This window comes from Protopterus annectens, chromosome 1.part2, assembly GCF_019279795.1.
Source record: "Protopterus annectens isolate FY-2018-M chromosome 1.part2, PAN1.0, whole genome shotgun sequence".
Classification (NCBI taxonomy): domain Eukaryota; kingdom Metazoa; phylum Chordata; order Ceratodontiformes; family Protopteridae; genus Protopterus; species Protopterus annectens.
Genome location: NC_056727.1, coordinates 132,919,072 through 132,991,160, shown reverse-complemented (window position 1 = coordinate 132,991,160; position 72,089 = coordinate 132,919,072).

Genomic DNA, 72,089 nt, shown 5'->3' with positions numbered 1-72,089 from the left:
ACACTGCCTCTTTTATCTCACCCATTTCTCCATTCCCCTTCGGCTTTCCTAATCTCACTACCATTGTCCTTTTGTCATTGCACCTGAGACCTGCCACTTCCTTAAACTTCTTGAATGTCTCTCTTATAGTCCCCACTGCTTCAGCCACACCCTCTGACATTAACATGCAGTCATCTGCACATAACACAAACTGAGAATTTTATCCCCTCCTTTTCTTCAAGCATTGCTAAATTGTGTCTGATTTCCACTACCATCTCCTTGATCACAAGCATGAACAGACTTTCTGATAATGGGCACCTCTGTCTGGTCCTCTTTTCTATTCGTGTCTCCTCAGATACCCCTCCATTTATGAATATTTCAATTTGAAGTCTTGATATATGGCTTGTATCCAACATATGGACTTTTCTTCTATTTGATTTTGCTGCAATGTCTTCCATAGGAATTCCCATTGAACCCTAACAAAGGTCTTTTGCAGGTCAAAGAGCACAATCCCATCCTGCTTCTTTATCTTCCAGTGCATAAATTCCAACTGGTTCCACCAGTTTTATTTTTTCTGCCTTCCTTTCCATCATGAAGTCATTTTGCCCTGCTTGTATTACTTTTGTCAATACTTCATCCAGTCTCCCTGTCAATGCCTTTGTCAAAATCATAATATATACATTAATCAAATTGAAAGAACTACAATTTCCCACTCCCTCCCTTTCTCCTCCCCCTTTAGGTATCATGGTTATATTGACCCTCCTCATACTTTTACATATTATGCCTGAGTCCTGTATTCCTCCACTAGGACAATACACATTTCCTCCCCTTCCTACTTGTAGAGCTCTAGGGGAATCCATCTGGCCCTCCAGCCTTGTATTCCTTATCTTGTCCCTTGTCACCTCTACATTCAGCTTGCCTTTTTTTCATCCTCTTGTATATATCCCTCTACCCTCTTTACCCAGTTCTACTCTGAAATTTCTGTCCCTTCCTGTTGTTTGTAAATCTCCCTGTAGTATTCCTTGAATTTTTACCTGATTAGCTAATCCTTTCCTAAATATTCACATCTCTGCCACTTATTCCTTGTGCCTTCCCATCTCCGCTACTTATTCCTTGTGCCTCTCTCTTTGCCAGCTTCTTCTTTTATATTTTAGCTAGGTGTTGCCCTTGTCCCCCCCCCCCACTATCCATCAGTACTATTGTTGAAGTTCTTGCTTCACTCTAATCTGTAGTGCTTTCCTTCATTAATTTCATCAAGATTCCTTCTGTACCACATCTGTCACTCTCTCTCCAGTTCCTCAATCACACTTTCTGTCTTTTTTATGCACTCATCAGTTTTCCTCTGACAGTGACCTTGACCCCATCCCAAGACTGTTCTTGTTTGTTTCTGTCTTTCATATTGTCCTGCACTGACTCTTTGTATTAGTCCTTGCAGTATTTTTTGTCCTCTGTCTCCTTCCATTTATAGCTATCCCACCTCCACCCTTTATCATTGTTTTCTGTTCCTGCACATCTACCTCAAGTCTTACTGCTGAATGATGTGGTATGTGTCTCTCCTGTATTTGGATCTCTTCCATTATTTCCATTATGTTTTTTCTTTCCATAGGAATCTGCCTAACCTGCTTCTCTGTACCAAAATATTTCTTGTGAATTTGTATTTCCTCTCATTTAGATAACTTTCTCTCCATATCTCTAGCCATCATCCATCTTTCATTCCTTGGGCTAGTTCCCAGTTCTCAGGTGACATTGTAGTTCCCATTACCTATATTCCATCTTTTCTTGTCCGTTCCAGTTAGCAAAAAATGTTCTTGTAGAATCTTTCTTCATCCCAGTTTGGTGCTTATATGTTTCATGTTCTCTAGCATGTATCTTCCACCCTTCTCTGCCAGATAATCTGTCTACCTATCCCATTTTTACCTCGTTTTCACTGGTTGATTGAAGCCCTCTATGAAATACAGTTGCTACAACCTTCTTTCCCATGTGATTTCCTGGTACCGCAAATCTGTCACATGATAGCTGCCTTACAAATTGATCCAGTTCATTGTTGCCTACTCTGTCTTCTGTTCCAGTTATCCTGATATTACTCCTTCTTGAGTGATTTTCAAGATCATCCAGCTTTTCAGCCTGTCATTTTACAATGCCTGTTAGTGCCTGCATTCTGTGAATTTGCTCCTACAGCTCAACTTTAATTGCTACTTTATTTTCCAACAGATCTTGCAACTTCCCCTACAGCTTTTCCACTTCTGTTTGTTACTGTTCTGCTGTTTGTTTCAAGGAACTGACATCCTGGTCTACAATGACTACCTTTTAAAAAAAATGAACATTTGTGTCTCCCTGTTTGCGTCTTTAAAGGCAGTCATCCGTTCCTCCTTCTGTTCCTGTTTACTCATTTTTCCTTCTGGGTTGCTTTTTCTTCCTTGGGAACACAATTTTTATCCAAATTTCTGCAGGCTGTGTCTAGAGCTTTGGGCTTAAACAGCCACCTTGGCTGGGCTCCCTAGCACCCTCTCTTCCCACAACTCCCATATTTGGCACACAAACTCACTGTGCCTCTTTTACATGGTAGGATTCCTCATGGTCACTTAGTAAGGGGAAACTATTAATACTGTTTCTAACTATAGTAATTTCTTTAGCTATAGAGTAATAGATGTAGTAATCACTCCCACTTTTTTTGCTATATGTCCCCTCCCTGGTTTGATTTCTGAGTGACACAGGCTACCCATTCAGACCTTGGCTAATGACACCAGCCCATAATACCAGAAAGCTGCTGAGGTGTGCTTCAACACTGCCCTGCCCCAGGAATAGTTAGTTATTGAGCAAGTGTTTGGCCTGCTCAGTGCTTATTTCCATTGCCTGGATAAGTCTGTGAGCCTTCAGTTTTAACCTGCTACTGCATGCATGATGTTTACCACCAGCTGCATTATACACAACATGATAATGCATTGGTCTGGTGTACAACTGCCACAATGGCAGTGCAACTCCCTCTTTTATTTCTTCCAGCAGTGATTACAGCAATGGTGAACAGCTGATGGTAGTAACATGGCAACCACTCTAGCAGGCTTGTGCATGGTACTTGGCATTGCAGGCAAAGAGGTGCCATCTATTCCACAACTGAGGACCATAACATTTACTAAGTAGTAGTACAAACCTACACATATAATACTTAATGTAGGCGGTGTTACCTATGGGTTATGCTGAATGGTGTTTAGGCAACTCATTTAGTACATCAGAGGTTTCTCCGCATATCAAGAAATCATTTTTTTCATAATGTATTAACAGTTACCCCAGTGCTGAGGCATCAGTGGCACAAGTGCTAGTTATGCTGGCAGGCTTTGACTGAAGTGCAAATAAGCAGGTGCCAGGAAACATGTAGGGCTAAACTGTGACTGCAGTGTCCAACTCAAAATATGATGAATGGAACTGTACAGAGAAAAAATTATTACTTGCCTTGAAAAAAGAAGTCTGTGTTGTATATTTTTCTCTGTTATTTTCTGTTTACTGTTTTTTAGATACAAAGGAAAAATGTAGCATTGTCCCTGCCTGTAAACTAACGTCTGGTCAAGTACTGTTAGGGTTGCCACCTTTTTATATGCACAAAGTAGGAACTTTTTTTTTAAATGTACAATTTTGCAAGACAGATACTTGCAACCAGTGTAAAGGACCGAATTTCACTTTTTTACCAAAATAAAAGCTCACTTTTATAGAACTTGAGTGATTTATGTTGTTTTTGTGTTATATTAAGGTATTGAGATACAAAATAACTGTTTTATGAAACTATTAGAGGAGACTTAGGAATATCTTTGTCCTAATTTTTTTATGCTTCTTTTTCATAAGATGCAACTGCTCAAATAGGGACTGTCCTATATAAATAAGGACAGGTGATAACCTTTAAGTACTGTCTTGTCTTAACAAATGTTTATAATTTCGCTTATATTTGGAAGGCGTCATACACAATGTCTCTTAAGGATAATGTGATTGATGGTCCCATAAACAGTGAGTGAGATCTGGTATGTGAGTTTGATACCAAGTTGCTCCAAAGATGGGAGAGGTTTTAGACAAGCAAGCTCTAGTCACCCCAAGGGGCCTAGACAGCTATAAATTCACACAGACTGCAGAGAGGAAAACCTTGTGCATATCTAAACAATCATACCTTGGTTTGTGATTTATTGTGGAGTTAACTGGTAAGAGAAGTTTTATTTGAATTTATGTTGTATTTGTTATCACTGTTTTTAACTGTTTTGTAGGTAGGAAGGGATATCTTCTTAACAAGATTAACTTTGATTCATATTTTGTTGTTTTACCTTTAATTTCACTGTTGGTTGTAAGAAAGGGAGAGGTTTTAGATCTTTACTGTTAAGAAGTGTGACTGTGAGCGATAGTGAGTAAAGGAATTACAACTTTTGTCTAGCTTGCAGAACTTGTATGGTCAGAACAACTTTACTGTACTTAATTTATTATTTAATTGCATATTGCTGGTGTGATTTTTTTTGTCATAGAAGTTGATTTAAGTTCTATTTGAATTCTGTGGTTACTGTTTTTAATTATTCTTTTTTTTTACAATATTTTATTAATTTGAAGCTGAATATGGATTCCTTAAATGAGTATGCAATTAACGATCCACAAATATCTTGTACAGTGTAATAAATGCTGATAACACTGGTGATCTGTGTTCCTCTTGTCAAAAGTTGGATGATTTGCTCACCATTGTTAGAAGTAAATCTAGACTTAATGATGATGATTGCACTTGTGCAACTGGCATGGCTTGGAGAACTGTTATGAACTAAATAATGTTAGGCAAAGAACAAATAGAACACATTTAGGAAATGATGCATCTATTGTCTGCAAAGATCAGTCAACCCTACGAAAGACGACGGTGCCCCTAACAACTTTGGAATTCTAGCAGGGGCGGCTCGTGGCATCGGACTGCCGGACTGCAGCCCCCTCAGCTAAATTATAAGTGAGACAGTGAGACAATCAAAATGTAAAAAAAAAAAAAAAAAAAAAATACCTTTTTTTTGGTTTAAAACAAAATTCGAGTCCACGACTCGGAAGTACGCGCATGCGCACTTTAACCGCCTCGGGCTGTGGCGGTTTTAAACATATATATATATTTTTTTTTTTGATTGCAGCCCTGTGGAGTCGATGAAGGCATCATTGTGATGCCCAGAAGTCTATGCGGTTCCAAACCGCATAGAATTGGAAGGGGCTCGGACTGCGACGTCCACAGGCACATCATGACGTGCTTGCTGGGCTAAATGCTGCTGTTTGGTTGTCGCTCTCTTCCCGGGCTTTATCATGAGCTGGTTAAAGAGCGAGAATCAATCAGTCAGTTGTCGGCTTGACTTGTGGATTGTCATGACTCGTGACCTTTTTTTAAACTTTTTATCGGATTATTTTACTTTTTTTTTTTTTTTATTTGGGTGGATTTTTGTCAGCTGTGCTAGAAGGAAGAACAGAACAACAAGAAGAAAGAAGAAAGAAAAGAAGAAGAGAGTGAAGGTGCAGAATTAAAGTAAGTATTGTGTTATCAATACACAGCTCTGCATTCAGAGAGCATCTAGGTGTTACATGTCTTCCCTTGTCTTAAGAGACTCTTTAATTATACTCGGACTTTGGATTATTGATCATTGCCATACTTTGTGAAATGTTAAGGGAAATTCTTTTCTGTTCATCCCATAGTAAATATATTTTTTTCTTTGCAATGAGAGGCTAGGGTTAGTCATATCTATTTTTTTTTATGTGTTTGCCTCCCTTACCATAAATCTTAGATGAAGATACTACAACTGATCCACTTGGCTTACAAGGAACCTGGTACAAAGGATAGTGCAGGAAGTTGATGTAAGCCATCCTAATACCACTGCCACCAAGTCCCTTAAGTTCTTGATTCCAGCATTTTCTAGATCATTCCAATAGATCCTTTTATTGTCAGCTTTTTAAAAATGCATTGCACTATAAGGGTGAATCAGTATTTCATCAATGGGACATTTCAAACTCTGTAGTTACGAGTCTATTGTTGGGCTCCAGAACATACCATCATTTCAAAAGTATTAGTATCCTTTTTGTGTACCAACCGTATATTATGATATGAGTCAGTATGCTGCATTTCTGAGTGAGTGCTATGATTTTTGACAGAGTGTAAGTTGTACAGTCATGATTTGGGGAATTAAACACCCGTTTTGAGACCATTCTCTTCCCACCACACAAATACATACATGTATGTACTGGTACTGTAGTAGGAGGCATTGCATAACTGTATTGTTCGGTAGTATCTCTTAAAAATACAGAATAAAGGATGCAGCGCATGTACGGTATTACGGTTATTAAATTAGAAATCTTTAATTGGATAGTTGCTAACATAGCAAACATAGTATCACTCTAAACACTGGTGTCTTCTTTGCTGACTCACTTGTACTTTTTAAATTTCATTTGTAAAGTGGTCAGGAAAATCCATATTACTAATTACATGTATATGCCATCTGTTCCTCTATTCCCCTGCAGTGGTAAAACAAGCCCCCACCACACAGTAGCTGCATTATAAACAAGTTCAATTCAGAATAGTTTTCTGTATCTGAGTCAAAGCTGCTGTCTTTACTCTTACTGAAAAACTTGAAAATTGAAGTAAGTAATAACACTTGTTAATGCATTAATCAAAGATGTAGTACTTTTCTTTAAACTCATAAACACATTAGAAAGTGTAGACATTGTTTATAGTTTTTATTACAACTATTTGGTAGTGGGAAGCTCTGCTTGAGGACAGGTCATTTGCATTTCCTAGGAATTATATAACTAAATTGCTGGGCAATGTGTTATGTGTTTGAGAAATCTGGCAATTCATAAACAGCTGAATATTAATCATATGCAAGCTGGACATGATTCAGAAAGAATCTCTGCATGGCTCCAGAAGTGAGCAGCAAAGCGATTGCTCAGTTTTCTGGAACTGCATGCAAATGTGATAGTGCATGGATGTGGCTTATTTAAATTAAGCAAATGCTTACCATGGACCACATCAATATTAAAAAGTTGTGTAGTACATGGATGTGGTTTATCTAAATTAAGCAAATGCTTGCCATGGACCACATCAACATTAAAAAGTTGTGTAGTACAATCATTTGGAGATATTTGTACTACATAACTACTGTGAAGGTGCACATGGCTATTAACCATGTTGTACCTATTCACTGCAATATGGTATGCTGTTTCCCTAAATGGAGCAGATTGCAGCTGTGCATCTCAGTGCTGCACAAGTACAGTGTACTGACTGGACAAACTCTTTCCAGTTGTAATTGTGATTTGGGATTTCAGATATTCATCAGATGGACTTAATGGGATCCTGAGGCATGCTAATTTTGCACATCTCTGAGTTGCATTATAGCTGAGCAGCACAACTGTGCCAGCCTTTATGAATATTGTGCATGGATTCAGAAAATTCAGCTCAAGAGTGGCTAGAAGGGAAAGCAGAGTTTGACACCCAGTCAGCTACTGTGCTGACAGATGAACAAAGGGTTTGTAGAAACACCATGCTGAAATCTAAGGTTATCACATTGATGAAGAAAACAAATATATATTTTTTTCTCCAAAGCTGTTAGGTGTGTGTGTGCATGTGTGTGTCTGCACTCATGGGCATACATGCATGCTGGCAGAGATGATAGTGTTCAGAACTAAGTGGAATTGAGAATAACTACCACACTTCTGCACTTCCCATACATGCTTATAAAAATGGACATCTTGTGGCAAAAGTACTTTAGGATGCTTCTTTCAATTAGACAGCTCCTGCTTAATAGCTGTCAGGCAACTGTTGCCAACCGTGCAAGAGTACACATTCCATACTTTCTCATATAATATTCTGATAATGAAATAACATTGTTATTCAGTAGGACAAATACTTCTAGTTTAGAATACCTAGATACTTATCATAAATACTCATTTTGTATTTCACAAGATGTTATCTGGTGCAAGCATGAAGCTTGGCTTTGTGGGCTTTAAATTCTCCGATGTCACAGATGGTTGTCAACTTTACAAGTCTATGATCTAATCAGACTAGCGAGTCCATTTGTGACCTTGATTAATTGATGGGGGTTACTGTTTGTTTATTCTGGATGTGAAATGAGGAGTGCTAGTCTTTCCTTTCCAGTTCCTCTTGCAATTTGAAAATAAATGTTTATTGATACCTGTGCTTGTAAAACTTTTATACAAAGAGAGAGTCTTGAAAACTGTGGAGCGACAGTGAAAAGTAAGATATACTTTTCTTATGCTATGCCTAGTAGGTGGATTCTGCATGTACTGGCTATTCCCTAAACAACTGTAAAAGTTTGCATGGTGTGTAATGCTTAAAGCTTGTGTATCCTGCCTAGTGACTCCCTCATGGTACTGCAGACACTGGAATTCCTCCATCAAGCTGTCACCTGTCAGTCTGCTTGATTATTACTTTGATTGGCCATCTCCTGTGTGCAGTAATGAAGACGTTATAGAACATAGTGTAGCATGTCCTTTGCCTTTTCAGTCCTTCAGCATTGATGCTTCATTGACAGCGTTGATGCTTCTTTTTATTGACAGTGTTGTGGTAATCTGTGACTGTTTATTATTTATTTGTGGGATAAGATGTTGCATAAAGTTGTGGACACCTGTGAGGTGTCACCATGGAAAAGCATTTGCTCTGCCTTAGAGAACTTGTTTGTAGAATTGTCTTTAAAAAACAGAATGGTAATCTGTGACTGTTTATTATTTATTTGTGGGATAAGATGTTGCATAAAGTTGTGGACACCTGTGAGGTGTCACCATGGAAAAGCATTTGCTCTGCCTTAGAGAACTTGTTTGTAGAATTGTCTTTAAAAAACAGAAAATCCAACTGGAGTTCAAACTGCATATGCAGTTATAGTTGTAATGATGGTGTCACTTGATCCACTTCAACCTTGACCTATTTTTCCTCTCTTGTATTTCATCATCCCTCTTGTCTCCAAACCTTGCACCCGTAATTCACCTTATTTTTCTCACTCCTCCTTGCTTTACTGCTTCCTTATTCTTAGCACCAAGTATCACGTCAGTGCTGCATTCTTATTGTTTGAGAATTTATGATGTCCTTACATTCACCGCTGCAGTATTCCTTACAGTGAGTGGCAGGCCTTTACTCAGGGGTTATTTAATGCTGTACTGTCATTGTGGCCTCCTCAGGATGCCTGAGGATTGTTCCTTTTTGTTTAAATGTCCTGCTGCTGACCCCTCTGTGGTGTCTGTAGCCTCTGATAAGCCATCTCAATTGCTTTCTTCATCCAAGTTACTGCCTTCTGACAAGGACAGTAGGGCAATGGATAGGCTGCGTAAGAAGGTTTATACTTTCTCTACCCTGGCTTTTAGAGCTATTAATTATCAGACCCATATTTTAGGTATGTAACCCTACAGAAAAGTCATACTGATGCAAGACCTACTGAACTTTCTAAGTTTGTAAGAGCAGCATTTAAAAATTGTCTGTATTTTTTGGACCTTTGTCCTACTTTTTTTGGACCTTTGTCCTACTTTTATTTATGGCCTTATCCAGATTTCTTGCTCTGAGGTTGAGAGTATATGAAATGTGTCAGGGCCATCGCCATCAGCCAGAGACGTTTCAAATTGTGACATACTTGTTGTACCCCCACTCCCCCATGTAGTGACTTTAGATGTGTCCAGGCAAGGAGCACTTAGAGTACCCAAGGTAGACACAAGTACAGTCATGGCTTTTAATCTGTCCTTTATTTTGCAGAATGTTCTGTTTTTTTTATTTTGACTGGCATTCCAGTAATGTATTTAAAAAGTAATTTGTTTTTTTCATGCCTCACAGCCTTTGCTTCCCATCTAGATATTAAGTAAGCTGTCATGTAGCCAAGGCATTGAAATATTGTTTTCTTCTCCACTTCATTTTTGTTTTGATTGGACTCTCATAGTGATAGCTTATTGGCACACAGGGAAGCAGTGTATTTAAAGTACCAGTTTTTGTGGTGTTGAGCATAGTGAAAGAATGCTAGCAAATGTACTTTTTCCTGTAAGAATAAATGTTTACACACTTCGCAGTCTTACTTTCTGCACCTAAAGTAGCAAAATGCAAGGTAACTTGAGGGGGTGTGTGTGTGTGTGTATGTATGTATGTATGTGTATATGTATGTGTATATATATATATATATATATATATATATATATATATATATATATATATATATATATATATAATGTATGTTTATATATAATATATGCTTTAAAGTATTTTAAGCTAATGTCTTGGAGATGAACAAATTTAATGATTGACTAATGCAATGGATTAATACACTCCAGTGAATCATGCTGGCTTCAGGCTACACCTGGCAAAACAATACTGTCTGAGGTAGTTAAACATTCATTTGGCCCTCCCCCTCTTTCAGACAAGACCCACTTCAGATTGCACCAACTTTACAGAAAGGATGCAGATTAATTATACACAAGAGATAAGAAATTATACAGTGTTAAGACTCTTAACTTAAGAGCAGAATAACCCTTATTAGATTCTGGAAGATCAGAAGGCTGTGGATTCTATTCCCTCCCCAAAAATAGCAGCACAAAGTAAATGGCTTTAAGTTATAAAATTATTTCACACTCTTAAATGAAGTTGGAGACTGTGTGTCTACAAGCTGAATAGCTTGGTAGTTACAGCAGGAAGAAAATGCTGACTTTTATGGGTTTATGGCAGTTCAGGTGTGTACCCTGCCCTGAGGATTAATGTTTCATGTGTTTATGATCAGAAGGCTGTGGATTCTATTCCCTCCCCAAAAATAGCAGCACAAAGTAAATGGCTTTAAGTTATAAAATTATTTCACACTCTTAAATGAAGTTGGAGACTGTGTGTCTACAGGCTGAATAGCTTGGTAGTTATAGCAGGAAGAAAATGCTGACTTTTATGGGTTTATGGCAGTCCAGGTGTGTACCCTGCCCTGAGGATTAATGTTTCATGTGTTTGTTTTAGTGTACTTGTGATCATATTCAGTGGTTAACTTGGCAACAGCAAGCAGTCCAGTGACACATTTATCTAAGTTAGCTGATGTGCTTCCCTCTTACACTTGCAGTGTTATATTTTACTTTGTTGTACTCTTAACATTTTCCCAGAACAAGATGTCTGAGTGTAATTAACAGTATTTTTTTAGGGGGTGGGTCATTAGCACTACTACTGCACTTCTATATATTTTATTTATTTATATATATATATATTTGCCAGTATATTGTCTGAGAGTAGCTATAATTATAAGAAAATGAAAAACATAACATTAACATTTTCAATTAGGGTAGAATGCTTGCATTAGAATAATCTAAAAATAAGCAGGCAGTGTACACATGCATTGTGTTTTAAATCAGTATCTGTGGTACTTGAATACTTCAGAATCAGTACATGTGAAATGAAATGCCTGGAATATCATTTCTGTTATATGTGTAATGGTCTGGGACTGGTACTCTGTATGCATCATCCTTTTCTGGAAAATAAAATTAAAAGATATTGTGCATACAAATAAGGAAATGACTGAATGTGAAAATGCTTGTACATGACTATGGTGGTTACAGTATGATATTTTTGGCCATTTTTAGGATCTGGTAAGTAAAATTAATTTTAAAATGAAATGTGTACTTGGCTGATGCACACAAGCTGTGATAGTGAGTCTGTCAGCAAAATGAAAGTATGCAATGCAGCTGTTAGTATTTGTACTTTAATCCTGACCAGTAAAAAGCAGCTACTTCATTAGGTAATGGGGGGGTGTTTGTGAATTCATTGAGGTGACTGCCCTTGTTTACTGTCAGTTATGGCTTTGCAAGATGACTGTTTGGATAAAGTCTGCTGTTGGGCAAGCCTGTAACTACCATTTCTGTGCAATGGACTAAATTAATGCAGTCATTTGCAGTTCATTACTGTTTTGCTTTCTGATTTCAGAGGTTTGAGCCAGGTACTTTTGGTAGGCTGTTGGGATGGGGGACTTTCATGTCGCCAGTGTTGGAATGAAATAACCATTTAGTATTGTAATTCTGGCTTTGCAAAACTCTAATATGTCTGAGGGAGTAAGCAATATGCATACAGGCTGTGACTACGGTCTCTGTGCAGCAGATATATTTTAATGCTGGAAGGATCAAAGCAGAAAGTATAGTGGGGGCAATGGAATGACTGCCCCTGTTAGTCCTGCAAAGACAATGTAAGCTGTGACAGTGTGTGCATCACAAATGCATTAATAGTCTTTAATCCTGGCAAGGCCAAGCCAGATAGTTGGTAGGTCATGGCTGTGCCAGACTGTCAATGAAATGAGTGCTGTTTCTGAAGCTGTACATCATTACATGTATACAGCAGTGGCACTTAAATCATTTCTGCAATATCTTCATTTCAGAGTTGCAACAACTACAATAACCAGAATGAGTGAACAGAGTGAGCAGAGTGTTACAGTGGCCTATCTGAAATCTATTAATTTTAAAGAGTTGACTCTTAATGAGAAGTTAAGAATCAAGAGGACTGGAAGACCCACACCTGATCTAAAGATAGAGTCTGCAGGTACAAGTAGGTCAAGAACATACACACGCAGCTTCAACTGGTCAGTGTATGACAAACACACCTGGATCTGTGGTTGTGAGGAAACAAACAGCTTGTACTGCTTCCCATGTTTGTTGTTTGGTGGAGAGGAAGCCTGGACATCAAAGGGTATGGATGACCTGAAGAGACTGGAAGAAAAGTCCAGAAGGCATGAACAGTCTGCTAAACATTTTGACAACCAAATGAGTCTAGCAGTGTTGGGAACTGTGGATATCAGGTGTCAGTTAAGTAGTGGATACCAGTTATCAGTAGAAAGACACAACAAGAAAGTGGATGACAACCGTTATGTTCTGTCTATTTTAATAGAATGCATCAAGGTGTGTGGTGCACAAGAAGTAGCTTTAAGAGGCCATGATGAGTCTGAAGAGTCATGGAATCCAGGAATGTTCCGGGCACTGGTAGAATTCGGCTGCCAGTTTGATAAGAAGTTGACTGACCACGTGACAACTTCAACTGTTTTCAAAGGAACATCAAAAACTATTCAAAATGAACTCCTGGACTGCATGCTAACAGTATGCAGAGAAGAAATAAAAAAGGAGATTTGTACTGCAAAATTTATAGCAGTAATTGCAGATGAAACCACTGATTTTGCTGGGATATGGCAAATGGCTATTGTGTTCCGTTACGTTGTCAATGGACAGGTGGTGGAACGTTTTTGGGGATACTTTACACCACTTGGACAGACAGCACAACATATTGCTGTTGTGATAAAACAACAGTTGAAGGAAGTAGTGGGAGACCAGCATGAAAAAGTGATTGCTCAGAGTTATGATGGTGCATCGGTTATGAGTGGTGTTCAGCATGGGGTCCAGGCCATCGTAAGAGAAGAGTTTAAATATGCCTACTATGTACACTGCTATGCCCACCAACTTAATCTGGTAATGCAAAGAGCCACACAACAGAATACTGAAGCAAGGACATTTTATATAACACTTGGTGGAATTCCAGCCTTTTTCAGTCGTTCAGTACAAGCTGCTCTGGATAGTATAGTATCACGACGCATGCCAAGAGTGTCAGGAACACGGTAGAATTTTAACATCCGTTTAACATCGCTGGCAGAGTGCTTTAATTATTTGTACAAGAGTCCTACATCTGCTACAGCAACTGTACTGGAAGCAAATGGGCTACTGCGATCAGTTGAAGATGACGAATTTAAATTTTGGTTTACTGTCTTCCATCGTATAATGCCCCATGTTGACGTTCTGTACAGGCAACTTCAGTGTCGTACCACAGATGCAACTGCTGTTGAAAAGGATGTTCATACATTTTTGGATGCAATTGACAGTGTCAGATCGGGTATCGATGGTATTGCAGAGCAGTATCTACAGACGGAGAACATCCGGTCAAAACGTGAGCGAGGGCCATCAGCTTCCCGACCACTGCATGAGACCTTGCCAATTGCTGCAAAGGAAGTGTGTGATGTCGTAAAGTTCCAGGCAACATCACGATTTCAACAAACTGGCCATCTTTAAGCTTCTCAGTTACTTCTGCCTGGAAAGTTTTCAACATACATAAGAGAGTTTCCAGAAAATCTGTTCACAGGAACAATGGACAGCTATCCATTCCTGATGAGGGGACAACTTAGAACAGAACTTGGAGTGGTGTATCAATGTGAAGACTTTAAAGCAGCTGGCAGTGCAGTCAAGATGTTAAAATTCTTGTTGGACAACTCCTTAACCAGTGTGTTTTCACAGACTTACAAAGTGTTGTTAATTATAGCCACCACACCAATGTCAACTGCTGAGGCAGAAAGGTGTTTCTCAACACTGAAAAGGATTAAAACTTTTCTTCATTCTACAATGGGGCAAGACAGATTGAATGCTTTGGCTATGCCTTCCGTAGGAAAGGAGTTAATGCGGAGTATAACTAACTTCAACCAGAGAGTTATTGATTTGTTTGCACAAAATAAAGAGAGACGAATAGACTTTATCTATAAGTAACGGAACACAATACACAGAAGAACACAAGAGGCACTTATTTGGTACTACTAGTACTACAAGCACTTATGTAACCCAGCCACTGGGGATGCACAAGCCAGTGTATTTCTTCATGCCAGTCCCAAGCCCGGATAAATGGGGAGGGTTATGTCAGGAAGGGCATTACATATAACCTCCTGACAAAATTTTGTGGGACAACAATACAGATTTTGATACAGGATTGGTCGAGGCCCAGGTTAAGAATGACCACCACCAGTACTACTGTTAACCAAAAGGGTGCTGGCAGAAATTGGGGGGAGGCTACTGTTGGCTCTAGAAGAGGGGGAAGGCATGCCCAAAGGTGAGTGTGTTGATTTGGACATGTGCTGAGGAGGGATGCTGGGTATATTGGGAGAAGGATGCTAAGGATGGAGCTGCCAGGGAAGAAAAGAGGAAGGACTCATAAGGTTAGATTTATGGATGTGGTAGAGGAAGTGATGTTGTGACAGAGCAAGATGCAGAGGACAGGTACCAATGGAAACAGATCTGATGTGGCAAACCCCTAACTGGAACAACTGAAAGACTACAAGCACTTATTTGGAACCAGCTGGGGGTCACATGAATATTATTTGCTTTGGGAAACTTAAAACTGTCCCTTTTGAGCCTCCATGAAAAAGGGGGTGGGAGAAATCCAGTATGACCTGATGTGTTCCAGACCACAGCCTCCAGACCACAGCTTCTTAGGTGCACCACAGCCTCCAGACCACAGCTTCTCCTCAGGTGCAGAAACGGAGTATGAAGTACTGTTTGCAGTATACCGCAGAGGTAAGTGTTCAAACCAATGTGTGTATGTAACAATGTGTGCTGTGTAGACTATTCAGCATGTGCCATACTGACTGAGCATTTATTTCATGTAAATAAGTATGTCAAGCATTGATCCCATTGCACCATAGCCACACCCCATCTTGTTGGCCACACCCCATCTTGTTGGCCACACCCCGTCTTGTTGGTCACACCCATCCAGCTGTCTCCTGCAGCCCCCCTTTGATTTGAAGTCACCAGCCACCACTGAATTCTAGATGCAAGTATTCAACAATGTGAGGATCCAGTTTGTTTAGAAGGAAACAGAAAAAGAAAGAAAGGAAGAAGTTCACAACAAATAACAAGGAAGAAAAATAAACTGATTAATGACTGTAAAGGAAAGAGAATACGTAGTAGAAAGGACACTGCTTTGTTATATAACACACAGGTCACAGGGAATGATGGTATTTTTTTCTATCAGAAAACCTTCAGTCTACAGAAAAAGGCATCATTTTTCCAACAGAGAAGGTAGAAAAAAGTGGCAAGGGGGAGGTTAAAAGGAAGAAATCAAAATTGAACGTGGAAGGACTGAAGAACATTGCAGTAAGAAAACAAAAAGAGAAAGACAGATGTTGATTACATGGCTCAACCTGTGGATTTACAATACCAGCTGGATGAGAATTTAATACACAATGAAACAGATTAATAAGACTAATGGTGATGAAGATCTATCCTTTGTAACAATTGATAGAAAAGATATTACTGTATTAGAAGCTGAAAATTCTTCAGAGCTGGCCAGCAAAGATATTCTTGTAATTGGAGATTCAATTATTAGAGGAACTGATACTTATATTTGCAGAGAAGATAATGAACATCGAATAGTGTTATGCTTGCCAGAAGCAAAAATAGAAGATGTGAGACAAGCCTTGGAACGCCTTAATATAAGGAAGTACAGATCCATTTTCATTCATGTTGGTACAAATGATGTCTTCCTCAAGGATTCTATGAGTATTAGTAGGGAACTGATAGCCCTCTTAGATAGTACTCGTACTAGGACATTCTTTTTCACAAATCACCTGTTGAAAGTATAGTCAGGTCACTATGAATGAAAATATTTTTTGGGTAAATACCTACATGGAAAAAATATCCTGTTTTAAAAAATGGAAATGTGTAGAGCATCCAAGCCTAGTTTTGAGCATACGTGTTCAAACAGGATGGTATGCATTTGTCAAGATCAGAGAAGAGAATTTTTGCAGCAGATATTTTGCAATATTTGACAAACACTAGGCAGGATTTTTGCCAGGTCAAACATTTAAGAGTTCACAGATAGCAACATTTGATGCATCTCTGATGGTTGTTAATGCTAGGAGCATTAATAATAAAGTTTGTTTTATTGGAATATTTGCTACATTCCCACAAGACTGATGTTGTTATTGTTTGTGAAACATGGTTAAAGAACAATGACTGGAAAACAGTTCTGTCAGGGTATAAATGTTTTTACTGTAACAGACATTCTAACAAAACAATCAGGTGAAGTTATGATAGGGATTAAAGATAAGTATGAGACCTGTGATTATTACATGTTCAGTGATAACACCAATACTATAGACTGTAACTGTGACAATAAAGACAACCCTGGAATGTATAACAATTGCTGGAGTGTATAGACCACCAAAGTCAAGTGCAGATGACCTAGAGGAATTCATACATTTCTTGCATGAAACACAGGAGGGAAGAATAATATTAGCTGGGGACTTAAATTTACCAGAAACAGATTTTAATAATATTGATTCAACAACATTAGTAAGGAAATTATTCACAACATATATTCAGGAACAACAATTGTTTCAGATTGTAAAAAAAAACTACCAGGGGACGAAACATACTAGACACTGTTTGTGTTTCTAAAGAAATTACAAGATCAAGAAAAATTTGAAGAAAATTTATATAAAGATATTGAGCATAATAGGAAACCTTTTTATAGATACATAAGATGTGGAAAGAATAAAGACACAAACTGATAAACTGTGTGCAGATTCTAAAATGTATTCTCAGACACAACAGATTATAAATGTATTTACACAATCTTATGCAAAACAGTTTGGCTCCACAAAAGGGGTGATAAGTTGTCCTAGTGACATCCAGGCAACCCCAACCACTGGAATAAAATTAGATTATATTGAAAAAGAACTCCACAAACTGGATCTAAACAATGCATAAGGAGGAGACAGAATTAGTAACAATGACCTGTGAACACTTCAGCAAGAACTTACGGTACCATTATATCTATTATTCAATAGGTCATATAAATATGGAGAGATTCCTCAAGATTGGAGACATGCGCTTATTAAACCTGTCTTCAAGTGAAAGGGGAGTAGACTTGTGTAAAAATAATGGAGAAGGTAAAACTGGATAAGTTATTGTCAGAACTGGACAGGTTGGGACTTGAAACCATATATCAGCATGCATATGTTGAAAACAGATCTATTACCACCTGTAACATGATGTTCTATAACAATATAATAACTGCTATGAATGAAAAATCATGCTGTGATGTAATTTATATAGATTTAACTTCAGCATTTGACAGAGTCATACATAAAACACTGATCAATAAATTAGTACAGCTAGGTATTGATGTACTCTTGATAACATAGATAGCTGCATGGCTTAAAAATAGGACATGGCAAGTATCATTCAGCAACTGGACAGTTGAAAGCCTTAGCTACAGGCAGAGTGTCCCACAGGGCTCTGTCCTAGCCCCTTACTTGTTTAGCTTGCATCTTTCAGACCTAACTTTTTCATCTGAGGTGTTCTACTGTCTATATGCTGATGACCTGAAATTGGGTAAACTGATTATATGTGTTACAGATAAGGTAAGTCTGCGAAATAACTTGACTAAATTGACCATTTGGGCACAAGAGAATAATATGCTGATAAATACATCAAAAACTAAGCATATGAGATTTGAGAGACATAAATTGAAAGGTGAATATTTAATACAGCACACAGTGATTGAAACTGTAAACTCATTTGGATCCCTATTGAAATCGCGAAGGTCCACTTCCCCGAATACGGAAATATTGACACGTATACGTCGAACCGCAAAAACACTGATTATTCTGAAGTGTGAAATCCAAAATGTCGAGTCGTCATGGTTGGCCCTTCTGCGTTATAGCTCCGTAAGGTAAGTGTGCGATAGTTACGGACCTTAGGGTTAGGGTGCGGGTTAAGGTAAGTGCATAGATAGCAATGTATGTAAGGTTTAGTGTAGGGTTAGAAATAGGGTTTTGTTAAGTCTATGTGTGTGGGTTATTTATTTTGTTTGGGTATCGCTCTGTAAGGTAAGTGTGAGATAGTTACAGACTTTAGGGTTAGGGTGCGGGTTAAGGTAAGTGCATAGATAGTAATGTATGTAAGGTTTAGTGTAGGGTTAGAAGTAGGGTTTTGTTAAGTGTATGTGTGTGGGTTATTTATTTCGTTTGGGTATAGCTCCGTAAGGTAAGTGTGCGATAGTTACGGACCTTAAGGTTAGGGTGCGGGTTAAGGTAAGTGCATAGACAGTAATGTATGTAAGGTTTAGTGTAGGGTTGGAAGTAGGGTTTTAGTTAGTGTATGTATGTGGTTTATTTATTTTGTTTGGGTAGGCAGTATGTAGCACGTGGTGGGGTTGGACGACTATGACTGTTCGAGATTTTGAATTTCGCAGTTTTGGGCATTCGTTGTATTCGCGGTTTGGGTAATATGTGTCTATGATTCCGTATTTGCAGATTAGGACTTTCGCGGTTGTAATATAGACCCGACTCATTTAAGGACCTGGGTATATGGGTAGATTCAGCTATGAGTTTTTTCTAATCATATCGACCAATTGGTTAATGATAGTTATAGAACTATAGGTTGTATAAAAAGATTTATAAAGTCTAGGAAATCAAAAATGATAAAGTCATTGTTTTAGTTACATTAGACCCAAACTTGAGTATGGAATAACAATATAGAAACCCTATAAGAAAACAAGCATGAGTAAACTAGAAAGATTACAGCAGAAATATATAATGGGCATCCACAGATGTGAAAATTTAAGTTATTATGAAAGACTAAAATATCTGAATTTGTACAATGTCTCTTACAGATATCTAAGAAGACATCTTATTCAGGTATATAGGGCATTTAGAGACAGCTACTTCTGGGAATGTTAGTGGTTATCAAAAAGTACTAGAGAATCATCAGATAACCTATGTAGAAGGTTCTATAGGAATGAGAAGTGCACTAATTGGTTTTCTGACAGAGTAGCTGATGCATGGAACAGACTACCAAATTACATTAAAGCAAGTACTAGTTTAGATATTTTTAAGAACAGCCTGGACATTTATTATGGGAACAAGTATTTTGGTATATTGGCAAGTTAGAAGGGCATTAATGCTCATGCTTTAAATATTTGTATGTATGTATGTACCATATGCAGGGGAATCTCTTGACATTGACCTGTACCTTGACTGAGAGATTCTACAACATGTTGTTGGAAGTCTGACAAGGGCTGGCTGCCTTCTTTTTGGGTGAATCCACAAGAGTGCCTGCAGTACTTTCTTGAAATACACATACTGTCCAGTTTACTTGTCCAGCACTCAGGCAGGCAGAATCTTGCCGATGTCCACCTGTTTTCCCAATATGTGTCTGCTAAGTCTTTACTGGTGTGTAGATGGAGGTCGACATGAATGCAGTGTGTGCAACTACATTGCACACAAAGATCATAAGGGTATTTGTTCTTGGCCTCCACCATTCCCATGTACTGGTGAAACTCCACACTTATACCCTGCAATACTAATCATTTCTAGCTGACTGTCAGTGGCAGTAGCTCGTACTTGAGCTATGCCATAGGACATCTGCTGTTGGGCAACCAAAGCCTCATGTTTCTCTTGAACTAACTGTGAAATATGTCTTTGCCTGGCACCTCTATGTACAGGTGTGATAGAGGTACTGCTACCTCTGAAAGGATAGTCTCTGCATCGAGGGGTTTATGCTGTGCACAAGAAACAGTTGTTGAGCTATGTTTTGTTCCCTCTTGTTGTAATGTAATTTCCTCATTATGCTGATTGCATGAGCCTTTGTTACTACCGATGGATTTATCCAACTGCTGTTGGGTGGTGGGTCCTGCCAATTCACTTTGCAACTGTTTGCTACAGTTTTCAGATCAGATCATGAATATGAGAGTTATGGCATCATCATCCACATTATGTGGTTGTTTCTGTTACTGATCCTGTGAAGAAATATGTCAAGATATAGCTGCAATGACTTGAGACAGGTGAAACAATTTTTACATAAAGGTTAAGATGCCCACACACACCATGCACTTTCTGTAAAGTTTGTGACACACCTGACAGTGATGGCATACCTGATAATAAAAAATGTAAAGCTTATATGGACATAGGTATCATGCCAACTTCATCTTAGCATAATTTAGTAAAATCAGCTACAGACTAACCTTCTATACTACCTGACTGGCTGTTGGATGGATCTGAAATTACTGGTGTCCACAGTACCTCTGATGGCTCCAGCAGCATTCTGAGTTACATCAGAGTCATCACCCCTTATACAGAAACAGTACTCCTCATCTGGACTTAAAGGTTGGAGTGTGGAAGGGCCACCACCAGCGCTGTATGGACAATTGCATTCTGCCTGCCTTTGTCCTGGCATGTCCCACCATGTCATTCATTCTTTCCCTGCACTGTGCTAAGGTGCAATTATTTCCCACTTCAGAATTTATGTCAGCCCATACTTAATTCCTTGCCTTAGTTCCCTCTACCTACTATATCCCTTCCTTTCCAAAAAGATGTTTACCATGTGTCCTCAGAGCATCCATGAGGAAGTGATTCTCCTCAGAAATGAAGCTGTCTCTCCTGTGTCTTGCTCCCTGCAGCTGCAACATTTTCTAACCTGCATGTACATGTTACGGAAAAAATTATACCTGCCTCACATGTATGTAACTTTAAGCAATTGTGGATCATGTATCTCACTGCATAATAAAATAATCTATGAGAAGCACAGTGAAGTATTAATTCCAAGTTCTAGTTCTGATTTTCTTTGCAATAGTGCCTCTGTTATGCAGTCCTCTGCAGCAATAGTGAAAGTTATGTCTATAAATTTAGTGTGTATTAATTGCTCATGTATGTCACGCCTTAGTTTAATGAAGGCAGCCTGTAGTATTGTCCTGGGCATTATCCAAAATTATTTCAAATATTTCATATATAATCAGATAATTATTGTAATATTTCATGTCTTACTAATAAATACAGGTTAACGTTGAACAAGTCACAATAAATTACACTGGTGACTGCTTTTCCCTAATATGTCCAGGTTATGCCTATTTTAATAAATCTTCTTAGTTTGTTCACATTTTTCATCTGCTTTAGCAGAAACACAAAGCAGCCCAGTGATGCTTAAAATTGCGACTGAAGTAGACTGGTGTAATTTGGAGCTGATTTGAAAAGTTTTCAAGCATATGAGGCTCAGTCTTGCTGAGCTCTGTGAATCACACTGCATATATTTAACTGCTCTTATTGTCATAGATGCATTCAGTTTGCTGTGCAATGCTCATGTAAATGCCTGTGCACCATTTGAGCCTCAGGTGAACTTCAGCATGTTATACCTTGGTATGTAATATATGCAGTCCTATGCCTGTCTGTGCCCGGCCTTCAGCCTTTCAAGCCCTAGAGTTACCAGTTATACTTATTAACACTGAATAGTCCCTACTGAAGAGAGGCTACAGCATGTCACACCAGTTGGTAAATGGTATATTCCCTAAGATTTGAATGCAGAAATTGTTCTGGGACCTCCCTGTTACTGTTACAGAGAACAATTTATATGCATGTGAACACCCTTAAAACATGTAAAACACAACAAAAATATCAAATTCCAGAAAGATTACTATTTATTTCTGCCAAAAAAAGAAAGAAATTCAATTCCTTACAGTGGAGGTAGGTTTGGCCTTTCCTGATAAATATCCTGTTATTATACAAAACTTTTCCTCTTTTATCAGTTTAGTGGGTAGCAATCCTAAATGGCTCATTAAGTTGGAATTAGTGATATCATACCCCAGTGGGTGTGGTTCACACCCTATTACTTCTTTGTTTCATTTTGAACTTGGTATTTCACTGCTATGGAATATGTTAAAGCCCGGGGTCATGCCCTAAGCTGGTCTGACAAACAGTCCAAGATACTTCTCAGCCTGCTGTAGGAGTCAAACCTGTAGGAAGTGAAAGAGCTGCAGGAGGCAGCACCTGGAAAAAGATGGGTATTTGGCAGGAACTGAGAGATCACCTGCCTTCACTGATAGGGATCCCCCACTTAGGTGAGAAGTGCCACAATGAGTACTATGACCTGCAGGAGCAAAGGAAAGATAAGCTGGTCAGGTGGATTTTGGATATATAGGGCTGACAGCCAGAATTCTACAGTATGTACTGTATTTTTTATATATTATACTAATATGTGCTATCTATATAAATATTTAGCTTACTAAGGTGTATTTCATTACAGCTAACATACTTTTCAATTAAACACAAAACATCTAAAAATGTAATCTAAAACACATTTAGTTAAATCACATTACATTTACAACTTCATATACAGCAAATACGGCTCCAAAACTTAATTTTTGCAGGGCCTACACTGCTAATGTGGGAGGCTTTAGGCCCATACACACCCTTATTGAAATATTAACTCCACAATTAGAGAAAAGAGAAAACACCACAAACAGTGAATTACTGCTGGTACGCAAACTTATGGGTGGGCATTGGCAAGGTACAGATGGTACACTAGTCTAATTTGCCTTGTAACTCTAATCACTATAACACCTTAACCACACCAGTATACATTCTTTTTTATTGATTATGATTAGACTAGGACTTCCAAGATGGCTGCACACTGAGTAACAGCTTAATTTCAGTTATTCCAGTGTGAAAACAGAAACTCAGAAAAGAGAGACAGTAAATTAGTCTTTTGGGGTAAATTTCAGTAACTGTCTAGTAAGAGCACTGCTGGATGCCAGTAAAAAAAAAATCAGAGAACTTGAAAGAAAATCACTCACAAAAGGTGAGGAGAAAACACTGTTAGGGAAGAATCCTGTTGCTGTTCATCAAAAAGCAGTTTATGATCCAGCTTTGGTGCAAGGCAAAACTTCCAGTAATCTAGAGGAAAAAAAAAGTAAAATGTGCTTAGAGCTGATTAAAATAAACAAAATGCTGAAGGAGTATATCAACTCAAATAACAGGAGGCTGGAAAAAATGGAAGAAGCTTTAAATAGATATTCAGATGAGCTGATAAAATTGCAAAGATCGGAGGCTGAAATGGAAAAAAGTCTGGCTGAGTATGAAACTGCTCAAGAAGAGAAGTTTCAAAATATGGTTGAATTAAAAGACAGAGCATGTAAGGAAAACCTCAAATTTTCTGCTGTACTGGAGAAGCTGGATGGAACAGACTATATTAATTTTATGAAAGCACAAATAAGCAACTGGACTGGTATTCCACAGCATAAGTTGTTAATTGAAAGGGCACATCATGTGTATGTTCCAAACCTGGTCACAGTAACTGTAGAACGTGGTAAAGCAATAATACGTTGATAAAACAGCAAGAAATACAACGCTTATAATCACAGCATCAACAATTTAATGATAAAGCTTTCAGATAAAATCCTTCATCAGTATAACGAATTTTACATAAGAACTCATTTAAATAGTTAAAATAAGCACATGACATCACACAGCCAATAGAAACATTCTAAAAGCAATTATCTTAAACACATTTGTCACTGCTTAAATATAGGTTTTAAAGAGACCATTTTATTTATGCCAGTGTCATGTTCTGCGTCCAAGAGCAAAATCCAGTCATTCTTTCTGACTTTTAACTTATTATTCACATCTCCACCTCGTAAACCTCTAAAAATTATATCTAAAACCCTAAATAAAAAGTTATGTGTCACCATTTTCAATAATATGCTGAGCCAAAGCATTTGTGCAAACCCCTCTGTGTATCTCTGACCTATGCTCCACCATTCTATCCCTTAGCCGTCATGTAGATTTTCCCACATAAAATGCAGGACAAACCCCACAAGTAGCTAAGTAAATAATATTATCAGTATTGCAAGTAGCATAGTATTTAACAAAATACTTTTTTCTAGTTTCTGGATGTACAAAACATTCATCTTTATTTATATGAGCACAACTACAGGAATTATAACATGGCATAGTCCCTATTTTACTAGATATTAATCTTTGCTGCTGATGAAAATCTTTATAACAAAGGCATCTTTTTAAATTCAAACAATTCCTATATGAAAAACTAGAAAAAACGCCAATATACTGGGCTAATTCAGGTAGGTTCAACAAAATACACCAATTCTCTCTTATTATAGCTTCTATTCTTTTATTAGCTCTATTATATGTAGTAACATAGAATAATTTACTAATCTTATCTCTGGTGGAATTTCCAATGAGCCAGATGTGAGATAGGGTTGACTTCCATTATTTCTATCTACTAAAATATCATGATAGAGAGTTTGGACCAGATGTTCATCATAACCCTTCTCAATAAATTCCTTGCTTATTTCTCAAACTTGAGAAATTAACAAATCATTCTCAATATTAAGATGAGAAATCCGTGTAAATTGTGCCTTTACAATAATCTTAAAAATAAATTGTGCATGCATGCTTTGCCTATTAAGGTAATTATTTTTATATGATGGTTTCCTATATACAGTTGAATTTAATCCACCATCCTTCACAAAAAGTTCAACATCCACGAGATTTACCCTAATACTCGAATAGGTCAATTTAAACTTCAAAAAGCTAGTGGTGGCATTAATATAGTTGACAAATTATATTAATTCTTGTTCATTGCCACACTAAATAAGAAAAATTTCATCCACAAATCTTCGAAAAAATAGTACATTAAAATATACATGATTATTAAAAATATGTTCATCCTCCCATTTTTTTCAAAGTTAAATTTGTGTATGTATTACCCATCAGTGTGCCCATCGCCACACCAGTCAGCTGATGGTAATAATAATTTTCAAATAAAAATAAGTTATTACCAAGAACTATATGTAACAGCTCACACACCATTTCAATCTGATGCCCATTATGGCTGCCCTCCCCCACTAATAGATCTCTGATAGCAAACATACCATAATCCTGAGAGATCACTGTAAAAAGTGAAACAATGTCAAGTGTTACAAGAAAACAATTACTAACACTATTCAATGAACAACACCCATATAATTGGGTTAACAAATCACCAGTGTCCCTAATATTACTCTTAACATTTCTCAAATATTTACTTAAAAAATTTTGCAGATATAAGGAAATAGGTTCTGTGATCCATCCACGTCCAGAGACTATCGGTCTCATTGGTAGACTTTGAAGAGACTTATGTATTTTAGGAAGGCCATACAGCCTAGGTATAACGGGACAAGATACAGAAAAATAATGAAACAATTCTAAACTAATATTACCATTAAGCTGTAGATTGTAAATTAGCAAATTAACATCTTGTATATATTTACGCACATGATTTATAGAAACAAGTTTAAAGGCATTAGAATCCTGAAGTAACAAACTCACTTGGCTAAAGTAATTACTATGGTCCATAAGGACCACAGCACCACCCTTATCAGCTTCCTTTAAGATGATGTCAGTATTATTTTCAAGTTGCAATAGGGCCTGATATTCATCTAAAGTTAAATTATAAAACTTGTTAACAGGGCCTCCACTATACAGCTTACAAAGTTGGCCTTCACAAACATCATGAAACGCTGTAATGATAGGATGGCTGATAGGGATAAAGGTGCTTGAGCATTTATTTACTGGTACATCCGTATTCAAAGATGTACCAAAACTTAATTTCAAATTTAAATTACAACAAAAAGTTTTCAAATTAGTCAATACATTGACCAAAGAGTCTGTTTTCGCTGTATAAACTTAGTACCTTTATTCAAGAGTTTTACCTCAGATGGATCACAAAACCTATATCCTTATATCTGCAAAATGTTTTAAGTAAATATTTGAGAAATGTTAAGAGTTATATGAGGGACACTGGTGATTTTTTAACCCAATTATATGGGTGGTGTTCATTGAATAGTGTTAGTAATTGTTTTCTTGTAACACTTGACATTGTTTCACTTTTTACAGTGATCTCTCAGGATTATGGTATCCGCTATCAGAGATCTATTAGTGGGGGTGGGCAGTCATAATGAGCGACAGATTGAAATGGCGTGTGAGCTGTTACAAATAGTTCTTGATAATAGGTTCTTTTTATTTGAAAATGATTATTACCATCAGCTGACTGGTATGGTGATGGGCACACCGATGGGTAATACATACGCAAATTTAACTTTTAAAAAATGAGAGGATGAGAATATTTTAATAATCATGTATATAGTTCTAATGTACTATTTTTTCGAAAATTTGTGGATGATATTTTTTTTATTTGGCGTGGCAATGAACAAGAATTAATACAATTTGTCAACTATATTAATGCCACCACTAGCTTTTTGAAGTTTAAATTGACCTATTTGAGTCTTCTTCTTCTTTCGGCTTTTCCCGGCTAGGGGTCGCCACAGTGAATCACATGTCCGCTCATGATTGGCAGTGGAGTTTTACAGTGTTGAGCTGCCAGCCCAGCCCCCAACCTTCCACAGAAGGCACACACACGCACTCATACCTAGGGCCAATTTAGAGTGTCCAATCCACCTACAGCCTGCCTTTGGGATGTGGGAGGAAAGCGGAGCACCCGGAGGAAACCCACGCAACCACAGGGAGGATATGCAGACTCCACAAAGAAGGCACCCCAGCCGAGGATTGAACCAGAGAACCTCTTGCTGTGAGGCGACAACGCTAACCGCTGCACCACCCTATTCGAGTATTAGGGTAAATTTCTTGGATGTTGAACTTTTTGTGAAGGATGGTGAATTAAATTCAACTGTGTATATGAAACCATCATATAAAATAATTACCTTAATAGGCAAAGCATGCATGCACAATTTATTTTTAAGAGTATTGTAAAGTCACAAATTACACGGATTTCTCGCCTTAATACTGAGAATAATTTATTAATTTCTCAGTTATGAGAAATAAGCAAAGAATTTATTGAGAATGGTTATGATGAACATCTGGTCCAAACTCTCTATCATGATATTTTAACAGGTAGAAATAATGGATGTAGACCCTATCTCACATCTGGCTCATCGGAAATTACCATCAGAGATAAGATTAGTAAATTATTCTATGTTACTACATATAATAGAGCTAGTAAAAGAATAGAAACTATAATAAGAGAAAATTGGTGTATTTTGTTGAACCTACCTGAATTAGCCCAGTATGTTGGCGCTTTTCCTAGTTTTACATATAGGAATTGTTTGAATTTAAAAAGACGCCTTAGTTAAAAAGATTTTCATCAACAGCAAAGATTAATATCTAGTAAAATAGGGACTATGCCATGTTATAATTGCTGTAGTTGTGCTCATATAAATAAAGATGAATGTTTTGTACATCCAAAAACCAGAAAAAATTATTTTGTTAAATACTATGCTACTTGCAATACTGATAATATTATTTACTTAGCTACTTGTGGGGTTTGCCCTGCATTTTATGTGGGAAAATCTACTCGATGGCTAAGGGATAGAATGGTGGAGCATAGGTCAGAGATATGCAGAGGGATTTGCACAAATACTTTGGCTCAGCATATTATTGAAAATGGTGACACTCATAACTTTTCATTTAGGGTTTTAGATATATTTTTAGAGGTTTACGAGGTGAAGATGTGAATAATAAGTTAGAAGTCAGGGAGTATGACTGGATTTTGTGCTTGGACGCTGAACATGTCCCTGGCATAAATAAAATGGTCTCTTTAAAACCTATATTGAAGCAGAGACAAATGTGTTTAAGATAATTGCTTTTAGAATGTCTCTGTTGGCTGTGTGATGTCATGTGCTTATTTTATTTAACTATTTAAATGAGTTATTTTGTAAAATTCATTATACTGATGAAGGATTTTATCCAACAGCTTATCATTAAATTGTTGCTGCTGTGATTATATGTGTTGTATGTTCCAAACCTGGCCATGAGAAAGCAGCCCAGACCTTTAGTAGTAAAGATGCAATCTTACCAACAGAAAGAGTTAATTCTGACAAAATTGTGAAAGAATGACAAAGTACTAAAAGTGGGAGACAGTAGAGTGTTTGTGGAAAATGATTACTCGCTGTACACCAGCCAAAAGAGGAGTAAATTTATTCCAGAAATCTGGGAATGTTGAAAATCAGATGTGAGAGTTAAGCTGCTGTATCCAGTTATGTTTCAGAAGGATCAAAATCCTTTTTTGATGCAGAACATGCTAAGAAGGAAATACATAGTTTTGCCCAGCAAAAAGTGATCTATCAAACATAAGGAGAGTCTGCTTCTTATTTTTTTGATAATAAAGCCCATAGAGAGACTATGATAGTGAAACGTTTTCTGATGTTCAAAAGCAAAATACTTGAGAGACAGAAAAAAACACAAGAGCTGACTAGAAGAACCAGGACTACATTGGAAATGAGTCAGAGACTGGATTTGGAAGACAGAGATAAACAGGAAAAAAACAGCAAGTCAGAAATCAATAAATAAATGTGGGATTACAAAACATTAATTACATTTATGAAATATTATGGAACAAGAAAACAAGGAAGTATTGGACTTTTTTGTCTTTGTTAAACTTGTAGGGGACTCCAAAATATATACTGTACTTCATGTCATTAATGTTTAGAAGGACATTTAGGAGAGGGGAAGAGGAAGAAAATAGTTAACTGTAAGAAAAACAAAATTTTGTTCTTAACAGTATTTTTATAACACATGACATATACTGCATGCTACAAAGTAAAGATTTTTCAGTTATTTTATTTTGTGCAATAGGGATACTAAAGTGAACAGGTGCCCTATTTTTTTCCTTCTTCTTTGTTTTTTTTAGTTTCAAGAAATGCATGCACTGCAATGTAAAAAGAGAAGAAACCTGAACAAAAAGAGCATGATGTAAGAAAAAATGATATGCTTTTTTCTTACTTTTATTAGGGGAATGACTGGATTAAGGCCTTTGGCTTAATTTAGTAACACGTTTTAAGGGACACAAATAAATAAAAGAACTTTGAATGTAATGAAAACGTTTACTCTAGCACACAAATGTTCACACTGCAATATAACAAGCTTGTAATGGAAGACAACTATGTATCTGGTTTTCATGTCTCTTTGGGGACAATCTGTTATGGGCACAATAAAAAAGAACACTTTTTCCTTTCAGTGGCTATGAGTTAATGTTTTCTGAAAGCATTCAAGTTGTTTTCTACGTCTGGGAGAGGAATAAAGATAAGACAAAACAGACAGTGCTTAGTAGAAGTAGAAGCCTAGGAAATACCATGCATTTTAACATGGATAACATTGATTAAAAGTTAATTCAAACCTATGAGTGTGACTGTCAGCTTGTGACAATTGTTCCTATTAGGAGGATTAAACTTCACTATTTGAAGATGGACATGCTTTTGTGTGTTAGTATTAAATTAATAAGTTTTGAGTGTTTTTTTTTGTTTGTTTGAGGGTTTTCATTAAAACAATACATCTTGTAAGGTGTCATATAGGTTCCAATGGATATGACATGAATAAAAAGTATAAAAGATCAACATGCCAAACATTAGTGTAGTCATGTAAGACAAAAGCTAAAACTAGACATTCTTTTGAAAAAGCTGTTATGCATGACAGGTGGGAATAATAACTTCTTATCATAATGAGACTTTCCATATTATCTTTAAATGTGAACGGTCTCACAGATATGTACAAAAGAGAAAGAATAATAAAATATATTTAAAAATATAGAGAGCAAATACCTATGATGTAGGAGACACATTTGGAAAGAATCAGTATGTGAATTTGATAAAGAAAGGATTTCAGGATGGTTACTCAGTGTAATATCTGGGACAAAGGAAAAGGGGAGTATTTATATTAATTGAAAGTAGAGCTGGAATAGTGATAGAAGAGGGAAGAAAGATAATAATGGTAGATTTGTAGTACTAAGGGGTTACTGGCAAGGGTTGAGGATTATGGTGGCAGGTATTTATATTCCACTTAAAACTGTTAAAATGGAGCTTAAGAAAATTATGGGGAAATCTTTAGCTTTCATCAGGGAATATTACTTATAGGTGGGGACTAGAATTTGATATGCAACTGTGAGGATGTATCTGGGAGGCCTAGAAGGGAAAACATAAGAAAAGAGGGTAGATTTTTTAAAGACATTTATGAATATATTTGGTATAAAAGATGTGAATTCAGTAGTAGGAGTTTGGAGAGAATTTATATATTATTCTTCAATGTACAAAAATTGGGCTAGTCTAGACAGAAATTACATTTCACATGAATGTGTGCATTTAATTGAAAGTTTTAATGCACATCTACAGATTATGCACCAATAATAATTAAAATGAAATGCGGGATAATTAAATAAGAATGAGACAATTGTGCTTCCCCACATATTTGTTAAAAAGAGAGGGATCCAAGGAATGCATAGTGGAAATTATTCAGGAATTACTAGAAGATACAAAAATTTCTTCTGAAAATATAGCTAGTGAGTGGAATAAAATTAAAGTAGATTTTAAAAATAGGATGGAAATTAAAGAAAAAGAGATGGTTAAGACATAGCAAGAATTATTTAGAGGGTCTGACAAAGGTTAAAGTATTGCAGAATAGGGGGAATCTCACAGAATAAGAACAGGTGTAATTGCAGAGTGCTAAAGAGAAAATAATGGACTAACTCAATAACATGCATTAATTTAAAAAGATTGCTGTTAAGCAACTACTTTTCACAATAACTCAAGAGCACAAAAACTTTTAGCACAATAGCTCAGGCAACAAAGTAGAAAGGGTTGTTGCCAAGCATAGGAGCCTATAAGAAGAAAAATAGCCAGAAATCCTGTAGAGGTATTAAAAATATTTCAGATATTTTATGAAAATTTATATAAAGAAGAGAGTTGTGGAAATAAAGAAAAAGTGCAAATGGAAATATTTATGGAGGAATTAAATATCCCAAGGTTAGAGGTAGGTGAGGCTCAATTACTAACAGAATAGGAAGAGATGAGATTAAAATGATGATGTATAATCAATCCACAGGAAAGTCCCAGAAATAGATGGTATTCCTATGGGAGTCTGGAAGCTAAGAGGGGAGAAAATGATAAAGATCTGCAAGGTTTTGTTTAATAGTATTTTAAAAGGAGGAAAAGCAACAACATCCTGGAAGAAAGCTGTGGTGGCTGTAATACTTAAAGATGGTAAAGACCCATCAGATCCAGCTTCATATTGACCCATTTCAATTCTAAACCATGATTATAAACTGTCTATGTATATGATGACTAAAAGAATGGCAAAGGTGATGCCAAAATAGATAGATATGGATCAACTTGGTTTTGTGGAGGTAAGGCAAACATTTGATAACATTAACAGAACAATGATGAGCCAGAGGGAAGCAGAATGTAAGAAAATACCACTGTTGCTGGTGGGTCATGATGTACAAAAAGCATTTGATCGAGTAAGCTGGGATTTTATGAGTAGAGCAATGGAAGCATTTACATTCCCTGATAAAATTACAAGATTGATTAGAAGGGTAAATTATGGGTCAGAGAAAAAAATTAAAATGTGTGTGGGGGGGTCCTCTCTGATATGTTCTGTCTGAGCAGAGGAACCAGGCAGGGGTGTCTTCTTTCCCTTTTTTTATTTGTGTTGTATTTAGAACCATTGGCAAAGTAAATAAAGGACTCAGAAATTCAAGGATATACTTGGTATGGTAGTCAAGAAATTTGACTTTATTTGCAGATACTATTATTTTATACCTGATTAAACCAGAAAAGGAACTTTCAGCGTTGTGGAACATTCTGACACAGTTTCAACTCTTTTTGAGACACAAAAATTAATGAAGATAAAACAAAGGCAGTAGCTGTAAACTATGTACCCACACACAAATTGGTTCAGCAATATCCATATTTACAGGAACATGATAAAATTAAGTACTTATGAATATGAATTAAAATGGCAATTGAGGATATGTAGCAAGACACTAAGCAAAAGATAATATAAAATTGAGAAATTTATCTACAAACAGTGAAAATGTTTTTAGTCCATTTAATTTTATACACAGGTTGGGCATATTTTTATCAACCAGAAGATGAAGTTGTGGATAGCAATTAATAAACAGTTGAAGGAATTTATCTGGGAGGGAAAGAGAGCAAGAGCCAAGTGGGATAAGTTAATCCTTCCAATAGAATGAGGTAGTTTGGGTTTACCTGATTTGAAGGGGTATTTCAGAGCTACATAATTAAAGCTTCTGTAGTTCATTCGTACCACTCACTTGCACACACTCTCACATATGGCTAATTTAGAGTGTCTAATCTACCTACTGCATGTCTTTGGAATGTGGGGAGGAGCACCCAGATGAAACCCATGTGACCGCAGGGAGGACATGCACACTGCGCACAAAAGGCACCCCAGACGAGAATCGAACTGGAGAATCTGATGTTGAAAGGTGACAATGCTAACCGCTGCACCAATGCAGCCACCCCATATGTATATATACACATATGTATATGTGTGTGTGTCTATGTGTATATATATATATATATATATATATATATATGCACAAACATATGTGAGTGTGTGTGTGTGTGTGTGTGTGTGTGTGTGTGTGTGTGTGTGTGTGTGTGTGTATACATATTAAGATGCACATATGTACATTTATGAATTGTAAAGTAGTAAGTCTTCATATGTTTAGCAAGGCAGAAAAATTGCAATGGTTCATGGCTGTTATAAAAAATGGGTACTGCTGCCATATTATAGCCATATTTAACTTATTTTCTTAAGAAATTTTCGTTTGCTGCATTTGTTGCATATTGCAGTTCAGATGGTTTAATTGTAATAATGTTAATAATTGTGGTATGTTAATATGTTCATAAAATTTTATTAAACTGTCTTTCGGCTTTTCCCAGTTAGGGGTCGCCACAGCAGAACTCCAGTCCGCTAATGATTGGCAGTAGATTTTTACGTGCTGGCTTGCCAGGCCTAATGCACAACCTTCAACGAAGGAACACCCATTCATGCATGTCGACACACAGAAGACGCTCTAACTGAGAATCGAACGTGCAACGTCTAACTATGAGGTGACAACGCTACCGCAGCACCACCACTGCAGTTGTAATATGTTCATAAAATTTTATTAATTACTTATTAATAATCATCGTGTCGTATTTTAAAATGCATAATTGTTATGTTGCACCACCATGTAATTTGCTATTGATAAGGTATTTGGTGATTTCCAGAATTTGTCTCAGCTTCAACTATGACTACATACAGAAAGACATCACACCGAGCCTAAGGGATGAATGTTGAACAGAAAGTTTTTGAAATGCGTAACTGTTCATTAGTTTTGTTTTCATGCATACTGCAAAGATTTAGGCCATGCTTAATATCATAAATAACAATGAAGATATCATTGCAATACCACAGAAGTTCTGCCAGTTATAAAGGCACATATTAAGAAATTAACAGTAATGGTAATAATTCCTTGCATTTTAGATGGGGCATTTGAAAACTGTAAGCTTAGCAACACCTGCCGGACTGTGGCCTTCCTGAAATTAACTACCTTTTTTGGTTGCCATGGTAGTAAACCTTTCAGAAATAGATCAACAAATCAATTTCTTCTCCTCCCTGCCTCTGAATGCATCACCTCAAGAATGCTCAGTACTGCTTGTAACAATTTCTATTTAAAGTTAAACACTGTACCTTTCTTGCAGCAAAGACATTTAAAACATTTTTTCCAGGATGGATACCATCTTAACTTTACAGTGAATAGTTTTACAAAAAATACTTTTCTGTGGCCCACTCATACAGTTAGCTAGTAACATGCTGTATTTCCTAGTTCAAGGCAATGTAATGATGTGGAAAATGAAGGATGAAAGAAGAATGTTATATCTTAAGATTTATTATTAAAGATAACAGAAAATGAACTATTACATTTCTGTCAAGCATAATGCACACACATTTAGAATAGGTAAGCCATTCTCTTTTTCTTCAGTTTTTTCATATTTCCACAGACCTTGAGGAAACAGCAATTATACCATGACCCCCCAGCAATATTCCAAAACGTGCACGCTGATTAGCCAGCGTGCACGTTGTAAATCGACTTATACTAATGGAAAAAGGTCCGGTCGCCCGGACTTTTTCCATTAGTATAAGTCTTTTTTTAAAACACTGTCTCGCTATGTTAAAAGAGTTTAACATAGCGACACAGGTTTAAAAAAAGCAACGGAAATCTGTTGCTTTTTTTAAAGCTGTCTCGCTATGTTAAACTCCTTTAACATAGCGACACAGTGTGTAAAAAGCAACGGAGATCTTGCTTTCTCCGTTGCTTTTTTTTTAAAACCTGTCTCGCTATGTTAAATGGGTTTAAACAGACATCTCCGTTGCTTATTTTAAAGCTGTCTTGCTATGTTAAACCCATTTAACATAGCGAAACAATAAAAAAGCAACGGAGATCTTGCTTTCTCCGTTGCTTTTGGCCACAGCTCTGATGTACTGCGTAGGCATGCGCAGTACATCAGAACTGCCGCGGATGCCAGACAGCTGCGGAAGGGCAGCAAAGAGGCATTATACAATGCCATTATTTAAGAAAAGTAATTGTTTCTTTTCTTAAATAATGTCATAGTATAATAGCAATAACCCACTTCTGGGTGTGGGTAATGCGGGATTTACCCACGGTTGTCTTTGTTTGGTCCCTCAGGCTTCGTCCTCGGGACCAAACCATGCCAACCGTGAGTAAATCCCGCATTACCCACACCCAGGCGTGGGTTATTGCTATAAATAACCAGAAGCAGCACTAATAGAGTTACCTGTCTGGTGCAGTAACCTCGTAGGTATGAGAAATATTCTAGAAAATAAAATAATAGATAAATATATAACATTAAAATATGGTATTATTGATTAATGAGGTAGCAGATTTCAGTTTGTCAGATTATCATTGTTACTGCATCAGTAAGCATTCAGTACATACAGTCAATGAGGTTTATGTAAATGTATAAATATATTATAATGAACCACTAAAGTAGAAGAAAATATACTATGTCAAACATTACTACTTTGATAGTGAAAGAATAACCTGCCACTGAAACAGTAGTTCTCAATATTTGCTGCTGCAATACTTCTTTACAGATTGTTTAGGATGTCAGTGCTGAAGTTAAAACAGTTATTCATTCATGTCAAACAAGAAGCAATAATATCAATGAACCCTAAGAAATACTTGTCAGAATTCAGTCATTCCATTAGTATCTGCAAGATCTGTAAAATTGTTTAAAGACACGTTCAAATTCAAGAATGAAATATTTAATTTACTGTTATTAAAATAAATGCAGTTGCTACTTAATATGTATGAGTTTATTTGTTGTCTCAGTCCCTGCCTGTCTCTCTTTCTCTGTTCTTTTCTTTTTTCTCTCTTTCCCATTTATGTTATTTTTTTCTACAGGTCCAGCAGGGCCCTGGTGAAGGAAAGATCACCACCTATCTCACAGATTAGAGGGTGGTGGCTCCACCCCTTTGGGCCACCTGGTGCAAAGCAGCTTGGTAAGCTAGCACTGTGAGCTTCAGGACCTGGTTGAAGCTGTGGATGAGAGGGCAATGGAGAGGTGGTAAAACTTGTATCAATCTCTCATCCAGCAGGTACAAGACTCACTGGAACAAGTTAGTTCTCACTGGAGGTTACTATAATGGTTAAAGGTGATTATCTTTCAGACACTAGGTACAGGGTTTCATTCTCACCTTTGGAAGAGAAACTGGCTAGGCTTAAAATGGCCTCTAAGGACAGCTATCCTAGTACTTACCTATGAACCTATGAACAATTGAGCCACAGAAGACCTCAGCCTCCGCACTGTTGGGGTCACCCCAGGCTTATAAGGAAGGGAATAACTGAAGTCCTCCAGTCCAAAGTGGAGGATGCTTCCCAGATTTCATCATTCTCATCCTTTGTGCATATCCTCCCATCACCCCACCACACTGTTCCTGTCTGTCTTGTTTGTATTCTATATATTTTGTTTTAAAAATTTCCTATACCTTAACTCTTTTATAACCTGTCCTTTAACCTCTGCCCTTATTCCTTTGTTCATGAAAAAAATTGGAAAAACTGAGGTATATCCCCACAAAAAAAACTTCCATCCTCACCTCCCTTTCCTACCACAAGCCTCTTAAAGTGTTCCTTTTTTTGTTTCCCTTGTTTCTCTCTCCTCTATTTCTAGCTGTTCTATCTTCTCACTTTCCAACCTTATAAAAGCAAAAATGGGGTGTCTATATAAAGATACTCTTTACACCAAATAAAAGAACCTTAAAACATTTTGGGTAAGCTACTGGTCAGCAGCAAACAGCTATGATCAGTGCAGGATCTTCTGGAAATCTCAAGAGATCCAGTCAGGCTCACGCCCACTGCCTTCTCCCAGAAATACACATTTATGATTTTACATGCAAGCAAATTATCCTACACATAACTACACTCATTTTTCTCATTTTACTGCACTTCAGATGAGCAAAGCTGCTGTGGGAATTTCATAGCAGGACCGAGACGTTTTAAAACCAGTGCCACTTCTTCACAATTTGTGCATTGGCACTATTTGCTGATTGTCTATCTGCATCTGTAAGGAGTGGGGTTATGAATACCACCCTCAGTGTATTGTCTTTTTCATATTGTTTCTTCCCCCAAAAAAACTGAACTTTAAATAATTATGCAAAATGAACTAAACATATTTATATAGAGAGAGGGAGAGAGAGACAGAGACCGAGCAAGAGATATATTTGTGTACAGAAATGCTAAAGTTTACTTTTTTGGAGGAAGACAAATATTGACCACAGCATATACTTAAAAAAATCTGTCCATTATTTAAATCCCTGTGGTGTTCAACATTTGATCAGGTCAAGACTCAGAAGCATGTTTAGACAGTGGTACAGTTACAAGGAAGAGGAATTTTGTATGCTTAGATCTTAAAGCAGTCTTGATAATGATCCAGTCCATCTAATGTGCCAGTTGAAATAATAGGAGTTTCTAGGTTGATGAATATGCTCACTGTATGTTAAAGATCATATCTAAAGGTGTAAAATGACCTTTGTTTTTTATACAAAAAACAAAGGTCATTTTGCACCCATGCATTAAAAAATAGTTTTTAAGTGTTGCTTCTGAACATAAAACACTAAATGTAGTAAGACATATTTACAGCATTAATGTTCATAAGGGGTCTATATTACAACATTGAAGTCTTACAACTTCTAATGTTATAATATCAAACCCATTAGATTGAAACACCAGAAAACAGAACAGTCAGAATAGCAAATTTTTTCCCAGGGAAAAAAATTTGCTGTTCCGACAAACATACACACAACACAAGCACACCAAAATAAATAATCCACACACATAACTTCACAAAACCCTACACTAAACCGTACATACACCACTAACTATCCACTTACCTTAACCCAACCCTAACCTCAAGGTCCCTAACTATCGCACACTCACCTTACCCGCTCCCTAAACCTAAAGTCCCTATCGCACACTCACCTTACCCGCTCCCTAACCCTAAGGTCCCTATCGCACCTTCACCTTACCTGCTCCCTAACCCTAAAGTCCCTATCGCACACTCACATTACCCGCTCCCTAACCCTAAGGTCCCTATCGCACACTCACCTTCGTTTGCACACTTACCTTAACCCGGTTCGTAACCTTCACTCCACAGTCGAGGAAATAGCAAAGCTGCAGAAATGGCCCACCGAATACTTTCCCTAGGAAAGTATTCAGTGTTCTGCAGCGTCACTATTTCCAGTGTTTGCTGAATAGGGTTCGATATTATAACATTCGAAGTTGTAAGACTTTGATGTTATAATATAGACCCATTCATAAGAGAGCAGGGAGCGGTTATGTCATTCCAGGTTCCAGCTCTAAAACTGCTGGATTAACATAGGTAAGTAACTGTAAATTAGTGATGTAATTACCAGACTGTTAAATTAACAGTTTGGCATGAAATATAAGACAAGATAATTAACAGAAAGATGGAAATAATAGTGGCACTTGTGGGCCAGTATAACAATTTCTATTGCGATTTATTTATCAAAAAGGTATTACAGTCTCTCATTAGATAAGAATTTACAGGATATATTATTACTGATGCCCGAACCCTAATGGGAAACAGACTTACACACTTTTGTCAAAGTTTTATCCTGGGCTCTGCAGCTTAGCATTTCTCAGATTCTTGCTTCTCAACATCTATATAGACAGGGTAGTACATACGACAGATTTTTAGTTGCATAATTTTACTCATGTTGATCTGAGAGTAGAATGGATGACAGAGAAATAATAGTAATGATCATGTTAGGTTTCATCAATTGTTGGCACTATCATACTGAGAAGTACAAAAGAATCTAATTATTCACTTATAGAATAATCTGATAGGCAGCTTCCATAAGATGATTTCAGGATTTATTTTAGAGAACTTGGTACTAAAGTAATTAAACAGTGCTCTTCCTAGAGGAGAAAGTTAATAGGTTCATAGGTTCATAGGTAGGTACTAGGCTATCTGCCCAAAGACATTTATAAGCCTAGCCAGAATGTGTTGGCTTTCGCCGCCCCCTTAGATTAGTTCCCCATGCCTCTGTCCAGCAGATCCACTGAAGTGATCCCGGAGGTAAACTTTCTGTTTCCCATCCACTCGTCAAGGTTTCTTTTGAATAGTGTTAGCAGGGAGCTCTGCCTAATGTAGATTGGGATCTTGTTCCAAAGCATGGGAAGTCACTGGGTCAGGAATCTATCCCTTCAGCACATCCTATTTATTGTTGTGATGAGGTTTAGATCCCTAGAGCATGTGGGTCATGGTGATAAGGTTTTCTTTAGGTGGAGCATGTCCATCAATTCTGAGTTGAACATGGCCTTGTATGTCAGGCAGAGATCACTTCTGAGTAGGTGGTATGCAACTGAGTACAGCTGTAATTTCTTCAGTTGAGCTGCATAGGGCATCTGTTTGAGGCCAGTGATCCTCTTGGTGAGGTACTTATGTGGTCTTTCCAGCTGTTGCAGGTGTCTTGTAAGGTACATCCCAAATGAGGCGTTGTACTCTATGATGGGTCTGATGAGTGATGAGTAGAGGGGCACAATGACCTCTTTTGATCTGGATGTGAACCCTTTTGTGATTAGGTGGGCCATGTAGAAGGATTTTCTAACCACTTTGGCAATGTGATTATCAAAGGTGAGATTACTATCTACTTGGGTCCCCAGATCCCTTATTACATCTTCCGTATTTAGGGGACTTCCACCTATGTGGTAGTTTGTGGGTACTTTGTTTTTTCCAAAGGGGGTGACTATGCACTTTTTGGCATTTAGCTTGAGGCCATGATTTTGACACCAGGTATCCGTCTTAGTGAGACCCTTTTGGAGGATGTCTGTGTCAGCCAGAGAGTCAATTATAGCCCCTAGTTTGCAGTCGTCTGTGTACTTGGTCAGCCATAGTCCTCCTGTGCTTGCCTGTACCTCTGAGAAGTATATGCCGAACAGGAGGGGTCCTAGGACTGAGCACTGGGGAATGCCACTTGTAATCGGTTTAGAGTAGGACCTAGCTCCTGCAACTCTCACCATGTGGGTTCTGTCTGTGAGCCAGTTGGCAACCCATCTTGTGACGTAGGGGTTTATGTTCAGGCTGGTGAGCTTGTCTATAATACCAGAATGGGGAATGGTGTCAAAGGCCTTTGCGAGGTCTAGGTAGGCTGTGTGTACCACCTTTCCCTCATCTATAGCCTTGGTAACTGTCTCAAAGAAGTCCACCAGGTTTAGGAGGCATGATCTGCCCTTAACAAAGTCGAACTGGGTAGGGTCCAGTGTTTGGAGGTTTCCAATGTCTCTGTTAATGAGTTCCATGATGATGTGCTCCATAGCCTTGCAGACCAAGCTAGTCAGGCTTATAGGGCGATAGTTCCTGGGGTCTGTTGTGGCTCCACCTTTGTGGAGCAGAATAACTGTGCGCCACTCTATGGGTGCGTAGCCTGTGGAGAGGCTGAGTTTGAACAGTGTGTTTAGGTGAGGAGTTAGTTTGTCTTTGAGCTTGTGTAGGACGCAGCCTGGGACACCGTTCAGTCCCATTGATGCTGTGTTTTTGGCTTTGGAGAGGGCTGTTTTAGCCTGAGTGTCTGTGATTTAAGGGACTCTACATTCTTCTGGTATGGTTATGGGCCCTTTTGCGGGTGAGAGGGGGGGTGAAGTTTGCGCTGAACCTGTCTGCCAGGATGTTGGCAATATTGGTCGGTTCAGTGTATTTTGTGTCATGCTGCACTAACTCTGAGCAGATCTGAGAATTGCCACTTAGATTCTTGACATAGCTAAAGAATGCCTTGCGGTTATCTTTGGAGTCCTTGGCAATTTTACTTTCAAAGCTCGCTTTGGATGATTTTATGAGGGATCGTAGTCTCTTGCTGGGATTATGTTAGTTATGTGAGTTAGGGCAAAGAGGTTATCCCAGGAGAAAGAACATGAATAATAACAACAGCAGGTACTTACTGTTATATCAACATTTAGTAATACAATTGCTATGTCCTAGAAATATGGAAGACTTTACACATTTTGTTATTACTGCTGTCATAGCTGGGTCATTTACAGTTGTACTGTACAACAAATTAGGCCAGATTCATTAACAGCTACACAATAGTGAGCTACATGGTATTTATTAAGTGGCTCTACAAGACATGTAGAGCCACCAAACAAAGTGAAACAACAGAATATACTAATGAAAACATAAAGAGCCAAAGTAAATGCTAATTAACCAATCCAACATGGAGGAACTATTCAGGAAGCTATAAAGCAATCATGAACACTCATTGTTGGCTTTTGTCTTGTATACCAAAACTCTTTGGAAGACAGGCATGATTACACTTAGGAAAAGACACATGTTAGGGGTTGCTGCTGCTATTACTATGCTGTATGTCCAACAGGCTTTAAATCAGGGAAATGTTGCTGCCAGACCTCAGGCAAAAAGAAGAAAGGTGTTTAGATCCTATTGGACTTATCATGGATAGCATGAAACAGAACTTGTTGAAAGACACAGGGTGGATAGAGAAACACTGAAGGAAATATGTGACCTCTGCCATCCCCACCTCAGACCCTAGGGAAATCATGGAGAACCCATCCCAGTAGAAACCAAGGTATGTTTAATATTACATACACTAGCTACTAGTGCTTTCCAGAAACCCACAGGGGATATTTTAGGGGTGTCACCAGTATCAGCTTCCAGAAAATTACATCAGTTTTTAAATGCAATGCTACTACTGGCAAGAAAGCATATTTGTTTCCCACCAACCCCACAGGAGAGAGCAAGAACCATCTAGGAATTCTATGCAATTGCACACTTCCCTGAAGTTTTGGGGTCTATAGATTGTGCAAACATAGAAATAAAAGTCCTACCTGGGGAACAACAAAGGAGGTCCATCAACAGAAAAGGTTTCCACTTTTGTCTGCAATGCCCAAAGGATCATCTGCAGTGTCTATGCAGGTAACCCAGGCAGTTTCCATAACTCACATATATATGGTACATTTGTAAGCTGTACACCAGATTTTCTAGGGGGTGACATTCCTCAAAGACATCTAGTAGGGGATGCGGGTTATGGAATGGAGCCCTGGTTCAAGACACCCATAAGAAACCCATACAAACCTTACTGAGCAAGGACACAATAAGACCTCCACTCAAACAAGGAATATTATAGAACTTGTGTTTGGAGGGCTGAAATCAAGGTTCTGGTGTCTAGACACATTGGGAGGTTCACTGCATTATGACCCAGGCACCTCTGTCAAAATACTTGCAGTCTGTGCCATGTTACACAATATAATGGGTCTATATTAAAAGACCGAATGTTCACAACCGCGAATACGACAACCGCGACACGTAAACGCTGAACAGCTGAAACAGCGAAACACGTAAACATCGAAATACGGAACACCGAACGGATTTCCTTGGCCAGCAGGATGTTCGTGGGGAAGAGGAAATATATCCTTTTCCCCACTGTAGTGCGATCTCAGAATTTGTATGTATAAGTAGGGGTGTGTGTGGGGGGTACAGCCTCCCACATGGGGGAGTGCAGGGGGGTTTGCCCCCCTGCAAAAGTGTGTTTATTGAGGTATGTTTAAGTAAGTTTTACTTACCTGTATGGCGCTGTTGTTTTCAGAAATGTGTTTGGCGTTCCGTATTTCGATGTTTACGTGTTTCGCTGTTTCAGCTGTTCGGCGTTTACTTGTCGCGGTTGTCGTATTCGCGGTTGTGAACATTCGGTCTTTTAATATAGACCCAATATAATAGTCAGGAAACAGCTTCAACAAGGACAGCAAGTGGCTGGACCACAGTTTCAAGGACCACAGGTGGGGCCAACAGCAGCAGCAGGTGCAGATCAGGAGTCTGAGGGAGAACGACTAGCTGCTGATCATGTTGGCAGACGTAGCTCAAAGTCTAAGATCCCTACCGCATGCAAACAGGAAAGTTGATGCCTTTCAAACAGCACAACCTTTACTTTACCATGTAATGGCTGTGTTATTATAGCATCAGACAGGAACAACCTACAAGGACACAATTTGTACCTGCACAAATGACAAGTAAGCGTGGAACCTGTAATTAAAAAAAAAGTTTTAAAACTGATTACACTCATATGGAAATATGTATATGTCCCTAAGCAGAGCATTTGTCTGATGTGTACAGTTATGTCACTAATATCACCTCTGTCAGATTTTTGCTTTATTCAATTACGTATTACAAGCAATACTGCACATCAAGCATTTCAAATAGTCATCATCTATAAAACATGGAACAGGTCAATTATACCCTCATTTGCACAACTATACCAAGAAGCAAAATTGAAGTACCTACTGCTTCCAATGCTGTGATGACAACACTAACAAATACAATGAGGTTCAACAATTATAAAAGCATTCACACAGTATAAACAAGATATCAACACCTTATCTTCTGCAATTCATATTGATAAATATAAACTTGTGAATAAGCAAGCATTAGCTATCCAATGTGTGCTTAAGACATATATGCAACCCTAAGTCACAAAGACATATGCAAAGGGCAAGGCATAGTCATTATTATTTGCACAGAGTGTGTGTGTGGGGGAGGGGGGGCAGTAGGAGGTTAAGGCAGAAACCAAAGAAGTGAGTGTGTTCAGTTAAGAAGCACATGTATTTCTCAGTGTATACAGTGTTCAGAGCCAGTAACAACAGATGTTTAGCACTTAACAGTACTATTTAGATAGAGTTTGTGTGTGTCTGAAGTGGTATGAGCAAGTGATTTTTTTTCTATGTGTGTGTCTGCATGAGCACAATCAAGCACTGTGCTAGCATTATGTGCTGGCATCATTAAGTCAGGTGTGAGCCATGTATGGTATAGTAGTTAGGTCAGCATCTTTGCTCTGACCACAAGAACCATCTTTGCCAGGAGTTGCACTGCTACTTCCATGGTCCTGGCAAGAATTCAGGGTGCTACCTGAATGTGAGTGATGTCTGCCGGATGAGCTCTCCTCATGACTATACCCAGGGCCATGAGCCCGAGGCCTACCATGTCTGGATGTAGACACTGCATTCACTGATGGAGCAGTGGATGTAGTGTTACTACAACAGCATGATTTTGCTTGGCAATGTCTGCTAACACCAGATGATGATGTAATGTTTTTCTGGCCATGTGGATGCCCACCCTCCTCTAACAGATGTTCCATAACAAAAACTACCTGATCCAGTGGATCCAACTCAATTTGTTGCCCACACAGTTCATGGTGTCACAAATGTCAGAATGCTTGACATTTAGTAGTTGTACTATCTTTTCTGAAGCCCTGGTGGAACATACCTATGCATCCACTACAGTCCTACACATTCGTCTGTCAGCACCTAAAGACACACCAGTATCAGAAGGAGAATGGGCAGCAGGCATCCTCCAAGCACCCTACTAACCCTACTTTGTGGCTCCACCCCCTCAAAATGGCTACCAGAAGAAGCAACCAGCAATGCAGCTGGAGTAACCACACTAGCCTGATCAACTATGCCACCCTCAACATGTCCTATATCTGAGGTCTGCATGTCATGGGAATGTGTAGGTATATTGAGTGTATCCAAAATATGGGTGGGGGAATGTGGAAGGCACAACCTCAGTGTCAGACTGATCCTCTGTACTCCTAGACTGTGTGTTTTCATCACCACCATCATTATCAGAGGTTACCAATACTCTTACATCAGATGGTAGAAGTTCCACAGTGCCACTCTCAGGATCACCTATGATAGCAAGCAATAAACATAACAAACAGAAAAATGGGGATTAAAATTGATCATATATTTTCATTATACAGATGCTAAATCAACACAAACTTTACTCATATATAGACCTGAATCTAACTTATACACAGTAGTAGCAATAACCAAATGTGTGCTTACCATGTGCAGGTGGGCTGATAGCCTGCAATCCAGAACTGTATGCATGTGATGAATGGAAAGGAAAGAAGTCTGTTAAGTATCACAACACAAATGAAACAAAAAAGAGAACAATTCCCTTCACAAATGCAGATTAAAATGTTTTCATACAAAAATGTAATGAACGGTTGCATTCCAACCCAAACCCAAAACATCCTCCAAGGTTTCTTTATGACTGCAGTCTGACCCACAGTTATTACTGTCTCTCTCTCTCTCTCTATATATATATATATATATATATATATATAAATATATATAAATATCAGACATCTAAGATACATGCATATAAAGATATAACAATGACACTTGCATTAGGCCTGCTTGTGACACTCTGGGTCTGTTATCCACATCTGCATCAACATTAAGGATTCTGTGAGAATGCTCTGCCAAGCTATCTGAATCTTTTGTGATGAACAGGAAATCCTCTGTTTCAGATAGTGGTGGTTCAATAGTAGGACCACCGCCATAGCTACCTTTTCCCGGGTAATTGCAGTCTCCCTATGGCAGGCACAGGTTATCATGTCACTTGACCGATGCAGAATCTGGGAGAAGGTTCTCCCATGCCCTTTGACAGCATTAATGTCATTGACCACCTGCTACCATATTCTGTCTTGAGCAGATCGGTCACCTCTACCTCTCTCTAACAGAAAAGCTCCATAGCATATGCAAGGCCTGGATAATAACCTTATTTTCTGCATCACTATATGGTGGCAAGCAGGGTACAGATTTCTTCCTGGTGCCATATCTTTGTGTGAGATGAAAGAAAAAACAGACACATATAATTACATATATAAGACATAGACAGGATGGCTGTGAGCTTAGCTATGTGTGACTGCATGCATCCAACATTCGCACAGCAATTTAAAAGTTAATGCTCCCTATGACTACACACAAATTAGGAAAGGACCTCCCCAAAATAAATTTTTCAAAATCCAATATCAACAATGATCTATAACACTTCTGTAATGGTGACAAAAAAGGTTTAACTGTAAATACATTGCAGCATTAATAATAACAATTAAAAATGCAGCAATAAAAATGTAAAGACAAAACAATTATAACTGCCATCTCCACTGCTGTGGAGGTCAGTTAGGTAGAAATCTACAAACAGAACATATTTTTCTTTTTCTGCTAACACAGGTAAAATGCCAAATCTTCCTACAGAGTTAGAGTACACTCATCTGCAATAACTGCACAAACATGAAATTAAATACAAACTAAAAACAAGTAATGTAGCATATTTTTGTAATGCAAACATGGCTATACAAAAAGAAAGGGATAAAAAAACAGAATAAAAATAGGCTTTTCAGTGGTCAGTGCAATTCACCTTTTAATGTTGAAAGCATGATGTAAGAAATAGCAACATGCATTGACAATGCAGCAGTGTAGATAGATAAATCTCCAAAAGTTGTGTTTTTAGCACTATAGTGCTCTCTGGATCAACACAGTCTCCTGAGTATGATTTAAAGGCATTAACTATACAATTACCTTTATATAGTGCAGACTCAGCCCTGTGAGGACAGTGAAAATGCTAATTAGGTGTTAAATCATTAACATTCTTGAATACCACAATCTGCAATAAGTGTATGGAATTTATTTATTTATTTATTTATTGACATTTGATTACCAGGAAAGTCCATCTTGGTAGAAGCCCATTTTCAGCAGAGGCCTGGGGAGAAAAGCTCCAAATTATTAAAAAAACATTTTAAGAACAATAATTTTACAATCTTCAAAAATAAAACAAAAACATTTGCAGTTTAAATAATTATAACACATTAGACATAATATAAAAACATTGGTTAAAATCAGTACAAGGTATATGACAATATAAACATGGTGTAAGGACCTACACAAATACATGCACATGTCCTAGCAATGCAAGGATGAGCACTGAGAAGTGTTCCCAGTTAGTGGCTTGCAGGTATCTATTATTACACTGACTGCAGGAACAATCAGCTTTCTCAGTCTCCCCTTTTTGATGTACACCTACTGAGGGTGTGTCAGGGGGGAGAATAGACTTATCAGAAATTATGAAAGCACATTGAGTGATTTAGGATAGTGACATTCCTAACATTCAAATGTTGGCTTTAATGACCATAGTTACTACCCCCTTAGTAAGAAATGTTGTTCATATTCAAGGGAGTACTTTAAGCATTGATAAAGGTAACATATGGTAATAAAACAAAGATAGACTTGCTATTAAGAAAGCATAGATAAGATAATGAAGCACCAGAAAGAAAGGGAAGCACCTGCAGTGTCTGCAGTCTTTGTTTAATATTTTGTGAGTACATTGGAATCCTAACTGTTTGCAATATCCCAATCATCCCAATCATCCAGACATTTACTGTCAAATGAGAAAGGACAACTTTCATAACTTGTTTCTGTTGTACTTTCAATGTGACTTGTTACAATGACACATCATTACATTCAAACTCTTTATCGACTTGATAATTTATGTCTTTTCTATGGCAACTAAGGGAAATATATTTAAGTGATTGTTCTCACTACCCTTGTTTGAGTGTTCATACCCAAGGAGTTCCTGTTGCAAAATAATAAAGTTGCTTAAACATGTGAAATGTGCATTTAAAGTATTTGACCTACATGTTTTTTTTTTATTATTTTCCTTGTACAGTTGCACACCATTTGGCTTTGTGCTCCATTGACTGTGAGTGGTCAATAGTTTTGAATTATATTTCACTGCCCAGGGTAAAAACTAACACATTGTATTTGCTCTGCCATCAATAGCACAATGAAGACTGGCATTGTTGCACTTTCCTCAGCAGTCTGAAGAATACTGATTGAAGAAATTAAAGATGTCACAGTCCTATCTCTGAGGAATAATGTGTAAAGGTATTGATCTTAGAGAAACAGTACAGGTGAATGAAGGGAGTTCATTTACTGAGGGAATTCACACTAAATCTTGACACTCATTATGTTGTAGGAATGTGTTGATGTGGGAAACTCAAGTAAAGACAGTATTGATTAAAACTGGCAGACAGATAAGTCATTTGAAATTATGTGAATATTAATTCTGTGCTGTATAAACAATGAGAGCATTTCTGCTGTACCCTGTGCCCTTCTCCATTCCCATGGCAATAGCTAAAGTCCTGATATTGTAACATATACATGATAGTATCGATGTGGCAATGAGAACTGATATAGCTGAATGTATCAGAGTAATGCAGCCCTAGCTGTGCTCATTGCTACATATATTTATTTTATTTTATTTTTATTTTATTTGACATTTGTTAACCAGGTTGGTCCAGCTGAGCCAGAGGCCCATTTTCAGTGGAGACCCGAGGAGAAAAGCTCCATGGTAATTACATATAAAATTTCAACAATAACACAGAAAAACAACACTACAGCATACAGTTAATAGTTTACAATGTACAGAAAATTTGCATCATTGACTGAGTACAGTATATATCTACAAATGAGAAGCATCTTAGGCTGTGTACAGCATATATTTCTGACTGAGTCTAGGTAGAGGATAGAGTAGGTGTGGATGGAAGCCCACTAAGAGATTCAGTAAGCAGTTAAAAATAGAACACTAAACAAGAAATTACACTATTTGTAGATGCAGTGGAAGCTAAGATGTGACATTACTAAGCATAGTAAAGATACATATAGTTGGGAGATTAAAGGGAAGAGTAGAATTGTGAAGATGGTTGAGTGGGGAGAGAAAGTTATGTTGATAGATGAGAGGTAAGGTTGAGAAAGGTTGGAAAAAAAAGATGTAAGGTATGGGGAAGGATGAAGGATTTAGGTAGGTTCCTGACAGAGACAGATCCGTGATCTTAGGAGGAAGAGTTTTATTTGCTTTTTGAATTTATTAGAGTTAGAGGTGTTTCTAATGTGGAAAGGAAGTTTGTTCCAGCTAAAGACACATTGTGGTTGTAGACAAATTTACCTATGTTTTTGCTGGGTTTACATATGACAAGGATTTGTTGGTCAGAGCTTCTGAGAGGTCTGGTGGTGGTGTAGAATGAAACTAGTGTTGAGAGGGTGGGGCAGGCAGTAGGTTTATATAGTATGGAGTGGGTGATTTGTAGTTGTGCTGTAAGATGTTGGTGGGGGAGTTTGGACCATTGCAGTTGTTTTGATGCAATGCAATGGTGAGATCTGTAAGGTTGGTTTGTTGCAAATTTGGCGATTTTGTTATAGGTTTTCTCTAGTTGTGAGGTTAAGGTGGATTGTAGGTTTGTAAGAATGGGAGCAACATAGAGTAGGCCTGGCAGAAGGAATGCTCTCGCTAGGGATAGTTTAGCTTCTGGAGTAAGGACTTTTTTGTTATGATTCACTAATCCTAATTTTTGGTGAGTCTTCTTAATACACTGGTGAATGTGATGGTCAAATTTAAGCTGGTCATCTATTATGATGCCTAGGAGTTTTGTATGTGGAGCTGCTTTGATGAAAGTATTATCTAGTGAGGAAATGGAGAAGGAAGATTTATGAATTGAGAGTGAATTAGGTAGGAAGAGTAAGAGTTTAGTTTTCTTAGGGTTTAGGATAAGCTGGTTGTCACTGAACCATTTTTCGATGGTGCTGAAAATGTTTTTAGTAAGAAAAATGTGGTGAGACATGTTATTAGAGGATGTGATGAGAGTTGACTCATCTGCATACTGGACAAGAGTAGAGTGGTTGCAGGCAGAATGAAGATTGTTGATAAAGATATTAAATAGAAGGGGGGCCCAGGATAGAACCCTATGTTTCTTTTCATGTGTCTTCAAGTCATTATTCTCAAAAAGTTGGTTGAATGCTTCTGATAAATATTGCCTTCTGCATTTGTGTGCTGCATGAAATGAACTTTCACATCTTAAGGAAAACAAGTGAACAATTTTGTTTAGGCTGCCGGTACAAACCAGCCTAGCGGCATTGAATGGCCATCAGCACTCTGGATTCTACTCCGTGAAGAAAATACACCTGGCAGGTAACTTTTTCTGTAGCACAAGATGAAAGTGCAGTGAGCTTAGAGAAAAAGGACAGCTGATGCATGGACTGAATCCACTTAAATGGTAAGTTTTACAGGTGGTGGTCTGAAGACATACTCAATCATAATTTGTAATACCATTGTGTGGTTGTTTAAAAAGCATCTCTTGTCACTACTGAAAACAACATGTGAGCTTTTGTCTGTCCACTTTCACATTATTTGCCATTAAGAACAATTCTGATAATGTGTTCTACAAAGCACATTTCTGATGTTGCAAAGAATTGTGAGAAGGCTGAATGTGTCACTTGAATTCACTTCTTGCTCTGGTCATAATTACACATAACCATTCATTGCATTTCATTTACTGTCTGCTTCTTTCACTATCATATCCATATTTGATAATGTTTTTGAATTTTTTCCATGCTCAGCAGTGCACAGAAAAGGTTCACTGCCTAAGAAAAATGTGAAAAATTTAGTTTAGGCTGCCTTATGTAAAGCAAATATGTGTGGCATCATTGTGCGGCCCTCCACATTATGGATAGTACTTACTGCAGAGAATGCGCCTGACAGAGTCCATTCTGTGATACAAGGTGTAACTGAAGTGAACTGAAAGAAATAAGGCACACTAAGTATTGTTTGAATCCTGTTTATAAATCCCACTGTAATTACTCACAATACTTATTTTTTTCCTTTTAATTTGCATTTGCTCTCCACTTGGCAGTGTGTACCTACCCAAGGACAAAAGGGAAATATTTAGTTTAGGCTGCCTTATGTACAGCAAACAAGACTGCCATCAGTGCACTTTCTCAGCTCTCTGTCATGAGTGGAGAAATTTCACCTATCACATAACTATCTGTGTGGCACAAGGTATACTTGATGTGAATTGAGAGAAATAAGGCACATGAAGCAGTATTTGAATCTACTTAGATATCCTTTTGCAATTATTCACAATATGAATTTTTTTTTTTGCATTTGCTCTCCACTTGGCAGGGCATAAACAAGGTTACCTACCTAAGGAAAAAAGTGACAATTTTAGTTTAGGCTGCCTTATGTAGTTCAAACACACCTGGCAATGGTGACTTTTCTCAGCCTTCTGGACAGTGCTGAGTAGAGAAATTCCACTTGTCACATACCTACCTCTGTGGCATTGATGTAAGTGCAGTGACTTTAGATAAACAAGACAGCTGATTAATGTTTCAATTCCAATGTAAAATGATGTTTACAATGGCTGTAAGAATCCCATGTGTCAGAACCTTTTATTAAGCTTGTAACAGTAAAGAAAATGATACTGTTAAACATGTTTCTTGCAATGTATCAGTAATGCTTGCATAAGTAAACGTTTCTATTTAGCTTATATCCTTAATGATTCCCATATATCCTCAAGTTGATGTGTGTCCAGTTTGTTAAACTTGACAGTGATGACATTTAATATAAAATTCACTTGTATGTGTATGCGGAGCACAATCATTTTGTTATAATCATCTTGACTCATCACATACCTAAACGATGCTTTTAGGACAGTTATGTCTTGTGAAGTATGAATGTAACATACCACAACCTGTATTAATCAGCTCATTCAGCTGCATTAATCTGAAATATTTGTACAAACAGAAATAATGACTTTTACATAAAAACTGATTACCAGGACTAATTAAAATTACACACATACATTTCTCTTTGAAGTGCATCTCCATTCATTCCCACATTAGTATCATTCAAATTTCCATGCTTGAAAGGTAGTTCTCCTATTTATTTTTATTTATTTTATTTTATTTTGCATTTGTTGACCGGGCTAGTCCAACTGTATATATGTCCATTTTCAGTAGAGGCCCGGGGAGATAAGCTCCAATTAAACTAATAAAACATTAAATACATTGTTGCTGGAGATTAACATCAAAGAACGTAACATCAAAGAAACTCGTCTACAAAGTTTAGCAATACAGTACTATTAGAAGCACGTTTATATGGTATAGGGTTTGACATTCGACATGTAGAAGACTAGGAAAAAAAGAAAAGATTCAAAGTAATTATTAAGGTTGTTTAAAATATTACACTCAAAGTAAAAAAGTTGGCATACATACAAAGTCAAACACGTGCTCAGAGCAGGATGAATGTTACAAAGTACATACTCAGGGGTAGTTCCCAGAAAAGAGTAGACTAGAATCAGAGTAAAGGATGCTTACTAGTCCCACTTTAAGGGTTTTGGGAGGGAGGAATACAGTAATGCTGTACAGGGGGAGTGTTAGTCTGGGTTAGTACACGGGCATAGCCATTGTGTTTTAAGGAGTATTTTTAGTTGCTTTTTGAACAGCGGTAATGATTTAATTTAATCAGATAACTTTCAGCTTTTGTATGCTTTATCCCATGGATTTGATTTGCAGCTGGTAGAGCAATATTTTAACATAGTGTAAGCCCCAACTTCACAATATATCTCAATTAACCATCTTTCTCTTTCCAAACTGCAAGGAGTAAAAGCCATGCCATGAAGCATTCCATTTTTGAACACTGGGATGTGTGTCAATAGGTTGAGCATCACACATGATAAGGCTCAGTGTCATCTTTCATACCTTTACTGCTATGTGATGTAAGTAGTACCAATGTGTCTGTCAAGGAGTTCATCTGCTTTCAGTTGCACAAATGCAGTTGCCAAGGCTGTGCATTTTTGCTTGCAACCATTTACCTCTGAGATCTGAAATGGGTGCCAGTCCAGACATTCTGTTAGTTTGACTTTTGCAGATATTGCTGACAAAGGACAGAATGGTGCTATGTTGGAACACAAAGGTGGGGTGCTGAGGAGTCCAAGATATTTGTGGCACTCCTCGTGAGGTGCTACAGCCATAGGCTACTACAGTGGGATTAAACCAAGTCTCAGTATAAAGCTGAGGCTTGGAATAGCTTAGCCAAGGCTGTATCCAATGTAGCAAACATATCACACACTGGGGAAGAATGTCATCAACACGATAGTGACATTAGAAGCACAAATAGTACCTCCTAATCTGATGGGAGGCTGACTTTAGGATTGTGAACACCCACCAGTTGTTTAAGTATACCAGCTCATAACCTGTCTATGATATGGCATTAATGATCTAGTCAGCCAATGTAAATACTTATTATGCTTTCCATATATTTCTTTTCTTTTTATACTGCTTTTTATACAGCTGCAGAGTAGAAAGCTGCAAACCATGAGGTGCACCAGGAGAGATTAACTCACCGCAGGGAGGCACTAGATAAGTATGCCTCAGGCATAACTTCAAGTCACAACTTTATTTCATTCCCTCTAGCACTATCATCTTGAACCGGCATACCTCAAACTTCATCTCAAGCAAGTATGCCTTCCACAGTAACTCTTGCTGCTTGCATTAGTCAATGAGAGCACCAGCTTACCAGCGTGTGGGTTCAGTACCCAGAAGCAGCAATTATTTGTTATTACTGAATAAGTATTTATAAAATATTAACAGCAATGATACGCAGGAAGAATTACATTATGGTAATTGCAATTATTAAGTTAGAATGCATATGTTCTATCCTTCATATGGAAATACAGGCTGTTTTTTCTTCTATCATAGCAGTAAGAATTGCTTATTTTATAACACATAAATACCTTTCCATCATATATGGATGTGGCAAAGGTGTACAACAGTAAATTATCACAATTGTTTACATATTGCCAAAGCATGATTATTGAAAAATACAGTACCATGACATGCCATGTAGCTTATTATTTCTTTTGTTTGTCTCCCCCACCCTTTCTCTCCCTCCCTTCTTGTTTTTGTGGGGGTTATAATTTATTAACAATCTGCTGTTTGCATAACTTGCTGCTGAAAAGGTATTGATCAACAGCACAGAGAGGTACACTGAGCACTGTGGCTCAACCCGCCATACCTCCTCAAATGGCAGCACAGATGCCCAGTACTTCAGGGTCACAACCTGTCATTATTCCCTCCACGAACCCTACCCTGCCTGCTTCAACTCTGTCAGGTAGCTCTGTCCTGGCTGCTTGTGCACTGGTACCCTCCAGGAACAGTAGTAGTGGAGGTAGTGATTTTGTCACCTGGAAGGAGCTAACAGGGCTGGTGGAGGATATAATGGAAAGGGGTCTCAGTGCACATATCAGCAGGGTTGAAAAGGTACTGCTTCACAGTGCAAAGATGATGTCATGTCCAGTACTGACCCAGGGAACTGGTGCAGGAGACTGTGATGACAGTTTTGAGGATGAGGAAAAGATTCTCACTGTTCCCAAGTTGGATGTGGGTGTGCCTCCAATGTCCCCAACCTTCTGTCTCCATTGCCATCCCTGTCTGTATTATATATCCTTTATGTCAATGGATGCTTCCTAACCAACCCTAAATACCTAACCCTCTCATTCCTAAGCACCTTTCCCAACACCCCCCCCCAAAAAAAATAGGTGTCTGTTCAACAAAAAGAAAAAAAAAAAACAAATAGCTCTCCACTTTGCCTATGTCTCATTTTGACACAATTGATTTGGTTCAGTTGACCATACAACATTATTCTGTTGTTGTCACCCATCACTGGTTTGGTGACTCTGCAAAGTCATAAAATTGTGTGTACAACTATACATTTACATTGTGAAAAAGTAGGTAGCTATGGTGTTCTCCCATGACCCTCCTGTAAATTCCTGCATTTTTCCACCCGTGTTATATACCGTGATTGCCAACTCCATTTTCACCACTGTCCTATCCACCCCATTTTCACACATTTAATCTGGTCAAAAAATCGATTCACACACAACACACATGGCCAGAAATAATGCATGGAAAAGTCTTCACTTTATGACCTCAGCATTTGCATGGAGTTTGGCATAGTACACAATTCTGAGTGATAATGAAGCCTTCTTTTTGCAAAAGATGAAGATTTCCATTTAATCTGCAGTGGTCCAATTACATTTCCACAAATGTGCTAAAATCCACTGTAATATGAGAATACAGAGTAAAGACAGACTAAAAGCAGTATTGTGGAACAGTTGTAATAGTTTTTAGGCTGCTGGATATGTTAAAGTAGGAGTTGAGTTGGGATAATTAACTTGTTTGTAGCCTGCTGTTTTTGCATAGTGTCATGGGCTTGATTACAGCTGTAGGTCAATTTATTAATTCATAATATTTCATATGACTATCATATATTTAACTGCAAATGACTGTATTTCCCTCAGTATAAAACATTTCCTTAACATACCATTAGAGTAGTGTGGTAAGACATCACTTTCAAAAACATTGCAGACCCAAAAGGGAGACTTATTAAGCCAACCTTATCCTGCTTAGGTATTCATGTTTATTGCACTCTTCTACCCCTTATTTGTGCCTATAGCAAGCACTTTATTGTACAAAGCATGACAAATGAATGATGATGTAATAAGGAAGACTAAAACACCATACACATGGTCCTACATGTGCCATAAAACGTACTGCTGCTGTTTCTCTCTGCATCTGTCTGTATCTCTCTCTGTTCACCCCTTCTGCTTTAGTAGGTTGTCACTCTGCTTCAACTGTGTTATTTTAATGCTGTGAAGTTGTAATTTGTTTGTGGTGTGATGAGCTAATGCTCACATATATAGAAAGATTTTTGACTAATTTCAAGGGTTCTAATCCAGCCATTGGCTAAGTGTAACCATTTTTGGCACACTAATTTATGTGTACCTGTTGGCTACAAATAGTTATTAACCACCATTATCCTTCATCTGTCACAATCTATTTTGCCCCTGCCTCCATCTCACCATGTTAACATATCTTCTCCCTTCTGTATCATTAATCTTCCACATCTGCATTTGTGCAATGTCTGGCATTGGGCAACAACTGCAATTAAAGCTAAATAAAAAGTACACAACTTATGGCAATATCTTGCGATTTTATTGCCTGTGTCTGCATAACACTGACACATTTGGCATAGCTGTGCTAAGTTATGTTTAGTCACTTTAATGTACTTTTCAACAAGCTGAAGAGTTGGTCAATAATACAGTAATGAAGATGAATACATGCATTCATGTTTGCTGAGATTTATTTATTTATTTAGTTAGTTACATTTTTACCGGGAAAATATGACTGGGCCAGAAGCCCATTTTCAGTGAAGGTCTGGGAAGAACAGCTCCGCAGAAATATAAGCAAAATACAATAATTAGATAATGCAATAGTATACATATAGTAAGATGCAGAATACACATCATCTAGTTAGTCTATACAAAGTAGTATTCAGTTTTCTAGTAGATACAGGTTCAAAAAGAAAAACACACAAGCATTTCAGCGAAGATCACTGTGAGAAAAATAAAATTAGTACTTTGTACATATTAAATAATAGTTATGAACAAATGAGATTTCCTTTATATATATATATATATATATATATATATATATGGTTCTAGGTTATAACACCGACAGCACACAACATCGACGACATCACCGATACCACATCATCGACAGCTCACAAACACGACACCACACACACTCAACACATCATCACAACAACCAATAAACAAAACAAATTCCCTGACCAAAAAACACACACGCAACACAAGCACACCTAAATCCTAACAAACAAACACTAAACCTTACATACACAACTATCCACTACCCTAACCGAAACCCTAACCCTAAGGTCCGTCACTATCGCACACTAACCTAACCCGCCCTGACCCTAACTCACTTAACCCGCCCCTAACCCAAACAAATTCACTACTGCACCCTTACCTAACCCGCGCCCTAACCCTAACTCACTTAACCCGCCCCTAACCCAAAACATTCACTACTGCACCCTTACCTAACTCGCGCCCTAACCCTAACTCACTTAACCCACCCCTACCCCTACAGACCGCCAACATCGCACACTTACCTTACTCGCACCCTAACGTCCGTCACTACCGCATACTTACACATCCTTTCCCCATCTCGGTGTTCTCCGCGTCGGTGTTTTCATCCGTCGATCTTCTCGCGTCGGTGATTTCGCTGTCGGTCTTCTCATCTGTCGATGTTGTAACCTAGACCCATATATATATATATATATATATATATATATATATATATATATATTTTTTTTTTTTTTTTGAGTAGTAATAAACACTGAGGAGAGGGAGAAAATGGGACAGTGGACAGTGTGCTGAGAGAGTTATAGATATCTTGTCAGTCAGGTTTGGCACAGGAGAAATTTGGTGTCAAATGCTGACTATCAGAAGTATGACACTGCATGGGGTGCTTAGATAATACTAAGGTATGAATGCTTTTCTTGGAATATTCTAATACAGATGGATGAAACGTTTCAGGTTGTGTTGCCTGATTCCTGTGGATGTAAGTCTTGGCTACACCTTTACTTAACACATCATATCCTGCTGCGACATTAATGTGCCTACTACCTATGGTGAAGCCTGTCCTGTACAGATCGTCATGTAAACATTGGCACAGAGCAATACAGACTACTGTTATTCCCATTCTAAGTTAAAAACCTAAGATATTATTACACAAGCACTAATACTTTGCCATCAGCAGTGTAATTCAGCTTGGCAGCGCTGCTCTCAAAGAGTAAAAAAAAATAACAAGGAAAATCAATTAATCCTTGTTTTTGGCTGCACATTTGTATGCCCACATTACTTTTGTCAATAGGTGATCTTGATTTCAGAATGACATTGAATAAATTAATTTAGTCATTTAATATATATCTGCTATACAGTGTTTACAACTGCAGCTGTGTTACATGTTGGATTAACCTATTCTCACATAATCCATCAATGTTATTATGCAGTGCACTGTTCTTTGTATGGCTTGCATGCTTGTCTTGGCACTGCACATAGTGTAAGTATGAGACAATACAAGGGTGCAATCATCCCAACATGAAGTTGCAGGAAAGTTTGATTGATACTCCAGTGGTGTACAACAGCAAATTTCTATGTCATCCAATAACATAAAACATGTCAGTGTCCCTCACAGTAATGCAGTGTACATGAAGGACATTATCTAAATTTTAGTAGAGAAGTATGACTATCATAATGATGTTATATTATCCTGTGCACACATATACATTTGTTGCATAACCTGTGATGTACAGTACCACCGGTTCCAAACAGTGGGTTTTAAAAAAGGTCAGATGTCCTATTTCAGATTGTTAATGTTAGACTTCTTCAGTGGCGCTTGTGACTAATAAAGTGCTTTCGAGATTGTGTAACTAGGTGGGAGGTTCAATGCCAAACAAGGAAGACTTGTATATGAGTGTGCATATGAGACTATGTATAATACTTGGTGCTGTATCCACATCCCCTGAGAAGAATGCATTCAACTGTTCACACAGCTCCCTTTTCCCAATTTTTGATTAAACATTCTCTATGAAACACACTAAAGAGGTCATCCTGACAAATGTGTACTCTGTAGTCTTAATAGTCAGACTTCTCCTGTGTAGCTTCTGACTAATGCAGCGCTCTCTAGGTTGTCTAAATAGACAGGTAGGAAGTTCGATGCCCAACATAGAAGTCTTCCATATGTGTGTGTGAGAATGTTTGCAACACTTGGTGCTGCATCTACTTCCCCTGAGAAGAGTACATTTAACTATTCATACAAATCACTTATCCTAATATTTACTGAAACAACCTCTATGAAACACACTGAAGAGGTCATCCTGACAAAAGCGCAATCCCTACCCTTAAGAGTCAGACTTTTCCTGTAGTATCTCCACCTAATACAGTGCTCTCTAGATTGTGCAACTAGATAGGTAAGAGGTTTGATGCCCAACATGCAAGATGTGTGTGTGTGTGTGTGTGTGTGTGTGTGTGTGTGTGTGTGTGTGTGTGTGTGTGTGTGTGTGTGTGTGCGCGTGTGTGTGTGTGTTGTGTGTGTGTGTGTGTGTGTGTGTGTGTGTGTGTGTGTGTGTGTGTGTGTGTGTGTGTGTGTGTGTGTGTGTGTGTGTGTGTGTGTGTGTGTGTGACTCTGTGTAATACTTGATGTTGTATCCACTTTCCCTAAGAAGAATACATACATTTAACTGTTCACACAGCTCCCTTATCCATCTTTTGGATGAAACATTCTGTATGAAACACACTGATGAGGTCATCCTGACAAAAGTGTACTCTGTAGTCTTAATAGTCAGACTTCTTCTTCTAATGCATTAGCATCAGACTTCTCCTGCAAGGCTTGTGAATAATATAGTGCTCTCTAGATTGTGTAACTAGATAGGTAGGGCGTTCAATGTCCAATGTGGAAAACTTGTATTTGCGTCTGAAAGACTGTGTGTAACACTTGGTGCTGTGTCCACTTCCCCCAGGAAGAATGCATTTAACAGTTCACACAGCTTCTTTATCCCACTTTTTAATGAAACATCCTCTATGAAACACACTTATGAGGTCATCCTGGCAAACGTGTACTCTCTACCCTTAACAGCCAGACTTTTCTTGTGGTGTTTACAAGTAATGTAGTGCTTTCTACATTGTGTAACGAGATAAGTAGGAGATTCAATGCTCAACATGAGAAATTTGTGTTTGTGTATGCATGTGTGTAATGCTTGGTGCTGTGTCCACCTCCTCTAAAGAGAATGCATTTAACTGTTCATACAGCTCGCTTATTCCAATTTTTAAAGAAACATCCTCTATAAAACACAGTGATGAGGTCACCCTGGCAAAAGTGCACTCTCTACCCTTAACAGTCTGACTTCTCCTGTAGTGCTTGAGACTAATACAGTGCTTTCTATAGTTTGTAACCTAAATAGGTCGGAGGTTCAATGCTCAACATGAGCAGTGTGTGTGTGTGTGTGTGTGTGTGTGTGTGTGTGTGTGTGTGTGTGTGTAAACTGCTTGGTGGAGTATTCATTTCCCTGCTCATTTCCCTGAAGAGAATGCATTTAACTGTTCACACAGCTCCTTCATTACAACTTTTACTGAAATAACCTCCATGAAATACATCGATGAGATCATCCTGAAAACATGCAACATTTACTGTTAACAGTTAAACTTCTCCTGTGGTGCTTGTGATTAATACAGTGCATTTTACATTGTGTAACTAGATAGGAGGTTCTTGCTCAATATGAGGAACTTGTGTGCATGCATGTTTGTGTGAGTGGGAGTGTTTACAGTTAGGTCAGCATATGATTTCCATCATCCCCTAATCCCCCCTTTCACATCCACAACTTCTTAGCAAAACAAGGGTGTAGCTAGACTTACTATTTTTTACTCTACTAAGTATAATTTTCTGTCCATTACTTAAAGAAAACATGGCTTTTTAGGCCATAATGTTTCCACAGCTGTCAAATTAATCATTCCATCAAGAGGCTCATAGACTGAAAGAATATTCATTTAATGTTTTCAGAGGGTAAGTGATGAAAATATTTGTTAAGTTGGGGGGGAATGTTTCTATTTTTCAAATGACAGGTGTTGTGGGGCAGCAATAAGAACAATATTATATTACTTGCCTACACCCCTGGTGGAACACACTGATGAGGTCATTCTTTCACAAGTGAACTGTCACAATTTAAATGTCAGACTTCTCCTGTTGTGTTTGCATTTCTTATACTATTCTCTAGAATATATAAATAGGTAGGTGATTTGAATACAGTAGTGCTTAACCTTTACAAGTTTGACTTCAAATGAATTCAAGATTGTTTTACACACATTTGCAGTGGTAAGTTTTAGAACCTCATATGGTTATAAAACCCATTTTACCAGATACATGTCCTTGGCAATACACTATTGATGTCCTCTCTTCATAGGTGCTGCATGCCTCACTTGTGCTCAGTATTATCCTGTGGCACTGGGCACTGGCTTCTGATAATGCACTATATAGATGGTGTAAGTGAATAAGTAGATGGTTCAAGCCTATCACTGCTTAAAATAGCGTGGACTGTCATTACTATTATATATATATATATATATATATATATATATATATATACTATTATAAAATCTGCAGGCCACCTTCGGCCTATTGATTTTACCAGTGGCCACTATCTAGCAATGGCATTTACAAAACTGTAAATGATCGGTGAGTGGAAAGAGCGATGTCCAAGGCTTTAGAGTCAGTTTGATTAATTCATTGATAGTTATCATTTATGATTTGTGTTGTTATTATGAATGGTTGTATGTTTAACTGTGAGGTTTCTCACATACCAGAAAATCTTTCAGTTCTGTGCATTTTCAGAATGCTTTCCTGATAGTCACAATATTTTTTGTGACAATAGGAGTTTTTGTAAAACTAGAAAATATATTTAAGGATCGGAACTTTTTGAAGAGCTTGATCCCATTTATGAACATTTTTTAGATCGGTGTTTGGTATTTTCTTTGCCTCTTTAATTACTACTATGTAATGTGGTTTCTAAGTAATTTGATTGGAGCTAATTTAGGATAAGGCATTTGAGGATAGGCGAGCATGACTCGCATGCTCCAATTGAATTAAGTGATTTAAGGAGCAACTATTGGCCTGGATAGAGACAGGTAAAATGATGTAATTGGTTAAGAAGCTACATCTCATCTTGATATGTGTTGAGGCTGGTTGGTTACTATTTATTAGTGAAAATAGCACATTTATCCATTTATGATCATTTTATGTGACAAAGGGAGCTTTTGCCAATTCAAAGAATATATTTAAGTCTCAGAACATTTTGAAGAGCCCGATTCTACTTATGAATAGTTTTTAGATCACTGTTTTAACTACTATTCTATGTGGTTGTTCAGTATTATGACTGGAGATAATTTAGGTTAAGGAACTTGAGGATAGGCGAGCGCGACTTGCATTCCCCAATTAAATAAAATGATTTCAGGAGCTATTATTGGTCTGGCCAGAAACAGGAAAAATTATGTAATTGGTTGAAAAGGGCCATCTCATTTTAATATACACTGGGATTGGTTATTCATAATTTATTAACAAAAGTAACACGGTTATCCATTTCCGATCTGAAGAAGGCTTGTCTAGCCGATAGCGCTTATTGGACTTTTTGTGTGTTTACTTCGCATTTATGTTCGAAGATTTTATCCATTAAAGAGGTTTTTATAAGTTTTTATTAGAAGACCGTGGTGGTTATCGAAGTTTTTGTTTCTACTGTGGTTTTGTTTTCTTCGATACCTTCAACAGTGCAACTCAGGTTTTTATTGGATTCATGTCCTACAAGGTAGGTCATCTATGCACTTTATAATATGAAAGTGCTGTAAACTTTTCAAGGATGTTCTTCATGAAATGACTGATATGTGTATTTCAATGGCGACCATGATAGTTATTCATCTGTCTGATATCTGTCCTGGCCTATGTTCAAAAATGATATGATTCAAATGTTTATTATGTCATTCATCATTCACATGCATTACCTATTCTCAAGATAATTAAGCTCTATATTGCACGTCTTCATCAGGACATGTATTTATCACTGCAGTTATTTTTGTCACACTACACAGCTTATTGGCAGATGAGGGATTCCATAAACATTTCTTACTGTATGGTATGCTGCCACACCATCAGAAACTATAATTGGTCCTCTGTTACAAAACATTCTAGAGTGTTGCTGCTCTTGAACTGCTATTATGTTACTGTTCCTTGTAATTCTGTTTGAGCATGCCCAGTGTAATGATGTCGGAGACATTTTCAATGACATGTCATCAGATCTGTGTTGTCATTTATTACTTATGTATGTTGTGTGTTATTAGATTACCATTTAGCATTTACATAACTATATAACACTTGCTTGTCTGTTACATGTTTGTAGGTGATGAACCCCTTTCTTATGGGTGACACTGTCATTTATTTGCAAAAACATGTCCACTTCTGATGTACCTGACATTACAGCTGTAAGGTCCATTTGTTCTTGTGTATACATGCTAAGGTGGAGTATACAGCAGTAGTGTTAGCTTGCATACATAAATTCCCTGAATATCCATATCATGTGCAATAAGTGCCGTCTATGAATTCATCCCATAATGTGTCTTCTGTTCTTGCTGTTATCTCAACTCCGCATTTAATTATCATATATATCGCATTGTCACTCCTGTTTGTTTATTACATACTGCAGCTTTATACTCCCATCACATCCTTTATTAGCATGTCTGTTTTTATGTGCATAACGGCAGTATTGTCATTGACTTTAATTATCATTATATCAATATTGCGGCTTTAATTTAGAAATCCTTCTTATACACTTCATCACATTTGCCTGTGGTATATGAATACACTTTACACACGTCTGCCACATTAATGAATTATACTGAAATTACGGTAGCTAGTAGCTGTAGTATAGTCCAGATATAGGTTTGCTGCACCTATGTCTGTTTGTAATGCCTACTTGTTCGGAACATGGTTTCCAGGACATCTTGGATTGGAAGGGGCCTTTCTTGCACTCTAGTGAGAGGAATGTGTTAACTGGAACTTGCCTGGTGAAGGGTGCTTGGCCTAGGGCTTGGAGTAAGCATCCTCATTGATCCTTTTGAACTTTTTTAAAATTTATTTTCAGGTTTTTTGCTTCTGGTATTTAAGCCCTGCATTTGAGCAGGTTTCTGCTTGTTTGTACCAAGCTGAACTAAGGTGGGCTACCAGCCAATACTCGGAGCTCAGATACCAGATGACTAGAGGCTTCTGAGCTTCCCAAAAACCATGTTACCTGTTTTTTTTTTTTTTTTTTTTGCTTATTTATACTATTTACTACACTTTGTCTGCTGCCTACTTTAATACTGTATTTATATACTGTGTACTAAACTACACTGTTGTACTGCAATTATCTGCCTTACTTTGCCTGTTAAATCATATTTTATTGCCGTTTTCACTGTTTACAAAGCACTTTTTGCTATTTTCACTGTTTGTTAACTATTTGCTGATACATTTCACTGTTGCAAAGCAATCTGTTCTGCTTGTTCTGGTTTTCCCACCAAACAGTGTTAAAATAACTCATTTGTTAGGTGTTTAAAACATTCTTTAGAGTCTCCTTGCTGATGTTTTGCTGTTTTAAACATTTTTTAGTGTCTTACTGATATTTTGTCTGCTGTGTTAAACATTCTGTAGTGTTTCCTGCTGAAACTAGGGTAGCTAGTAGCTGTAGCATAGTCCAAAAACAGACTTGCTGCATCTGGGTCTGTTTGTAGTGGCTGTTTGTTCTGAACAAGTTTTCCAGGACATCTTGGATTGGAGGGAGCCTTTCTGCACTCTAGTGAGAGGAGTGTGCTGATTGGAACCTGTCTGGTGAAGGGTGGTTGTTTTAGGGCTTGGAGTAAGCATCCTCACTGGTCCTTTTGAACCTTTTTAAAGTTTTTTTTTTTTTTACGTTTTAGCTTCTGGTATTTAAGCTCTGCTTTTGAGCAGGTTTCTGCTTGTTTGCACATCATGTAGCACTGTGCACTGCTGATCAATTGTGCACCTTAGCTGAACACATACATTTAATAATTTTTCCCTTAGATACAGCTGTAGCACATTAGTGTAGCCCTCATACTTACTACTTTCCTGGTCAAAGAAATACTGCTAGTGAGCTACCTATTAAACCAACAGCAAAAAAAAACAAAAAAAAAAAAAACAGGCAGAAACATCCATCCACTGAGCTCCTCCTTGATCGATCCTAAATAGCCCCCCTTAGTGATAACAGTCTTCAACCTAGCATTATGGACAGTTGGAGTACTCTTATTTCTCCTGCCAACCTTGTTGACTTGGGCCTCATGAGGTAGTGCAGCAATTGCCTCATGCACACCAACAACCCTCAACTAATAATTCACTCTAGTACAGAGTGTGAGAGATGTATCTGCACCAGGAATCGTGAATCCATTCTCTCTCGCACTCAAAACAGTAACACGGAAGAGGATGTCAACTCACCCCACCCCCACTACATATGCAATACCATCCATTACTCATACACATAGTACCCATTAAACACAAAAATTAACTACGTGGAGGTTCTCTTAAAAAACTTACCGAAACTCCAGAGACCTCCAAAACACAAGACTGCTACAACTAACAAAGTTCTCACAGCACCTATGACACATAGTAACACCAGTGTCTCATCTACCAAGCCCAAAAGGCATAACACTCAAAAAAAAATGTTTTTGTCATTGGAGACTCAATAGTGAGACACACGGATGGCCCACGCAACAGGCTGGACAAGGAGAAAGTCACTATCAGCTGCCTGTCCAATGTCTGTATTCATCAGATTATCCATGGACTCAGGTCTCTCAGCAACAAGTACCATTATGGCTCTGTCATAGTTCATGTTGGAGTGAATGACCTGAGATGTACCTCACTGGACTATATGAAGAGAGAAGCGATTGAGCTCTCTGAGTATGTGTCCCAGGCAAGTATGTCCCTAACCTTGAGCAGCAACTACCCTCACTTAGAATGATGCCACCGTATAAATAAAAAAGGATTGGTTTTAATAATTGCCTTAGTTTTTGGTATCATTAAAAGGGGATCCAGTTCTTGTCAGCCTGGGAAGCCATGGTCGCCAAACCTCACTGCTTTGTCAGAGATGGTTTGCACCTGGCACCTCTAGACTTTTGGCTGCTGGGAAAGGCTTTTGCCTCCTCCATAGTGCTTTTTTTAGGCATGGTCTTGAAAACAAACTTACAAATGTGAAATTTGCCAATCATAACAAAATAAGAGTCATGCTGCTAAACGCTACGAGCTTAAACCAAAAACAGCACACCCTGGAAGCACTTCTATCACTGGAAGATGTAGATGTCTGTGCAGTCACAGAAACCTGGTTTAAGGCCTCAGAGAGTACCCCAGCCTTGCAAGGCTGCAATGCCTTCCATGCCTTCAGATTGCAAAATGAATATGTGCCCAAAGGAGGCAGTGTTTCTATCTATATTAAAGATAAATTCACCTCTTGTCTAGTTAGACTGAACAACTCCATGGAGTTACTCCAAGTTCAGGTTACACTGGGTAAGACCCCCATTCAAGTCATAGTCAGTTATAGATCCCCCTCCATTGGTCATAATGTACACGAAACCTACTTGACTAAACTGGAGACAATCCAAATATTAACGAACATAAATGCGAAGTAAACACACAATTATTCCACAATCAACTGCAAAACCTACACTAGCCCTAACTCACTAGCGCAAAAGTTCCTTGACTTTGTTAACTCAAATGCACTGGAACAAATTGTTCATACTCTAACAAGAGGAACAAACATACTAGATCTGGTCCTCTCTAACATGTCAAACAGATGCACCGCTGCAACTGTCGGACCCTCAATAGTTAAATCTGACCACAAATCAGTCACCCTCAAGCTGGCACTAACACCAAAGGGTGAAATCAGACTACAAAACTTCACCAAGGCAAACTATACCCTCCTAAGTGAAGGTATAAATGCATTCCAAGCTCCAACCCCAGCTGGAAGTGGTAACTACCCTAAATATTTATTTATTTACTTATATTTGTTGACCGGGCTAGTCTAGCTGGAAACATATCCCTTTTCAGTAGAGGCCCGAGGAGAAAAGCTCCAACATGAGTGAATTAATACATTCAAAATATTCTAAAAATGACTAGTTTCACATTACATAATAAGACATGATAAGAAAAAATTAATAAATTGTGAACAATGTAAGGTTTCATTAGAGTAGAAGTAAGAAATAAACAAGTCTTAATGCTTTAGTAGGGTTCATGTGAAGTCAATCAAAATCTGAAGCATTAACTAAAGCCCTGTACAATCTCTTGCATAAGTGTATAGACTTGGCTGTACCAGAAAGAATCAAAGCCAGAGCCCCAAGTAAAAACAAGCTGCCGTGGTGGACATCCAGCATCAACAAACTTTACAATAAAAGCAAAAAGTTGCTATGCAAGAAAACAAAGGTGAGGCCTCAGCAATGGAAACGCACCCTCCTTGGCTTCAACAGGCAAATAAGACAACTTGTCAAATCCTGTAAGGGCATCTTTGAGAAAAACTTAGAAAGCACAGCCAAGGATAACCATAATGCCTTTTACAGCTAGGTCCATAGCCTAAAAGGTAGGAACAAAGCATGTGCAGAACTAGTGACCAACGGTATCACACACACACACACACACACACACACACACACACACACACACACACACACACACACACACACACACACACACACACACACACACACACACACACACACACACACACACACACTGATCCCCACAGAGACAGCAAACCTGTTAGCGGATAGATTTGGTGAAAATTTCACTCCCTTATCCCCTCCAAACTTGTAACAAACCTTCCTCCAATCCCCCCCCCCCCACCCTACATATCTGAGGAGCAGGTCATCAAAGCATTGTTCAAGGCAAAAAACAAAGCCTCTATGGGACCAGATGGTATCCCAGGCTGTCTTCTAAATGGGATAAAAAATGAACTAGCATCAAAATTAAGTACCCTTTTCAATCATAGCCTAACCACAGACTTTATTCCTGCAGAATGGAGAACAGCAACAGTTATTTCCCTCCACAAAGGTGGCCTAGTAACAGACCTGGGGAATTACAGACCCATAAGCCTGACTAACCTCATCTCTAAGGCCACAGAATGTATCATTATGGACCTCATAAATAAAGACATAGGTGACCTCCAAATCCTGGATCCTACCTAATTCGGCTTCATCAAGGGCATGTCCTACCTGTTAAACCTTGTGAATTTCTTTGAAAATATGACTAGTGCAATTCATGAGGGCAAATCTGTGCACACAGCATACCTCAACTTGGCAGAGGCTTTTGACACAATTCCACTCTCAGGAATTACCGATAAACTTAGTAAACTGAATGTAAACCCCCGCTCACAAACTGGACACACTATCAAAGTGGGTGACTCCACATCAACCTGCAGCCCTGTTACCAGTGGGGTGCCACAGGGGTCAGTGCTGGGCCCCCTACTGTTTGGTATATACTTCTCAGAAATTCAGGTCAAAAGTAAGGGGTTGTGGCTGACCAAGTTTGCAGATGACTGCAGACTGGGTGCAATTATTGAATCCCTAAATGATGTCAGTATATTCCACGAAGGTCTTACGCAGACTAACAACTGGTGTCTTAGTCATGGTCTCAAACTGAATGCAAAGAAATGCATCATCATTCCCTTCCACAATAATAATGTCCCTTCACACTATCAAATCTACAACAATACCCTAAGTACCCACAAAGTGGTAAGGGACCTGGGATCACAAGTTGACTTCAACCTTAACTTCGACCACCATGTGTCTACTGCAGTAAGGAAGGCTTGCTATGTAGCACACTTGATTATTAAAGGCATCTCTTTGTGAGCAAAAGAGGTTATAACCCCTCTATACTCAGCACTAATCTGGTCCATAATTGAGTATAACACCCCATTCAGCATGTACTGTACAAAGCACCTGCAACAATTGGAGAGACCTCAGAGGTTTCTAACAAAGAAGATCAAGTGACTCCAGAACGTGCCTTACACAGACCAACTAAAGTCCCTGTCACTATTCTTCTTAGGACAGACTTCTGCCTGGCCTACAGAGCAATCTCAGACCCAAACCTAATTAACCTGCTGCATCTTCATAAATCAAACGGGACTAGAGATAACTGTTCCAGGGACCTAAATATGGCCTGTGACATAAATAGGATATGCTGGGGGGACAGATTTATCTCTCAGCTACTGCCATGACTTTGGAATAGGCTACCAGTTCATGTGAAATAGAGCACCTCTATGACAATGTTCGAGAGGAACCTAGACGAGTGAATGGGGCACTGTAAATTCTTACCAGGGATAGCACCCACAACCCTCCTGGACATGGGCAGTCATTACTGACTAGCATTTCTATGGTATTACATTGGGATGAAAAGGCTAGGCTTGAAATGACCTCCGGGTCAATAGACTAATAATCTCCTATGATCTTATGCAGTATAACACAATTTGTGTACACTTCCACCATGTCACTTCGCCTCCTTCTGTATTCTTTCTCTGTGCTTGCCCATAATATGTCTGGGCTACAGCATTTGCTCATATATGAGCCCTATTGGCAAGCTGTTTTGCTTACGTACCGTGCTCATGCTTACAAGCACCTTGCCATGGCCGTGAACACTATTGCTGGCCACAAAAAGGTGCTTACAAACATGTAGGCAAATTGAGCAGTATGCATATTTGATTAGTGCTGCTACTCATCATGCTAATATGGTTACATCATGTAGGCTTAGTACAGCACCTACACAATTGTTAATGAATCTCAGGGTTTACATTCATCATAATCACTGCTGCAGTAGCCTTAGCTATACGGGTTACATCCTGCTAAATATATAACAGACATCCAGTTTTGATATCTTCAGGGCATTTTCCACACATCCAAATCACTAGTTAGCTCAAGCTGTGCTGACTGAAAAGACAGGTTTGGGCACAAGCCTTTCAGAGGTTTCCTGTGCTACAGGATTTTGAGGCTCAACACTTGCCTAAAGCATTGCTGGGCACATTACGGGCAGCACAGTGGTGCAGCGGTTAATGCTGTCGCCTCACAGCAAGAGGTTCTCCGGTTCGATTCTCGGCTGGGGTGCCTTCTGTGTGAAGTTTGCATGTTCTCCCTGCATTCACGTGGGTTTCTTTCGGGTACTCCGGTTTCTTCCCACATTCTAAAGACATGCTTCTGGAGCATTTCTCCCCGGGCCTCTGCTGAAAACAGGATCTGTGGAACCTAGTCGGACTTTCCCGGTCAACAAATGTTAAATAAAATAAATAAGTTTCCTTCAGGGAAAATACCTCCCGCATCTCCTTTTTTTTTGTGACTGAAACTAAATTTCTTCTGTGAAAATATTCATTATAAGCTTGGAAAAAGTGTTTTTAATGACTGTCATGTGACTTTTAGAAACTTAAAAACAGGTGCGTTGCTTTTTATTTTTGGAGAAAAATAGTTGTTTGAACAAAGTTAAAACTACCTTTTCTTTGGTAAAAGTTGTGTTGTTTTACTTTTGGTGGTTGGAGTAAGTGTTTAGAGTGCTTTTTACTATGTTTTTGCAGAGGAAAGTTACTTTTTTACAACTTACCTGCTTTATGACTACTACTGCCACATACTTCCATGAGAATCAGGCATCTTTTTTCAGCTTAAACATGAAACAGCCTACTGGTTCCTTGGTTCTTCCTTCTTCCTGACACAAAAAGAAGAAAATTACTAAGCAGCTTTTACCTCCACAACACACTATTAAAGTGCATCAGCCACAGATGGGTGACTCTGCTGTGGCAATGTCTAGCTCCTCAGACCATTATTTTTTCCTTGGCTCCCTCTGTTGTACTTCCTTCATTCCCCATGGATCAGTAATTAGACATATCCTCTACAGCTGTTGGAGTTTCCTTGGTGGTCAAGGAAGAGCCAATCTTGTTGGACTTGGGAGAAGGGGCAAGGAATACCCCTCCCCACTACTGCCCAACCCAACAGAATACTTTGTTTATCCCTAGGGAGGTTTTTCATGGCAAAAATTATGTGCATTTCAGAAATTCCTGTCAAAAAGAATGAAAAACTTAAGACATACTGTATTTCATCTCCTGTCTCAGACATTTTGGACAGGTGTGATTTATTGGGTTTAGCTCAGGGTTTAGTTTAGGCTCTTGACCCTTTAAGTTTAGCCGTTTCTAGTAAAAGCAAAAGAGACTCTTCATTTTCAGAAGAGGTTCAAGTTTATGAACCATAGAATGATTGTGATGGGACAAATTCTAGTTTAGCTCCTCACGTTTCTGATTCAGATTTTGAGGAGAGTGTGGCTTCTTCCAGTCCCTTTGAAGAATTCACTTTCTGTGAAACTACTTCCAGAATGAATCAGTTGTTTCATCAGGAATATAATGACATTCCACTGTCTCTGAAGAAGTACTATGATTTATTACAACTGGATTTTCTAGAACCTACTCCTATTCCTCCTGTTCTTTCAACAGTAGAGGATGTTTTTGTCACATCCTGTAACTTATCTGACAGCCAGATTGCTACCCCCCCCCAAAAAAAACAGATAGATTGTATAAAGTTTCTCAAGCTTAAATGTTTCATACATTCATCCTAGACCAGACCCAGCAGCTATTGCTTTAGTGAACCCAGTTGCTGCTAACAATGACAGGAATTTTTTGGTAGATTTCTGAAAGAAATTGTAACCTTCTGTAACACTTATTTTTGGAATTCACAACTCTCAGAGTCAGATATTAAAAATGTAAACACCTTTATTGAATTATCACTTGCAACATAGGCAAATTTACATTTATACAAAAATAATCAAACTGTATTAACAGGTTCATGTTTACAAATATTATACTTCACATATATTGCTATACATCTATCGTATAACCTAAGCTACATTACATAAATTATTCAATTCCTGCCTTTTTAAACAAGAAACTTCTTTATTAAACCATCACTTACAACACAGGAAATCAAACATTTGTATAAATGAAAACAAACCACAGTAACACAATCCTAGTTGCAAGCATTTTACATCACAAACCATACTGATACACTCCCAGGTACAAACATTATCCATCACTTATAATCATTTCACTCAAATGTTATATAGCTCATTAAGTCCTGCTTTCTTTAAAACCTCATCCCTCCACTGGATGTATTGTTCCCACAATTCCCATTTTTCCTAAGTAGTTTGCCCCTACCCTTTTCTAAAGATCTCACTTCCAGTTGTTTTACCTCTGTTACTGTATTCACTATTTCTAGTATAGTTGGTTTTGATTTTGATTTCCATTTTATAGTAATTGCTTTTTTGGCAGCCACCATAATTAGACACAGCAAGGCCTTACCATGTCTAGGCAATTCCAATTCTGTATCATAGCTCAGAAAAATCATCTCCCTTGTCACACCAATCTGCCTACCCAGCATCTCTGACAGCGCATAGCACGGATAATCCTTAAGGCCTGCCAAGTTAACTCACTCCCAGAAAATATATTGCCAATTATCTCTTTCTTCCCCATCACACCACCATTTGCTGTCTTACTGAGGAAAACTTCTCTGGAGTCTACTTAGGGTATAAAAATCTATGTAAACATTTCCAAGCAAAAAATCTTAAATCTTCTAGATTTTGTTGCATATTTGGGAGACATACATATATCCCCCCATTGTTCCTTTGTGAAATGCTTGTCCGATCTCCCTTCCCAATCCTTTCTAACCTCCTTTGATTGATTCTAATAGTTATCATGCAATATTTTATATGCTCTACTAATTATTCCTTTTTTAATGGTAGCTTCTGTTCTCGATTCTACTAAAACCTCTACCAGTGCTGGTCTTTTGTTTAGGACCCCTATTTATTTCTCTTTGCCTATATTCTGTTATCAATCCTTGCTAGGGAAGGTAATCTCTAACCTGCAGTCCAAATAAATTCTTGGCATCTTCCCATTCTATCATCTTTCCCACTCTAATAATTTGCTCACAATAGCTTGGTTCCTTTGTCAGTTTTTCTCCAATAAATTTCAGCTCCCTCTTGCCTATTGTCTGTATCCCTAATTGCAGTCATCT